The sequence below is a fragment of the Elephas maximus genome, chromosome X, assembly GCF_024166365.1.
Source record: "Elephas maximus indicus isolate mEleMax1 chromosome X, mEleMax1 primary haplotype, whole genome shotgun sequence".
Lineage (NCBI taxonomy): Eukaryota > Metazoa > Chordata > Mammalia > Proboscidea > Elephantidae > Elephas > Elephas maximus.
In genome coordinates this window covers 142,450,064-142,522,152 of record NC_064846.1, presented here as the reverse complement: position 1 = coordinate 142,522,152, position 72,089 = coordinate 142,450,064, and positions in this window count along the sequence as shown.

The following is a 72,089-nucleotide window of genomic DNA, read 5'->3' as shown; positions in this document are numbered from 1 at the left end:
TTTTAAATAGGAGTGGTGATAAAGGGCATCCTTGTCTTGTTCCTGTTCTCAAGAGGAATGTTTTCAGCCTCTCTCAATTAAGAATGATGTTGGTTGTTGGTTTTGCATAGATGCATTTTATTGTGTTGTGTAATTTCCCTTCTATACCTATTTTATTGAGAGTTTTTATCAGGAATGAGTGTTGAACTTTCTCAAATGCCTCTTCTGCATCGATTGAGATGATTATGTGGTTATTTTCTTTCCTTTTATTTATGTGGTGGATTATGTTGATTGATTTTTTAATGTTGAACCATCCTTGCATACCTGGTATGAATCCTACTTGGTCGTGGTGTTCTATTTTTTTTTATATGATGCTGAATTCTATTGGCTAGGATTTTGTTGAGAATTTTTGCATCTATATTCATGAGAGATATTGGTCTGTGAGAGATATTGGTCTGTAATTTTCTTTTTTTGTGGTGTCTTTGCCTGATATTTGTTATCAGGGTTATGCTGAATTCAGAAGTATCGCTTCATTTTCTATTTTCTGAAATAGTTTGAGTAGTACTGGCATAAGCTCTTCTCTGAATGTTTGGTAGAATTCTCCAGTGAAACTGTCTGGGCCATGGCTTTTTTTTTTTGTTGGGAGTTTTTTTTTTTTTTTTTTCTTTTTTGATTAACTTTTCAATCTCTTCTCTTGTTATGGGTCTGTTCAGATTTTCAACATCATTTCTTGTTAGTGTGGGTAGATAGTGTGTTTCTAGAAATTTGTTCATTTCCTGTACATTTCCAAATTTGTTGGAGTATAGTTTTTCATAATACTCTGTTATGATCCTTTTTATTTCATTGAGTCTACCGTAATATCCCCCATTTCATTACTTACTTTGTTTGTTTGTATCCTCTCCTGTTTTCCTTTTGTCAGTTTGGCCAATGGTTTCTTGATTTTGTTTTTCCTTTCAAAGAACCAACTTTTGGTTTTGTGGATTCTTTCTATTGTTTTTCTATTCCCTATTTCATTTATTTCTGCCCTGATCTTTATTATTTCTTTTCTTCTGGTGGTTGTGGGCTTCTTTTGCTGTTTGTTCTCTTTCTATTTGTTCAAGTTGTTTAGCTAAAGCTTTGATTTTTTTCCTTTCTTCTTTTTTGATGTGTGCATCTATTACTATAAATTTACCTCTGAGGACTGCCTTTGCTGTGTCTCAAAGATTTTGGTATGAAGGGTTTTCATACTCATTTGATTCTAGAATTTTTTTTTTATTCCATCTCTGGTTTCTTCTATTACCCAGTGGTTTTTAAGCAGAGTGTTGTTCAGTTTCCATGTGATTGTTTTTTTTCCTTGCTCTTTCTGTTTTTAATTTTTACTTTGATGGCATTGTGATCAGAGAAGACACTTTGTATTATTTCAATGTTTCGGATTTTTTTGAGGGTTGCTCTGTGGCCTAAGATGTGGTCTATTCTGGAGAATGTTCCATGTACATTGGAAAAGAATGTGTACTTTGCAGCTGTTGGGTCTATGAGGTCAATTGGCTGATTGTGCCCTTTAGCTCTTCTGTATCTTTGTTGAGTTTCTTTCTAGATGTCCTATCCTTTACCGACAGTGGTATGTTGAATTTTCATACTATGATTGTGGAACTGTTAATTTCTCTTTTCAGTGCTGTTAGACTTTGTTTTATGTGTTTTGGAGCCCTGACACTGGGTGCATAGATGTTTATTATGGTTATTATGGTTAAGTCTTGACAGATCTTCCCTTTAATCATTATATAGTTCCCTTCTTTGTTTTTTTTTTTTATGGTGGATTTTGTTTTAAAGTCTGTTTTATCTGAGATTAGTATTGTCACTCCTGCTCTTTTTGGTAGCTGTTTGCTTGATATATTTTTTCCATCCTTTGATTTTTAATAAATTTGCATCTTTGTTTCTGAAGTGTGTCTCTTATAGACAGCGTATTGATGGATCCTGTTTTTTTATCCATTCTGTCACTCTGTCTCTTTATGGGTAAATTTAGTCCATTTACATTCAGTGTAATTATTGATAAGTACGAGTTCATTGCTATCATTTTGTAGTGCCCTTTTTTGTGGTATTGACTTTTTTCTTTGTTCCTCTTACTCTCCTGTGCTGAATTCCTTTTGTTTGTGGACTCCTTTTTCATTTCTTTTGTTTTTGTAGATTTTGTTTTTATTGAGAGTTTATGATTTTCTTCTTTTTTTGATGAGTAGGTTTGTTAACTTTCTTTGTGGTTAGCTTGAAATTTACCAGTATCTTCCTAGGTTTGAACCAGTCTATTATTACTTGGTATCGCCTTGCTGTCCTCTCCATTAGGAAGTCCTATACCTACACCATTTATTCCCTCTTTTATTGTCCTGATGTTGTTGTCACTTACAGATTAACCTCTCTGGCTCCCTGTTGTATTTCTTTTGGTTTTGCATAGTCCTTGAGATTTACTTTCTTAATTTGGTATCTGGCTGGTACAATTGTGCATCCTAGATTCAGGTTGTGGTCTGATGTGTTTTGTTCTCAGACCAAAGGACTCCCTTTAATAATTCTTATAAGTTCAGTTTTGTTTTTACAATTCTCTTAGTTTCTGTTTATCTGGAAATATCTTAATTTCACCATTATATTTGAACAAGAGTTTTGCAGGATATATTATTCTTGGTTGGCAATTTTTTTCTTTCAAGGTTATAAGTGTGTCTTCCCATTGCCTTCTTCTCTGCATGGTTTCTGCTGAATAATCAGAATTTAGTCTTATTGTTTCTCCTCTGTATATGACTTTTTGTTTTTCTCCAGCTGCTCTCAGGGTTTTTTCTTTGTCTTTGGTTTTGGCAAGTGTGATTATGATATGCCTTGGTGATTTTCTTTTGGGGTCTATCCTGTATGGGGTTTGTTGAGCTTCTTGGATGATCAGCTTTTCATTTTTCATGATATTAGGGAAGTTTTCTGTCAGAAATTCTTCAATGATCTTTTCTGTGTTTTCCATTTTCTTCCCCTGTTCTGAAACTCTGATCACTTACAAATTTTTGCTTTTGACTATATCCCACATAATTCTCAGGGTCAGGGTTTTTTCATTTTTCTTTGTTCTTTTTTTCTGATTTTTCCTCAGAGTTGTATCCAAGTGTTTGTCTTCCACTTCACTCTTCCTGTTTTCCATCATTTCAAACCAGCTCCTCAGCCCTTCTATGACACTGTCCATTTCTGAAATCTTGTTATCTTTTGGATTTCTAGTTGTTTTTGTATGATTTTTAGTTGTGATTTTATTTTGGCATTTTGTTCTTGTATTCTTCCATTTTTGTCTGTATTTTCCATGAATTTGTCTATTTTTTTCATCGTTTTTATCTGCTTTTTTTTCAACTCTTGGATAGCTCTCATTATTAGAGATTTGAATTCCTATCAGGTAGTTTTTCTTGTACTTGTTTATCGGGTAGTTTTAGTGCCTTTTCCTCTACTGGAAATTCATCTGGTATTTTATTGTGTATGCCTACTGAAAGCATCTTGTGCTTTTTTTATATATGTTTTGATACTGTCTGCTGTCTTTGGAACATTCAGTAGTTACTTTCTTCATTTATTGATTGTAGTTCTGTTTGTTTCATCCTGCTTTTTTGTTTTATTTGGTTATGTCTGAGCAGGTGGTTGTGTGTTCCTTGTTGTTTACTTTTCTGTAATTATGATACTATTCACCTCCTTGTCCAATGGGCAGGGCCAGTTGCTCAACTGTGGTGCAGAAGGGCAGGTCCAGCTGAAGGGGAGAGGCTTGGATGGGTTGTTTGTGGCATGTACTAGGGCTGACAGGGTGGGCTAGGAATCAGTGCTGGGCAATTTCTGGTAGGCTGTGCCTGTGCAGCTCAGGGATGTGATGTTCAGCGCACAATGCAGGTAGGCAGGAAGCAGGTGGGAGGTTGTGGTGTGTGCCACTAACATGGGTATGGGAAGGAAGTGAGAGAGGAGAGAGAAACAGGAGCCAAAAACAAACAAAGAAAACAAACAAGAAGAGTGCTAAGGGAGCTTACCATTGGAGTGGACAGGTGAGAAACCAAGAAATGGAGAAAAACGAAAGAAAAAGGGAAAAAGAAAAACCAACTAGATAAAATTTTGGAAGAAATAAAACAAAAGCCCCCAGGTGTTCCACTGGTGTGGCTGCAAAGACCAGGGAAGTGGCTCGCAGACTACACAGTATAACGTGGCTACAGGGGGTAGATAGATGTCACACAGTGCCAAGTATTCAGGAGACAGTAAAAGAAGGTAAGCATAGAAAGACGAGAACTGAGAAATGAAGAAAGATAGAAAGGAAAAAAGAGAAAATAAAAAGAAAGGAAGAAAAAAAAGAAATGCCCCAAGGAATCCCACCTACATGGTTGCACAGATTGGAGGAGTGGCTCCTAAGTCATGCATTGCAGCCCAGCTAGAAGGGGCTCCCAAGCCACGAAAAGAAAAAGAGAACAAACAAATAAGCAGGACAAAACAAGCAAAAAAGCCCCTGGGATCCCACCAGCGTGGTGTCATGGGCCAGGGGAGTGGTTCCCCAGTTGAGTGGCACTTCACAGCCTTTCAAGGGTAAACAAAGATGGCACAGGGAGCCAGGTGTTCAAGAGAAAGGATGGGAGGTGGTGGGAGGCATGGAAGAAATCAAAAGAAACAGAAAAAAGCAACATAAGCAACAGACAAATGGCACTCAGAGAGCCGGCCAGTCTGGACAGGGTGAACCAAGCTGCCTGGGGCCGAAGCACTTGCCTCCAGGCCAAGAGACTGTGGCCAGCGGGAAGCAGAGGAGGCCAAGGGGGGGGAGAAGGGTGGAGGTTAGGAAAGTCTATATAACTGGTTACTTGGTGATCTGTCTCCTGCTGGAAACTTTGTGAAGCTGCTTTCCTGTACTCCCTGTCTGCCAATCCCTGATGTGGGTGGGCCAAATCCAAGTGGCATGGACACTGCATTTCCCAGCTGGCCAAGCCACCACTGCCAGCCAGGAAGCACAGAGGTAGAGCAGCAGGGAGAGAATGGGGGGTGGGAAAGCATGTATTGCTTTGTTGGCTGCTGGGAGCTCTGTGAAGTTGTTTTCCTGTGCTCTCTGTTCGCCAATCTCTGATAGGAATACAAGATGGCAAATCTCTGCTGCGTTAGCTCATAGGGGACCTCCACAAGTATCTCTCCTCACTCTTTGTCCTCTGTCAATTTCTTATTCTATTTGGTGCTTGGCTGAGTTCTTTATCTCTTCATTTGAAACTTCAAGTTCCAGGACTGACGTTTGTCTCTGTTTTACTTAATTTTTCGGGTCTTTGCTTTGGAGGGACAGAGTGGTGTTTCTGTCTACGGCATCATGTTGGCCGGAAGTCTCTCAGGCACTTTTGATCAGGTTTTTTGTATTTTTATGAGCACTTTATTTGTGGAAAACTACACTGACCAGGGTGCTGTTGGCCATCACCAGTCCATTTCCACAATCCCAAAGTAAATACAGAGAAAGCAAAATGAGACAGCCCCTCAATGTCTCCAATATCACCCTCTGCCAGATAAATAACTCTGTGATTTCTGGTTTTCATGGAAGCCAAGAAAACAGTGGAGAGAGACAACAATGTAGCTCCTTACTATCTTCTATCTTCCTTTAACACCAGTATATTTGCTCCAGAGTCCTTGAAGTTAGTGAAAATTTCTCCTGGATTATTCTTGCACTAAGATTAATCACCTAATTTCTTGCTCCCCCCCCCCGCCCCCCGCTGCCGAAGGTCTTTTAGTCAAAAGTTCTGAGCATGCAATTCAGGGACTGCTAGACCTATGCCAGCTTAATTGAGTCCAGTGTTTTAGGGTGCTTGCAACAATCCACATCCCCCAGTGATTTCATACACAGGAACCACCCCAAACTTCACTTTAATTGATAGAAAAATAAATTCCTTTTCCAGAAATAAAATCTTATAAAAGTGGAAATATGCCAATGTTGCAGTATGGTTTGTTTATTTAAAGTCTAAAAAGACTATTTTTAGAATTGTTTTTCACAAGGTAGACTGTAAAAGGATATGGAAAGATGACAGAGTGGGACTTGTTCTCTTACTATTATATATGTTAAATGAAGAAAACCTAACACATTTGCCTTGAGTGGTGTTAAAACCCTCTCTTCTTCACTTTTCATCCTTGTTCCTACTTTTCCCAGTATTATCAGTGTTTTTTTTTTTTACTAATTGTAACTAATATTTTGGAAAAGAAATAAAAATAAAGCCATCGATTGAAACTCAGAATTACAAAGAACTTAAAAAACAATCCCTCCTGCTAATATGGGTCCCATTATTTATGTGGCCTAAGTACATTTTTTTTTTAAGTACATTTAATAATGTTGAGAAAACCTCTGTTCTAATGCTTTCCTCTCTATGGAAGCTGCTCTTAATACTATAACTTTATCTAAGTCCAACTTAAGTCTTTTTTGATGAAAAAGAAACTCCAGAATAGATTCTGTACCAACTGTCATGCTGAGAAAAATCAATGATACTTTCTAACTACCCAGAGTGACCATTTTCATTCCTTCTGTGCAACTAAATTTTAAACTTATACTCTCTCTAATCTGCCCTAACCTATTGTGAACATGTTAGCTCAAAAGGAAAGAGAAGTAAAACCTTGCAAGACAAACTTGTGATAAGAACCACACAGTGATGTTCGTTCTTATATAAGATAAATGAAAATTATAACTGGGGAGACTATTGCATACTTAAGTGTTTGTCCAAATGAAATGGAAAATATGTATGTAGCATGGGAAATAAAGCTAATTCCCAGCAGTAATAGGACAAAATTACTTATACATCAGTGGCAGATATTATAAATTGCATATTTCATTAAAATTTCTTAAACATAATATCAAACTATTACCAGCCATGCTTAGCTATCACTGCATGCAAATATTACCGGCTATGCTTAGCTATCACTGAAAGCAATGTTTCTGTTTTTCTATTCCTATTAATTCTGGAAGTCAGTGTATGCAACAGACATACCTAGCCTTTTGTTATGGATTTTTCTTGAAAACATGTCCCTTTCATGCTTTAGCTTGATTTCAAAATCATACCAAATCTTACATATGTACAAAGGGAGCTGTCATAATTGGTCAGTAAATATATATCTTGCATGTGCAAATATTAGTACAGCCAGTGTGTAAATTTGCAAATGTTTTAATGTTTACAGATGAGTAGTTCAGTAGAAAGATAGATAGATGAATACAGATATGTTACTATGTTTTAAAAACATTTTAAAATATAATAAGTTTTTCATCCCCAAATCTGAATATATGAAGTTCCTCAAGGATTTACTAAAACAAAGAATTAAAATTATATTCAAATCCTTGTATCAGTCACATTCCAGGCAGGAAAAGAAAGCTTTCCCCAGGTAGTTCAGTAGCAAATATTTAATCGTGTTGGAAAAATATTTAATAGTATTGGAAGAGATGAAAAGACAACAAAAACGTAAGATAACCCAGAGATTATCACCATCAGGAAGCTCTTACCCCTCCTAGCGCTGGAGGGAAAAAAGGGATAAGGGAAACAGGTGGTATAGAACCAACACAGCTGGAGCTGACAGGTATGAGCTAAGACCATGAATGGAGAGCCATTCCGTTGACAGCTGGAACAAAAGAGGAAACTTCCCTAGAGGTGCGGCAACTTCACAGACACACTGCTTAATCAGAGAGATGGAGCAGAAAACCTCTACTTTCTTCCTTCCTCCCTTCTTCCAACCTCCTGCTAGCACCTCTTGTTGGTCTAACCTAAAGGAATCCTTTTTGCAAGGGAACCTGGGAAATGTAGTTTCAATGGTCAATCTCTGGTGCTAAAGGGCAATCAATCCGTAGTGATAAGGGCAGAGCAGGGTAAGTACAGGAATGGATTCGAGGGAAAACAAGAGGTGAGTGGTCCAATCCTTAAAAACATGGCAGGGGAAGAAATTCAACAGAAAATTTCAGAAGATCATAGATGGAAACTATAGTCAATCCAATAAAAGGTCACACAACCTCTATAGATGATCAGTAAAGTATTGAAGGCAGACACTTGCAATTGCAATTTGATTTCTAACACCTTTGATGTAGGGGCCTTTCTGCCATTCGAAATTTCTTTTATGCAAAGATGGAGGAGAGAGGAGAGGGATGTTTTTCTGATAGCTTTGCCTGGAAAGGCAGCATTTTCCTACTCAAATGGTAAGATTTCCTGAGGAGAAAAAGTGGTCCCTGCTGAGACTCAGAATGAAAACCACAGAATGACTGAAGCCTGGGCGTAATTACAGATAGCCCAGAAGAAGCGTGAAAAATGAATAAGTAATAGTGAATTCCATTTATAAACTTTACTTCTATTCCACATCTCTAAAGTGGTTTGAGAGGGCCTCAAGCAAAGCCCACATACAATAAGAATCCGGATCAGACTCTGAATATTTGGTTCAAGCAAAGGAGGAGTAATTAAAATATTCAAAACTATGAAAGCACTTTAGATTGTTGCTGATTATCATTACCTAGGAAAGAATCTGAACATGTGACAAAGCACATTTCAGAAAAGTCAGGCCTTAAAGAGATTAATTTGTTGCGGTATGAGTCAATGGTTCAACTGGGCATTTTTGAAAATGTGCTCCAGTGAGTGCAAACTATATAATACCGAGATGTGTTCAAAATGCCCAAGTAATTTTGTGATAGGTTGTGTACCATATAATAACTCTCTTGGATATTCCTATTTAATAACAGCACACTAAAGGCTGGAAAAGTCCCTAAGAAAAGAAACCTATTAAAAGTTGTTCAAGCTAGTATTTCCCAAATACGTTTCATCATGAAAGCCTTTTTGAGATAAGACTAGCTAACATTCTTTGGGACCAAGCTTTCACAGTCCTAGGAAACTCTAAGCTAATATTATCATAGGAATAGATATAGACTATCTGGAAGCATGTGTGTATACTATGTTCATAAATATCATTAGTAATACATATATTGTTGATTCTTATATATGTTATTCATATGATTGTTGTTTTCGTTAGCTGCCTTAGAGTCATTCCCTGACTCATGACAACCCCACGAAAAATAGGACAAAATGCTGCCTGGTCCTGAGTCAACCCCATGAAGGGCTGGGAATTGGACCCCTGTGATCCATACGGCTTTCATTGGGTAATTTTCAGATGTAGATTTCCAGGTATTTCTTTCTAATTTATATGGCACTTAGTACTAATAATAAGAATTACCATAGGGAGCATCACCTATTGGTCAAGCAACTATGACCTATAAATCACCTCATCAGAATCAACATAGTAGGCGTTATACCTATTAAATAAATAAAAGATGATGGTAAAACTTCTTTGAATACTAGACCACAGAAAACATTTTTTATTTGTTAAGTTGGAAAAAAGGAAGTGGAATTGTTAATAAAAAGGAAAGGAAATCACCTTCTACCCAAAGTTGAGATGTATCTTCATGAAAATCCAGCAATTTCGGTAGGACTCAATTTTAGAACTACTGTAGCATTTGAAATCTTCAGGTTGTATATCTTATAGCAGGACACAGATAATGGTGCCCTGGGAGCAATATGGAGCAAATGTTACCAGTTCTGTTCCTTAACCAGGAAAAAAATATTTCTAATGATAACTTGATTCATCTTATTATACCAAAACCAAACCCAGTGCCGTTGAGTCGATTTCGACTCATGGTGACCCTATAGGATAGAGTAGAACTGCCCCATAGAGTTTCCAAAAAGCGCCTGGCAGATTTGAACTGCCGACCCTTTGTTTAGCAGCCGTAGCACTTAACCACTACGCCACCAGGGTTTCCCGTCTTATTATAAACACCACAAATTCTTGGTGATCCTCATAGCCACTTCTTCAGCATGGGAAAAAAAATCTACCTCAAGGGTATTGTGAGAATTAAGGAATAGGTTGCTTGAGAATTATTTATTTCACAGTGTTTCTCCAAGTATATATTAAACACTATTAACAGTAAAAGGTTACAGTGCTAAACACTTTAATGAAGATGCACCTGCTTAACTATTAAGGGGTTGATACATGAAGGCGTTCAGTGAATGTTCCACTATCATTTCTTCTTTTCCTCTCTTCTTTCAGAGTTTCAGACAAGATAAATAAACTGGTTTATCAACCCTAAGTGCACAACTCAAATCTTCAGCAGAGCTTAAAAAAAAAAAAAGGAAAGGAAACATACACACACACTCACATACCTCTGGGCCCTATCACAAACCATTAAATCAAAATTTCTGGGGTAGCACCTGGACATCAGCAATTTTTAAAAGCAACCCAAATGATTCTAAAGAGAAATTGGGGTGAAAACCTCTGAATCAGCTGCAAATACAGTCTCAGGTAGAGCATCAAATGAAGTAGCAGTTAAGTGAAAGAATTAGCGGTGAAAAAGTATGAGAGAATAAAGAAAATAGGAAGGAACATAGCATTCAGAGATGATGGAGAAAGCAAGGAATCAAAGTTATAATCTTCAGTGACAACAGCATAATAATTTTAATAGGAGCTAGGCATTGCCTATAGGGTCGCTGTGAGTCGGAATCGACTCGACGGCACTGGGTTTGTTTTTAGGCATTGAGATACTATATTGGAAGTATATAAACCTCTTTAAAATGTATTGTAACTCATACAAAAATGATCTACAACAGTGATTCTCAAACGTTAGTGCATAATTATATCAGCTGTGGGAGCTTGTAAAAAGCCTGACCCCGAGGCTGCACTCCAGACCCATTAGATCAGAATCTCTGGCTTGGTACCTTGTGGTTTTAGGTATTGTACTTTTAAACCTCCACAAGTTATTCAAATGTACAATACTGAATGCTTCTCAAATGTTCATATGAATAACCAAGGGATCCTGTTAAAAAAACACATGCTGATTCTGTAGGTCTGGGATGGGTCCGAAGATTCTGTGTTCTAAATGTTTCCCAAATGGTGCTGCTGATGCTGCTCTAAGGACCAGACCACACAAGTTGCCATCAAGCCGATTCTGACTTATGGTGACACTATGTGTGTCAGAGTAGATCTGTGCTCCATAGGGTTTTCAATGGGTAGTTTTTTGGAAGTCAATCACCAGGCCTTTCTTCTGAGGCATCTCTGGGTGCACTTGAACCGCAAACATTTTGATTAGTATCGGGAGCCCATTGGCTGCTCTAAGGAACACATTTTAAATAGTAATGATTGGAACACTGGCTCTCAAACATGGCTGCATATTGGGATCACCTGGGGAACTTTAAAAATTGCTGGTGCTTGGATCCCAACCCCAGAGAATCTGATATAATTAGTATGGCTAACCCACTCATTAACATGCCATGGATTGCCTTTATCCCTTCCCCGTGTTACTCTTCCCCACTTGTGTATCTTTGAATATTTTTTCAAATCAGTTACCTGCACCAATGTCTTCATGTCCGAATTGACTTTTAGGGGAACCCATACCAAGACCCCATCTTCAGTCTTCCAGCACAACTCATTCCAAGTAAGGTATTCTCTTACTCTTTTCAGTTTTTTTATCAGTTCAATTTTTTCATGGCAATATTTGCTCTATCCTCTTCTATCTGATGCTCTTTCATTCTGACATGAAAACCAAAAAAATTGAAACAAAATAGAAGCTGAGACATTCCGCTTTCTTTCTGTCACCTCATGGCATTGCCCCATCCACTTCCAATAAATTAAACTGTGATTTTTATTGCCGAGAGTCTTGCTCTGAACATGACTCTAAAAAATCTTGTATGTTGTTCTTAACAATTTTTTGCAAGCTTCAGCTGATTCTTGGTTTACCTTTGATGAAATTATTCCTAAGAATACAGGCCCTCCAGTTGGTATTCATTCTTGGTCATTTTTTTAGAGTTCACTAACCTGGCATTTTCAACTCTCCACAATATAAGAACCAGAAAATCAAACCCATTGCTGTTGAGTTGATTCTGACTCATGGTGACCTTACAGGACAGAGTAGAATTGCCCCACAGGATTTTCAAAGCTGTAATCTTTACAGAAGCAGACTGCTGCATCTTTCTACCTCGGAGCCGCTGGTGGGTTCAAACCACCAACCTTTCAGTTAGCAGCCGAGTACTTAACCACTGCATAGCCAGGGTTCTCTCCACAATATAAGAGGACAGGTAAATAAGTAAGTAAGGTCTCTGAGTAAATTTCATCCATCCATTTATCCAAGCATTCAATCAATTGTTGAATGTTGTTGAATGTTAACGATGAGTCAGAGAGAGGTCCAAATACTAGGAAATAGAGCAAAGAAGGGGACAGACAGGCAATTTGACTTAATGAAACTTTAGTGGCAATAAAGAAGCAAAAATAAGATAATTTCAGATTGCACCACATACTGTGAAGAGGTGGGGTGGATGTTAAGAGAGGCAACTTATAGACAATGGTCGGTAAAGACTTCTCTGATATGACATTTGGGCTGAATCCTGAAAGCTTGGCCGTTGTACTAAAAGGAGGTTCTTTTAGGCGATCACTCAAATCCAATAGGTGAATACAGTATAATACTAACTGGTGCTAACTGGTGAGATTCTTTGGTTTATAATACCAGACTAAATAGAAAGCAGAAAGAGGTTGTTAGATACAGGTATGCTGGAAATACCAATAAGTGACTGCTAAAGAATGTAGTAAATCTCTATGAACTGACCCAGGCAAATGTCCACAATGATTTGTTAAGTTATAAAAATAATGCAGAACTATTTTTATATAAATAATATGATCAAATTTGTGTATATATAAAACCCACTGCCGTCGAGTCGATTCCAACTCACAGCGACCCTATAGGACAGAGTAGAACTACCCCATAGAGTTTCCAAGGAGCGCCTGGTGGATTCCAACTGCTGACCTCTTGGTTAGCAGCCGTAGCACTTAACCCCTACGCCGCCAGGGTTTCCTATACATGTATATATTATATACATGTATATGTATATAATAAAAAATATATAATATATACATATAAATTTGTACATGTATTTACAAATACATAAATTTATATGCTGGCCTTTGCTTTACCATATATATATATATATATATGAATACTTATGGAATATATATGGAAAGTTACACAGCAAGTATTTAGAAGTAGTTATCTTCAATGAGTGGTATTGGGGAGAAAGTGGTAAGAGATTTTTTTCTCAATAATATTTTGTGCCCCCCTAATTTGTAAGTTTGTTGCAATGTACAATTACAAAAATAGAAGGGGTGGTACATATAATTTCTTGAAAACCTCACCTATACATATTCCTGAAGAATATCTACTTTTTTACTATTTTAATCTCCGGGTGAATAATCCATGTTTCTGAGGGCATTATTGTTGCAGGTTGCTATGAAATTCTACCTATTGTCACGATAATATTGACTTTTACTAAAAAAAAAAATCATTTTAGGAGGCTGGTATTACAATTTAGGAAGCTTTCATTATAAATATTTAAAATAAGCACAAAAGTTTGGCTGTTCAAGGAGGTAAACTTCAAACATGTAGAAAATGAATTCGGGGGAGCATGTCATTACTGGGCAATGAGAGACAGTAGTAGAATGTAGGTAAGAGACCATGAAGGACTGAAACGTTTTCCACTGTGGCTTTCATATGTTTTTAGCTTCTAGTTGTTCCTCTCCACCACTGTTGATAAAACTCAAATTGCCCAGCCCCCGGCTGCTAACCCACAAGATCAATTTCTCCTTCTTTTGAGGGTGATTTTGGAGCAATTAGTCCTAAAACTAACCGATCTCCAGTTGACACTACTGCTAAAGTTCTATAAAAATTCTGCCCTTCTTCAGCCAAGCCAGAGCACTCATTTGGAATTTTCTCATGCCCTGCATTTTGAAGGCATACATTTAACAGGGTTTTGGTTAATTTTATTCCACAAATACATATTTTATATAAAATCATTTAAACATAAATATAAAAAATATAGAAAGGTTGGTATGTGAATGACAGACATATGACTAACATGGTATAATAGTATGAATATAATGATACGAATAGCATTGTGACAAAATAGATTTATTATCTCACAGTTCTATAAGTCAGAAGTGTGGGTTGGCTCAGCTGATTTCTGCTCCCGGTTTCACAAGGCTGAAAACAAGGTGTTAGCTGGCTGAGCTTTTGTCAAAACCATTAAGTATATGTGCATTCCTTTTCACACTTGGAATCTTCCTGACTTCTCCTTCATCTTCATTTGCTTTCTGCCTCCTGCCGGAGAAAGTTATCCTCTCTTAAGGGTTTATGTGATTAGATTGTATCCACCCAGATAATCTAGGATGATCTGCCTGTTCTATGATCCACAATTTTTTTTTTCATAACATCAACTCTCCTTATTCTTTTTTTTTTTAATAACTTTTATTAAGCTTCAAGTGAACGTTTACAAATCCAATCAGTCTGTCACATATAAGTTTACATACATCTCACTCCCTACTCCCACTTATTCTCCCCGTCTTGAGTCAGCCCTTTCAGTCTCTCCTTTCTTGACAATTTTGCCGGCTTCCCTCTCTCTCTATCCTCCCATCCCACCTCCAGACAAGAGTTGCCAACACAATCTCAAGTGTCCACCGGATATAATTAGCTCACTCTTCATCAGCGTCTCTCTCCCACCCGCTGACCAGTCCCTTTCATTTCTGATGAGTTGTCTTCGGGGATGGTTCCTGTCCTGTGTCAACAGAAGGTCTGGAGAGCATGGCCGCCGGGATTCCTCCAGTCTCAGTCAGACCATTAAGTTTGGTCTTTTTATGAGAATTTGGGGTCTGCATCCCACTGATCTCCTGCTCCCTCAGGGGTCCTCTGCTGTGCTCCCTGTCAGGGCAGTCATCGATTGTGGCCGGGCACCAACTAGTTCTTCTGGTCTCAGGATGATGTAGGTCTCTGGTTCATGTGGCCCTTTCTGTCTCTTGGGCTCTTAGTTGCCGTGTGGGCTTGGTGTTCTTCATTTTCCTTTGCTCCAGGTGGGTTGAGACCAATTGATGCATCTTAGATGGCCGCTTGTTAGCATTTAAGACCCCAGACTCCACATTTCAAAGTGGGATGCAGAATGATTTCATAATAGAATTATTTTGCCAATTGACTTAGAAGTCCCCACAAACCATGTTCCCCAGACCCCCGCGCTTGCTCCGCTGACCTTTGAAGCATTCAGTTTATCCTGGAAACTTCTTTGCTTTTGGTCCAGTCCAGTTGAGCTGACCTTCCATGTATTGAGTGTTGTCTTTCCCTTCACCTAAAGCAGTTCGTAACTACTGATTAATCAATAAAAAACCCTCTCTCCCCCTCCCTCCCTCCCCGCCTCGTAACCACAAAAGTATGTGTTCTTCTCAGGTTTACTATTTCTCAAGATCTTATAATAGTGGTCTTATACAATATTTGTCCTTTTGCCTCTAATTTCACTCAGCATAATGCCTTCCAGGTTCCTCCATGTTATGAAATGTTTCAGAGATTCATCACTGTTCTTTATCGATGCGTAGTATTCCATTGTGTGAATATACCACAGTTTATTTACCCATTCATCCATTGATGGACACCTTGGTTGCTTCCAACTTTTTGCTATTGTAAACAGAGCTGCAATAAACATGGGTGGGCATATATCTGTTTGTATGAAGGCTCTTGTATCTCTAGGGTATATTCCTAGGAGTGGGATTTCTGGGTTGTATGGTAGTTCCATTTCTAACTGTTTAAGATAACGCCAGATAGATTTCCAAAGTGGTTGTACCATTTTACATTCCCACCAGCAGTGTATGAGAGTTCCAATCTCTCTGCAGCCTCTCCAACATTTATTATTTTGTGTTTTTTGGATTAATGCCAGCCTTGCTGGTGTGAGAGGGAATCTCATCGTAGTTTTAATTTGCATTTCTCTAATGGCTAATGATCGAGAGCATTTTCTCATGTATCTGTTGGCTGCCTGAATATCTTCTTTAGAGAAATGTGTGTTCATATCCTTTGCCCACTTCTTGATTGGGTTGTTTGTCTTTTTGTGGTTGAGTTTTGACAGAATCATGTAGATTTTAGAGATCAGGCGCTGGTCGGAGATGTCATAGCTGAAAATTCTTTCCCAGTCTGTAGGTGGTCTTTTTACTCTTTTGGTGAAGTCTTTAGATAAGCATAGGTGTTTGAGTTTTAGGAGCTCCCAGTTATCGGGTTTCTCTTCATCATTTTTGGTAATGTTTTGTATTCTGTTTATACCTTGTATTAGGGCTCCTAGGGTTGTCCCAATTTTTTCTTCCATGATCTTTATCGTTTTAGTCTTTATGTTTAGGTCTTTGATCCACTTGGAGTTAGTTTTTGTGCATGGTGGGAGGTATGGGTCCTGTTTCATTTTTTTGCAAATGGATATCCAGTTATGCCAGCACCATTTGTTAAAAAGGCTATCTTTTCCCCAGTTAATTGACACTGGTCCTTTGTCAAATATCAGCTGCTCATACGTGGATGGATCTATGTCTGGGTTCTCAATTCTGTTCCATTGGTCTATGTGTCTGTTGTTGTACCAATACCAGGCTGTTTTGACTACTGTGGCTGTATAATAGGTTCTGAAGTCAGGTAAGGTGAGGCCTCCCACTTTCTTCTTCTTTTTCAGTAGTGCTTTGCGTATCCGGGGCTTCTTTCCCTTCCATATGAAATTGGTGATTTGTTTCTCTATCCCCTTAAAATATGACATTGGAATTTGGATCGGAAGTGCGTTAAATGTATAGATGGCTTTTGGTAGAATAGACATTTTTACTATGTTAAGTCTTCCTATCCATGAGCAAGGTATGTTTTTCCACTTAAGTATGTCCTTTTGAATTTCTTGTAGTACAGCTTTGTAGTTTTCTTTGTATAGGTCTTTCACATCCTTGGTAAGATTTATTCCTAAGTATTTTATCTTCTTGGGGGCTACTGTGAATGGTATTGATTTGGTTATTTCCTCTTCGGTGTTCTTTTTGTTGATGTAGAGGAATCCAAGTGATTTTTGTATGTTTATTTTATAACCTGAGACTCTGCTGAACTCTTCTATTAGTTTCAGTAGTTTTCTGCAGGATTCCTTAGGGTTTTCTGTGTATATAATCATGTCATCTGCAAATAGTGATAACTTTACTTCTTCCTTGCCAATCCGGATACCTTTTATTTCTTTGTCTAGCCTAATTGCCCTGGCTAAGACTTCCAGCACGGTGTTGAATAAGAGCGGTGATAAAGGGCATCCTTGTCTGGTTCCCGTTCTCAAGGGAAATGCTTTCAGGTTCTCTCCATTTAGAGTGATACTGGCTGTTGGCTTTGCATAGATGCCCTTTATTATGTTGCGGAATTTTCCTTCAATTCCTATTTTGGTAAGAGTTTTTATCATGAATGGGTGTTGGACTTTGTCAGATGCCTTTTCTGCATCAATTGATAAGATCATGTGGTTTTTGTCTTTTGTTTTATTTATGTGATGGATTACATTAATGGTTTTTCTGATATTAAACCAGCCTTGCATACCTGGTATAAATCCCACTTGATCAGGGTGAATTATTTTTTTGATGTGTTGTTGGATTCTATTGGCTAGAATTTTGTTGAGGATTTTTGCATCAACGTTCACGAGGGATATAGGTCTATAATTTTCTTTTTTTGTAATGTCTTTACCTGGTTTTGGTATCAGGGAGATGGTGGCTTCATAGAATGAGTTGGGTAGTATTCCGTCATTTTCTATGCTTTGGAATACCTTCAGTAGTAGTGGTGTTAACTCTTCTCTGAAAGTTTGGTAGAACTCTGCAGTGAAGCCTTCCGGGCCAGGGCTTTTTTTTGTTGGGAGTTTTTTGATTACCGTTTCAATCTCTTTTTTTGTTATGGGTCTATTTAGTTGTTCTACTTCTGAATGTGTTAGTTTAGGTAGGTAGTGTTTTTCCAGGAATTCATCCATTTCTTCTAGGTTTGCAAATTTGTTAGAGTACAATTTTTCATAATAATCTGAAATGATTCTTTTAATTTCATTTGGTTCTGTTGTGATGTGGTCCTTCTCATTTCTTATTCGGGTTATTTGTTTCCTTTCCTGTATTTCTTTAGTCAGTCTAGCCAATGGTTTATCAATTTTGTTAATTTTTTCAAAGAACCAGCTTTTGGCTTTGTTAATTCTTTCAATTGTTTTTCTGTTCTCTAATTCGTTTAGTTCAGCTCTAATTTTTATTATTTGTTTTCTTCTGGTGTCTGATGGATTCTTTTGTTGCTCACTTTCTATTTCTTCAAGTTGTAGGGACAGTTCTCTGATTTTGGCTCTTTCTTCTTTTTGTATGTGTGCATTTATCGATCTAAATTGGCCTCTGAGCACTGCTTTTGCTGTGTCCCAGAGGTTTTGATAGGAAGTATTTTCATTCTCGTTGCTTTCTATGAATTTCCTTATTCCCTCCTTGATGTCTTCTATAACCCAGTCTTTTTTCAGGAGGGTATTGTTCATTTTCCAAGTATTTGATTTCTTTTCCTTAGTTTTTCTGTTATTGATCTCTAGTTTTATTGCCTTGCGGTCTGAGAAGATGCTTTGTAATATTTCGATGTTTTGGACTCTGCAAAGGTTTGTTTTATGACCTAATATGTGGTCTATTCTAGAGAATGTTCCATGTGCGCTAGAAAAAAAAGTATATTTTGCAGCAGTTGGGTGGAGAGTTCTGTATAAGTCAATGAGGTCAAGTTGGTTGATTGTTGTAATTAGATCTTCCGTATCTCTGTTGAGCTTCTTACTGGATGTCCTGTTCTTCTGCAAAAGTGGTGTGTTGAAGTCTCCTACTATAATTGTGGAGGTATCTATCTCGCTTTTCAAGTCTGTTAAAATTTGATTTATGTATCTTGCAGCCCTGTCATTGGGTGCATAAATATTTAATATGGTTATGTCTTCCTGATCAATTGTCCCTTTTATCATTATATAGTGTCCTTCTTTATCCTTTGTGGTGGATTTAAGTCTAAAGTCTATTTTGTCAGAAATTAATATTGCTACTCCTCTTCTTTTTTGCTTATTGTTTGCTTGATATACTTTTTTCCATCCTTTGAGTTTTAGTTTGTTCGTGTCTCTAAATCTAAGGTGTGTCTCTTGTAGGCAACATATAGATGGATCGTGTTTCTTTATCCAGTCTGTGACTCTCTGTCTCTTTATTGGTCCATTTAGTCCATTTACATTCAGGGTAATTATAGATAAATAAGTGTTTAGTGTTGTCATTTTGATGCCTTTTTATGTGTGTTGTTGACAATTTCATTTTTCCACATACTTTTTTGTGCTGAGGCGTTTTTCTTAGTAAATTGTGAGATCCTCATTTTCACAGTGCTTGACTTTATGTTAGTTGAGTCGTTACGTTTTTCTTGGCTTTTATCTTGAGTTATAGAGTTGGTATACCTTTTTGTGGTTACCTTATTATTTACCCCTGTTTTTCTAAGTAAAAACCTAACTTGTATTGTTCTATATCGCCTTGTATCACTCTCCATATGGCAGTTCAATGCCTCCTGTATCTAGTCCCTCTTTTTGATTATTGTGATCTTTTACCTATTGACTTCCATGATTCCCTGTTATGTGTATTTTTTTTTAATTAATCTTAATTTGTTTGTTTTTGTGATTTCCCTATTTGAGTTGATATCAGGACGATCTGTTTTGTGACCTTGTGTTGTGCTGGTATCTGATATTATTGGTTCTCTGACCAAACAATATCCTTTAGTATTTCTTGTAGCTTTGGTTTGGTTTTTGCAAATTCTCTAAACTTGTGTTTCTCTGTAAATATCTTAATTTAGCCTTCATATTTCAGAGAGAGTTTTGCTGGATATATGATCCTTGGTTGGCAGTTTTTCTCCTTCAGTGTTCTGTATATGTCGTCCCATTCCCTTCTTGCCTGCATGGTTTCTGCTGAGTAGTCTGAACATATTCTTATTGATTCTCCCTTGAAGGAAACCTTTCTTTTCTCCCTGGCTGCTTTTAAAATTTTCTGTTTATCTTTGGTTTTGGTGAGTTTGATGATAATATGTCTTGGTGTTTTTCTTTTTGTATCAATCTTAAATGGGGTTCGATGAGCATCTTGGATAGCTATCCTTTCATCTTTCATGATGTCAGGGAAGTTTTCTGTCAGGAGTTCTTCAACTATTTTCTCTGTGTTTTCTGTCCCCCCTCCCGGTTCTGGGACTCCAATCACCCGCAGGTTATCCTTCTTGATAGAGTCCCACATAATTCTTAGGGTTTCTTCATTGTTTTTAATTCTTTTATCTGATTTTTTTTCAGCTATGTTGGTGTTGATTCCCTGGTCCTCCAGATGTCCCAGTCTGCATTCTAATTGCTCGAGTCTGCTCCTCTGACTTCCTAGTGTGTTGTCTAATTCTGTTATTTTATTGTTAATCTTTTGGATTTCTACATGTTGTCTCTCTATGGATTCTTGCAACTTATTAATTTTTCCAGTATGTTCTTGAATAATCTTTTTGAGTTCTTCAACAGTTTTATCAGTGTGTTCCTTGGCTTTTTCTGCAGATATCCTAATTTCATTTATTATATCATTAAGCATTCTGTAAATTAGTTTTTTATATTCTGTATCTGAGAATTCCAAGATTGTATCTTCATTTGGGAAAGATTTTGATTCTTTTGTTTGGGGGGTTGGAGAAGCTGTCACGGTCTGCTTCTTTAAGTGGTTTGATAGGGACTGCTGTCTCCGAGCCATCACTGGGAAACTAGTTTTTCCAGAAAATCCACTAAAAAAAAACTGCAGTCAGATCCCTATCAGAGTTCTCCCTCTGGCTCAGGCTATTCAGATGTTAATGAAGCCGCCTGGGGAGGGTGGGGGAGGGAACAGAGAGATAGGAGAGTAGCACCTCAGAATATAGCCAGAGTTGCTTGTCTTGCTTGGAATGACTATCTGAGATTCCCGCAGGCGCGTCGCCTATGTGTGCTGGCTGTGTGGAGATTGCCCCCGGGGGTCTGGCCCGCTGGAGTCACGGTCAGATCTTCCGCTTCCAGCCCCACGCCCAGCGTCAAGGCTCCCCTACTGGGACGGTGCACTCTCGACTCCAAAATCAGTCGCTGCCTCCCGGGGACTTCTCGCCCCTCCAGCCGCATGGCCGTGCCACCTCCGAGAACCAGTTGGGCCTCCTCCCGGGGTTAGTTCAGATGGGTGGAGTAGCTCCCCTTGCTTGTGCCGTGACCGAGTGTCCCAGCTGGGACGCTGTTCTCCCCGCTCCAATACCAGTCGCTGCCTCCCGGGGACTTCTCCTACCGGCTGCGTCCCACGCCGCCCCCGGGACCCGGCTGGTCCCCTTCCCAGGGTTAGTTCAGGGGGGTGGAGCAACTCTCCGTGTTTATGGCGTACCTGCATCCAGTCCAAATCCCTGCGGGACGGTTCCCCAGCTCGGATGCTGCTCTTTCTGCTCCAAGATCAGTCACTGCCTCCCGGGGACTTCTCCTACCAGCTGCGTCCCACGCCGCCCGTGGAACCGGTTGGTCCCCCTCCCGGGGTTAGTTCAGGGGGGTGGAGCAGGTCTCTGTGCTTGTGCCGTACCTGACTGGTACGCTGGCTCCAGGCTCTGGAAACAACCGCTGCTTCCCCGTATTAGTTCGTTCTCCGTCTCTAAATCTGTGTTTGTTGTTCAGGGTTCGTAGATTGTTATGTATGTGATCGATTCAGTTGTTTTTCCGTGTCTTTGTTGTAAGAGGGATCCGAGGTAGCGTCTGCCTAGTCCGCCATCTTGGCTCTGCCGCCTGATCCACAATTTTAATGGTAAGAGCCCCTAGGTGGTATCATCCTATCTTGACAAATATATGTCCTAAATGTTATATGTCATAATGACAAAAACAAATTCTATAAATCTATTATTTTTGTCTGACTAATGTCCGTGGGTGCAACAAAGAGTTAAGTGCTTGGTCACTAATTGAAATGTTGGCTGTTTGAATTCACCCAGAGTTGCCTTAGAAGAAAGGCTTGGTAATCTACTTCTGAAAATTCAGCTATTAAAAATCCTGGTGGAGCCAAGATGGTGGAGTAGACAGACTCTTCAGTCAAGCCCTCTTTACAACAAAGACCCGAAAAAGCAAGTGAAACGAGTATATTTGTGAGAAGTTGGGAGCCCTGAGCAGCAAAGGCAAGCTTAGACAATGAACTGAGGGGCAGGGGGAGGAAGAGGCCTTTCAAAAGTGGAGTTACCGGACCTGAATAACGGGGAGCCCTAAGGCATCATACCCGGAGTGGTGGCAGCAGCGGTGGGCTGGTCCTAGTGTTTGGCTGCAGTTTCCTCAGGGAGAAGCAGCCAGCCACACAGCCCACTCACACCTCCGGAACCTGAGGAGAACGGCGTGCTCTCGGCAAAAGCCAAGTACTTGCGTATATTTTACCTCACCCGCCCCACCCCCAAGCAGGCTTCAGCGGCTGAATCCCTTGGCCTGAGATAGACCCTGGTGACCACCTAGAGCCATTCTCCCGGCCTTGGGGAAGGAAAAAATTTGCAACTGGGGGGGAAAGAGAATTTGCTAGCTCGATTAACCAAGGGAGCTCAAGACAGAAGCGGCTCCCGTCCAGGCATAAACCATCTGTGGACCTTGAACATCTTTCCCTTCTGCATGGACCTGTAAGGGCCTATTTCGGGAGAATAGGCCCTTGTTGGCAAACTCCAACCATTTCAGCGGCATGGTGGAGAGGTGGGTGTTTGAAGTTTGACATTGCTTTGCCTATTACACAAGGTCCTCACCTACCCACAACAGGGACCTAAGGACTGGTAGCTCCACTCGGGTCACCCAGCCACCTGTGACAGGGGTCCAAAGATAATTGGTACCTCCCAGTCCTTACAACCCAAAACTTTGGGTGCCCATGGTCCCTCTGCAGAACCCACCCTCCAGCACACTCTAGGGAACAGAGATACATTTTCCTCAGACACGTAGGGGTTGGTTCTCATCCCCTGCCTTGTTCAGAGTGTGACCCTCTGCTGCATTCAGATACTGGTATATATGCCAATCACCCCTGCCCCTCTAAGACTGTAGGACAGAGTCTGTACCACACACTTGATATCAGCTACCTAGAAACCTGAGCTGAATTCATACAAGAAAACTGAATGGACTCCTAGACTGATAGACCTGATAACAGCTCTAGCCAGCTGGGGAAAGGACACCAGAGCTCCAAAGGTGAAAATAATCAAGCTAGCTCACTCAAGCAACCCACAGGAGTATACCAAAACAAAACAAAGCAAGCACCTATGAAACAGTAAGCAAGCATAAACTAAAACAATAACTTATAGATGGCTCAGAGACAACAGTCAATATCAAGTCACATAAAGAAACAGGCCATGATCATCTCAACAGGCTCTCAAAACAAAGAATCCAGGGATCTTTTAGATGAAAGTGCATTCCTGGAATTACCAGATGCAGAATACAAAAGTTTAACATACAGAACCCTTCAAGACATCAGGAAGGAAATGAGGCAATATGCAGAACAAGCCAAGGAACACACAGATAAAGCAACTGAAGAAATTAGAAAGATTATTTACGAATATAATGAAAAGTTTAATAAGCTGGAAAAATCCATAGACAACAATCAGAAATTCAGAAGATTAACAATAAAATTATAGAATTAGATAACTCCATAGAAAGTCAGAAGAACAGAATTGATCAAGTAGAAGCTAGAATTCCTGAACTCGAAGATAAATTACTTGGCACTAATATATTTGAACAAAAATCAGATAAAAGAATTTAAAAAAATGAAGAAACCTTAAGAATCATGTGGGACTCTATCAAGAGAAATAACCTACGAGTGATTGGAGTGCCAGAAGAGGGACGGTTAAAAGAAAATACAGAGGAAATTGTTGAAGATTTGTTGGCAGAAAACTTCCCTGATATTGTGAAAGATGAGAAGCTATCTATCCAAGATGCTCATCAAACTCCACATAAGGTAGATCTTAAAAGAAAGTCACCAAGGCATATTATAATCAAGCTTGCCAAAACCAAAGATAAAGAGACAATTATAAGAGCAGTGAGGGTTAAAAGAAAAATCACCTACAAAGGAGAGCTAATAAGAATAAGCTCGGACTACCTGGCAGAAACTATGCAGGCAAGAAGGCAATGGGATGACATGTTTAAAAAATTGAAGGAAAAAAAAATGCCTGCGAAGAATCATATATCCATCAAAAATGTCTCTTAAATATGAAGGTGAAATTAAGACATTTCCAGATAAACACAAGTTGAGGGAATTTGTAAAAACCAAACCAAAACTACAAGAAATACTAAAGGGAGTTCTTTGGTGAGAAAATCAATAATATCAGGTATCTATCCAAGACTAGAACACTGGGCAGAGCAACCAGAAGTCAACCCAGACAGGGAAATCCAAAAAACAAAGCAAGATTAAAAAAAAAAGCCCAACACAGGGTAACAGCGATGTTATTATATAAAAGAAGACAACATTAAAATAATAAAGAGGGACTAAGAAATGTAATCATACAACTTCCATATTGAGAGGAAGATACAGTGACACAAAGAAATAAAAGTTAGGTTTAAATTTAGAAAAATAGGGGTAAATAATAAGGTAACCACAAAGGAGACAAACTATCTTACTCATCAAAATAAAATACAAGGGAAAAATACAGACTCAACAGAAACAAATATGAGGAAAGGACAATATACAAAGAAAATCTAACCAGCACATAAAATCAACAGGGAAAAAGAAGCTGTCAACACACAAAAAAAAGACATCAAAATGATAGCACTAAATTCATACCTATCCATAATTACCCTAAATGTAAATGGACTAAATGCACCAATACAGAGACAGAGAGTGGCAGAATGGATTAAAAAACAAGATCCGTCTATATGCTGCCTACAAGAGACACACCTTAGACTTAGAGACACAAACTAAAACTCAAAAGATGGAAAAAAATATATCAAGCAAACAATAATCAAAAAACAGCAGGAGTGGCAATATTAATTTCTGACAAAATAGACGTTAAAGTTAAATCCATCAGAAAGGATAAGGAAGGACACTATATAATGATTAAGGGTACAATACACCAAGAAGATATAACCATATTAAATATTTATGCACCCAATGACAAGGCTGCAAGATACATAAAACAAACTCTATCAGCATTGAAAAGTGAGATAGAAAGCTCCACGATAATAGTTGGAGTCATCAACACACCATTTTCGGTGAAGGACAGGACATCCAGAAAGAAGCTCCATAAAGACACGGAAGATCTAAATGCCACAATCAACCAACTTGACCTCCCAGACATACACAGAACACTCCACGCAACAGCAACAAACTATAATTTATTTTCTAGTGCACATGGAACATTCTCTAGAATAGACCACATATTAGGTCATAAAGCAAGCCTTAGCAGAATACAAAGCATTGGAATATTACAAAGCATCTTCGCTGACCATAGGGCCATAAAAGTGGAAATCAATAATAGGAAAAGCAGGGAAAAGAAATCAAACACTTGGAAACTGAACAATACCCTGCTCGAAAAAGAGTGGATTATAGAAGACATTAAGGATGCAATAAAGAAATTCAGAGAATCCAATGAGAATGAAAACACTTCCTATCGAACCTTTGGGACGCAGCAGAAGCGGTGCTCAGAGGCCAATTTATATCAATAAATGCACACATCCAAAAAGAAAAAAGGGCCAAAATCAAAGAATTATCCCTACAACTTGAACAAATAGAAAGAAAGCAACAAAAGAAACCCACAGGCACCAGAAGGAAACAAATAGTAAAAATTAGAGCTGAGAAGGCGGGGCAAACATGGCGGACTAGGTAGACGCTACCTCGGATCCCTCTTGCAACGAAGACTCAGAAAAACAAGAGAATCGATCACATACATAACAATCTACGAACCCTGAACAACAAACACAGATTTAGAGACAGAAAACGAACAAATACGGGGAAGCAGCGACTGTTTTCGGAGCCTGGAGCCAGCGTCCCAGTCAGCAGATTTTCTGCAAAAACTAGTTTCCCAGTGATGGTTCGGAGACAGCAGTCCATATCAAACCACATGAAGAAGCAGACCATGACAGCTTCTCCAACCCCCCAAACAAAAGAATCAAAATCTTTCCCAAATGAAGATACAATCCTGGAATTATCAGCTACAGAATATAAAAAACTAATTTATCGAATGCTTCAAGACATCACAAACGAAATAAGGCAAACTGCAGAAAAAGCCAAGGAACACACTGATAAAACAGTTGAAGAACTCAAAAAGATTATTCAAGAACATAGTGGAAAAATTAATAAGTTGCAAGAATCCATAGAGAGACAGCATGTAGAAATCCAAAAGATTAACAATAAAATTCCAGAATTAGACAACGCAATAGGAAGTCAGAGGAGCAGACTCAAGCAATTAGAATGCAGACTGGGACATCTGGAGGACCAGGGAACTAACACCAACATAGCTGAAAAAAATCAGATAAAAGAATTAAAAAAAATGAAGAAACCCTAAGAATCATGTGGGACTCTATCAAGAAGGATGACTTGCGGGTGATTGGAGTCCCTGAACAGGGAGGGAGGACAGAAAACACAGAGAAAATAGTTGAAGATCTCCTGACAGAAAACTTCCCTGACGTCATGAAAGATGAAAGGATATCTATCCAAGATGCTCATCGAACCCCATTTAAGATTGATCCAAAAAGAAAAACACCAAGACATATTATCATCAAACTCGCCAAAACCAAAGATAAACAGAAAATTTTAAAAGCAGCCAGGGAGAAAAGAAAGGTTTCCTTCAAGGGAGAATCAATAAGAATATGTTCAGACTACTCAGCAGAAACCATGCAGGCAAGAAGGGAATGGTACGACATATACAGAACACTGAAGGAGAAAAACTGCCAGCCGAGGATCATATATCCAGCAAAACTCTCTCTGAAATATGAAGGCTAAATTAAGATATTTTCAGATAAACACAAGTTTAGAGAATTTGCAAAAACCAAACCAAAGCTACAAGAAATACTAAAGCATATTGTTTGGTCAGAAAACAAATAATATCAGATACCAACACAACACAAGGTCACAAAACAGAACATCCTGATATCAACTCAAATAGGGAAATCACAAAAACAAATTAAGATTAATTAAAAAAAAAATGCTCATAACAGGGAATCACTGAAGTCAATATGTAAAAGATCACAATAATCAAAAAGAGGGACTAAATACAGGTGGCATAGAACTGCCATATGGAGAGTGATACAAGGCGATATAGAACAATACAAGTTAGGGTTTTACTTAGAAAAATAGGGGTAAATAATAAGGTAACCACAAAGAGGTATAACAACTCCATAACTCAAGATAAGAGCCAAGAAAAACGTAACGAATCAACAAACATAAAGTCAAACACTACGAAAATGAGGATCTCACAATTAACTAAGAAAAACGTCTCAGCACAAAAAAGTATGTGGAAAAATGAAATTGTCAACAACACACATAAAAAGGCATCAAAATGACAGCACTAAACACTTATTTATCTATAATTACCCTGAATGTAAATGGACTAAATGCACCAATAAAGAGACAGAGAGTCTCGTACTGCATAAAGAAACACGATCCGTCTATATGCTGCCTACAAGAGACACACCTTAGACTTCGAGACACAAACAAACTAAAACTCAAAGGATGGAAAAAAATATATCAAGCAAACAATAAGCAAAAAAGAAGAGGAGTAGCAATATTAATTTCTGACAAAATAGACTTTAGACTTAAATCCACCACAAAGGATAAAGAAGGACACTACATAATGATAAAAGGGACAATTGATCAGGAAGACATAACCATATTAAATATTTATGCACCCAATGACAGGGCTGCAAGATACATAAATCAAATTTTAACAGAATTGAAAAGCGAGATAGATACCTCCACAATTATAGTAGGAGACTTCAACACACCACTTTCGGAGAAGGACAGGACATCCAGTAAGAAGCTCAATAGAGACACAGAAGACCTAATTACAACAATCAACCAACTTGACCTCATTGACTTATACAGAACTCTCCACCCAACTGCTGCAAAATATACTTTTTTTTCTAGCACACATGGAACATTCTCTAGAATAGACCACATATTAGGTCAAAAAACAAACCGTTGCAGAGTCCAAAACATCGAAATATTACAAAGCATCTTCTCAGACCACAAGGCAATAAAACTAGAAATCAATAACAGAAAAACTAGGGAAAAGAAATCAAATACTTGGAAAATGAACAATACCCTCCTGAAAAAAGACTGGGCTATAGAAGACATCAAGGAGGGAACAAGGAAATTCACAGAATGCAACGAGAATGAAAATACTTCCTATCAAAACCTCTGGGACACAGCAAAAGCAGTGCTCAGAGGCCAATTTAGATCGATAAATGCACACATACAAAAAGAAGAAAGAGCCAAAATCAGAGAACTGTCCCTACAACTTGAACAAATAGAAAGTGAACAACAAAAGAATCCATCAGGCACCAGAAGAAAACAAATAATAAAAATTAGAGTTGAACTACATGAATTAGAGAACAGGAAAACAATTGAAAGAATTAACAAAGCCAAAAGCTGGTTCTTTGAAAAAATTAACAAAATTGATAAACCACTGGCCAGACTGACTAAAGAAATATAGGAAAGGAAACAAGTTACCCGAGTAAGAAACGAGAAGGGCCACATCACAACAGACCCAACTGAAATTAAAAGAATCATATCAGATTATTACGAAAAATTGTACTCTAACAAATTTGCAAACGTAGAAGAAATGGATGAATTCCTGGAAAAACACTACCTACCTAAACTAACACATTCAGAAGTAGGACAACTAAATAGACCCATAACAAAAAAAGAGATTGAAACGGTAATCAAAAAACTCCCAACAAAAAAAAGCCCTGGCCCCGACGGTTTCACCGCAGAGTTCTACCCAACTTTCAGAGAAGAGTTAACACCACTACTACTGAAGGTATTTCAAAGCATAGAAAATGACGGCATACTACCCAACTCATTCTATGAAGCCACCATCTCCCTGATACCAAAACCAGGTAAAGACATCACAAAAAAAGAAAATTACAGACCTATATCCCTCATGAACATAGATGCAAAAATCCTCAACAAAATTCTAGCCAATAGAATTCAACAACATATCAAAAAAATAATTCACCCTGATCAAGTGGGATTTATACCAGGTATGCAAGGCTGGTTTAATATCAGAAAAACCATTAATGTAATCCATCACATAAATAAAACAAAAGACAAAAACCACATGATCTTATCAATTGATGCAGAAAAGGCATTTGACAAAGTCCAGCACCCATTTATGATAAAAACTCTCACCAAAATAGGAACTGAAGGAAAATTCCTCAACATAATAAAAGGCATCAAAGCCAACAGCCAACATCACTCTAAATGGAGAGAACCTGAAAGCATTTCCCTTGAGAATGGGAACCAGACAAGGATGCCCTTCATCACCGCTCTTATTCAACATCGTGCTAGAAGACCTAGCCAGGGCAGTTAGGCTAGACAAAGAAATAAAGGGTATCGGGATTGGCAAGGAGGAAGTAAAATTATCTCTATTTGCAGATGACATGATCTTATACACAGAAAACCCTAAGGAATCCTCCAGAAAACTACTGAAACTAATAGAAGAGTTTGGCAGAGTCTCAGGTTATAAGATAAACATACAAAAATCACCTGGATTCCTCTACATCAACAAAAAGAACACCGAAGAGGAAATCACCAAATCAATACCATTCACAGTAGCCCCCAAGAAGAAACAATACTTAGGAATAAATCTTACCAAGGATGTAAAAGACCTATACAAAGAAAACTACAAAGCTCTACTACAAGAAATTCAAAAGGACATACTTAAGTGGAAAAACATACCTTGCTCATGGATAGGAAGACTTAATATAGTAAAAATGTCTATTCTACCAAAAGCCATCTATACATACAATGTACTTCTGATCCAAATTCCAATGTCATTTTTTAAGGTGATAGAGAAACAAATCACCAACTTCATATGGAAGGGAAAGAAGCCTCGGATAAGCAAAGCATTACTGAAAAAGAAGAAGAAAGTGGGAGGCCTCACTCTACCTGATTTCAGAACCTATTATACAGCCACAGTAGTCAAAACAGCCTGGTATTGGTACAACAAGAGGCACATAGACCAGTGGAACAGAATTGAGAACCCAGATATAAATCCATCCATGTATGAGCAGCTGATATTTGACAAAGGACCAGTGTCAGTTAATTGGGGAAAAGATAGTCTTTTTAACAAATGGTGCTGGCATAACTGGATATCCATTTGCAAAAAAATGAAACAAGACCCATACCTCACACCGTGCACAAAAACTAACTCCAAGTGGATCAAAGACCTAAACATAAAGACTAAAACGATAAAGATCATGGAAGAAAAAATAGGGACAACCTTAGGAGCCCTAATACAAGGCATAAACAGAATACAAAACATTACCAAAAATGACGAAGAGAAACCCGATAACTGGGAGCTCCTAAAAATCAAACACCTATGCTCATCTGAGAAAAAAAAACTTCACCAAAAGAGTAAAAAGACCACCTACAGACTGGGAAAGAATTTTCAGCTATGACATCTCCGACCAGCGCCTGATCTCTAAAATCTACATGATTCTGTCAAAACTCAACCACAAAAAGACAAGCAACCCAATCAAGAAGTGGGCAAAGGATATGAACACACACTTCACTAAAGAAGATATTCAGGCAGCCAACAGATACATGAGAAAATGCTCTCGATCATTAGCCATTAGAGAAATGCAAATTAAAACTACGATGAGATTTCATCTCACTCCAACAAAAAAAGGCTGGCATTAATCCAAAAAACACAAAAGAATAAATGTTGGAGAGGCTGCAGAGAGATTGGAACTCTTACACACTGCTGGTGGGAATGTAAAATGGTACAACCACTTTGGAAATCTATCTGGCGTTATCTTAAACAGTTAGAAATAGAGCTACCATACAACCCAGAAATCCCACTCCTCAGAATATACCCTAGAGAAACAAGAGCCTTCACACAAACAGATATATGCACACCCATGTTTATTGCAGCTCTGTTTACAATAGCAAAAAGCTGGAAGCAACCAAGGTGTCCATCAACGGATGAATGGGTAAATAAATTGTGGTATATTCACACAATGGAATACTACGCATCGATAAAGAACAGTGACGAATCTGTGAAACATTTCATAACATGGAGGAACCTGGAAGGCATTATGCTGAACAAAATCAGTCAGAGGCAAAAGGACAAATATTGTATAAGACCACTATTATAAGATCTTGAGAAATAGTATAAACTGAGAAGAACACATACTTTTGTGGTTACGAGGGGGGGAGGGAGGGAGGGAGGGAGAGGGTTTTTTACTGATTAACTAGTAGATAAGAACTGCTTTAGGTGAAGGGAAGGACAACACTCAATACATGGAAGGTCAGCTCAATTGGACTGGACCAAAAGCAAAGAAGTTTCCAGGATAAAATGAACGCTTCAAAGGTCAGCGGAGCAAGGGCGGGGGTTCGGGGACCGTGGTTTAAGGGGACTTCTAAGTCATTTGGCAAAATAATACTATTATGAAAACAGTCTGCATCCCACTTTGAAATGTGGAGTCTGGGGTCTTAAATGCTAACAAGTGGCCATCTAAGATGCATCAATTGGTCTCAACCCACCTGGAGCAAAGGAAAATGAAGAACACCAAGGTCACACGACAACTAAGAGCCCAAGAGACAGAAAGGGCCATGTGAACCAGAGACCTACATCATCCTGAGACCAGAAGAACTAGTTGGTGCCTGGCCACAATCGATGACTGCCCTGACAGGTAACACAATAAAGAACCCCTGAGGGAGCCGGAGATCAGTGGGATGCAGACCCCAAGTTCTCATAAAAAGACCGTACTTAATGGTCTGACTGTGACTAGAGGAATCCTGGCAGTCATGGTCCCCAAACCTTCTGTTGACCCAGGACAGGAATCATCCCCGAAGACAACTCATCAGACATGAAAGGGACTGGACAGTGGGTAGGAGAGAGATGCTGATGAAGAGTGAACTAATTATATCAGGTGGACACTTGAGACTGTGTTGGCATCTCCTGTCTGGAGGGGGGATGGGAGGATAGAGAGAGTTGGAGGCTGGCAAAGTTGTCACGAAAGGAGAGACTTGGAAGGACTGACTCATTAGGGGGAGAGCAAGTGAGGGTAGGGAGTAAGATGTATATAAACTTATACGTGACAGACTGACTTGATTTGTAAACGTTCACTTGAAGCTCAATAAAAGTTAATAAAAAAATTAGAGCTGAACTAAATGAAATAGAAAACAGAAAAACAATTGAAAGAATTAACATGACTAAAAGCAGTTTTTTTGAAAAAGTCCACAAAATTGATAAAGCATTCGCCAAACTGACAAAAGAAAAACAGGAGAGGAAGCAAATAGCCTGAATAAGAAATGAGATGGGAAATATTACAACAGACCCAATTGAAATTAAAAGAATCATATCAGATTACTATGAAAAACTATACTCAAACAAATTTGAAAACCTAGAAGAAATGGATGAATTCCTAGAAACACACTACCTACCTAAACTAACACAAACAGAGGTAGAACAACTAAATAGACCCATAACAAAAGAAGAGATTGAAAAGGTAATCAAAAAACTCCCAACAACATAAAAGCCCTGGCTCGGGAGGCTTCACTGTGGAGTTCTACCAAACTTTCAGAGAAGAGTTAACACCACTACCACTAAAGGTATTTCAGAGCATAGAAAAGGATGGAATACTACCAAACTCATTGGATGAAGCCACCATATCCCTGATACCAAAACCAGGTAAGGACACCACAAGAAAAGAAAATTATAGACCTATATCCCTCATGAATGTAGATGCAAAAATCCTCAACAAAATTCTAGCCAATAGAATTGAACAACATATCAAAAATATAATTCACCATGACCTAGTGGGATTCATACCAGGTATGCAGGGATGGCTCAAAATTAGAAAAACAATTAATGTAATCCACCACATAAATAAAACAAAAGACAAGAATCACATGATTTTATCAATTGATGCAGAAAAGGCATTTGACAAAGTTCAACACTCATTCATGATAAAAACCCTCAGCAAAATAGGAATAGAAGGAAAATTTCTCAACATAATAAAGGGCATTTATACAAAGTCAAGAGCCAACATCATCCTAAATGGAGAGAGCCTGAAAACATTCCCACTGAGATCGGGAACCAGACAAGGATACCCTTTATCACCGCTCTTATTCAACATTGTGCTGGAAGTCCTAGCCAGAGCAATTAGGCTAGATAAAGAAATAAAGGGCATCCAGATTGGCAAGGAAGAAGTAAAAGTATCTCTATTTTGCAGATGACATGATCTTATACACAGAAAACCCTAAGGAATCCTCCAGAAAACTACTGAAACTAATAGAAGAGTTCAGCAGAGTATCGGGATACAAGGTAAACATACAAAAATCAGTTGGATTCCTCTATACCAAGAAAAAGAACATTGAAGAGGAAATCAGCAAATCAATGCCATTTACAGTAGCCCCCAAGAAGATAAAATACTTAGGAATAAATCTTACCAGGGATGTAAAAGACTTTTACAAAGAAATCTACAGTACACTTCTGTAAGAAACCAAAAGAAACTTACATAAGTGGAAGAACATACCTTGCTCGTGGATAGGAAGACTTAACATTATAAAAAGCAATTCTACCGAAAGCGATCTATACATTTAATGCAATTCTGATCCAAATCCCAAGGACATTCTTTAATGAGATGGAGAAACAAATCACCCATTTCATATGGAAGGGAAAGAGGCCCCGAATAAATAAGGCATTACTGAAAAAGAAGAACAAAGGGGGAGGCCTTACTTTACCTGATTTTAGAACCTATTATACCGCCACAGGAGTCCAAACAGCCTAGTAGTGGTACAACAACAGATACATGGACCAATGGAACACAATTGAGAATCCAGACATAAATTCATCCACATATGAGCAGTTGATATTTGACAAAGGCCCCAAAACAGTTAGATGGGGAAAAGGCAGTCTTTTTAACAAATGGTGCTGGCATAACTGGATATCCATCTGCAAAAAATGAAACAAGACCCATACCTCACTCCATGCACAAAAACTAACTCAAAATGGATCAAAGACCTAAATATAAAATCTAAAACAATAAAGATTATGGAAGAAAAAATGGGGACAATGTTAGAGGCCCTAATACATGGCGTAAACAGTATACAAATCATTATAAAGAATGTAGAAGAAAAACTAGATAACTGGGAGCTCCTAAAAATCAAACAGTTATGCTCATCCAAAGACTTCACCAAAAGAGTAAAAAGACTACCTACAGACTGGGAAAAAGTTTTTAGCTATGACACTTCCGATCAGTGCCTTATCTCTAAAATCTACATGATACTGCAAAAACTCAACTGCAAAAAGACAAATAACCCAATTAAAAAATGGGCAAAAGATATGAATAGACACTTCACTAAAGAAGACATTCAGGTAGCTAACAGATAGATGACGAAATGTTCACGATCATTAGCCATTAGAGAAATGCAAATCAAAACTACAATGAGATTTCATCTCACTCCAACAAGGCTGGCATTAATCCCCAAAACACAAAAGAATAAATGTTGGAGAGGCTGTGGAGAGATTGGAACACTTCTACACTGCTGGTGAGAATGTCAAGTGGTACAACCACTTTGGAAATCAGTTTGGCGCTTCCTTAAAAAGCTAGAAATAGAACTACCATAGGATCCAGCAATCCCACTCCTTGGAATATATCCTAGAGAAATAAGAGCCTTTACACGAACAGATGTATGCACACCCATGTTTATTGCAGCACTGTTTACAGTAGCAAAAAGATGGAAGCAACCAAGGTGCCCATCAATGGATGAATGGATAAATAAATTATGGTATAGTCACCTAGTGGAATACTACGCATCGATAAAGAACAGTGAGGAATCTGTGAAACATTTCGTAACATGGAGGAACCTGGAAGGCATTATGCTGAGTGAAATTAGTTAGTTGCAAAAGGACAAATATTTTATAAGACTACTAGTTTAAGAACTTGAGAAATAGTTTAAACTGAGAAGAAAACATTCTTTTGTGATTACGAGAGGGGGGACGGAGGCAGGGTGGGAGAGGGGTATCCACTAATTAGATACTAGATAAGAACTACTTTAGGTGAAGGGAAAGACAACACACAGTACAGGGAAGGTCAGCACAATTGGACTAAACAAAAAGCAAAGAAGTTTCCTAAATAAACTGAATGCTTCGAAGGCAGCGTAGCAGGGGCAGCTGTCTGGGGACCATGGTTTCAGGGGACATCTAAGTCAATTGGCATAATAAAATCTATTAACAATACATTCTGCATCCCACTTTGAAGAGTGGTGTCTGGGGTCTTAAACGCTAGCAAGCAGCCATCTAAGATGCATCAATTGGTCTCAACCCACCTGGATCAAAGAAGAATGAAGAACACCAAGGACACAAGGCAACTAGGAGCCCAAGAGACAGAAAGGGCCACATGAACCAGAGACTACATCATCCTGACACTAGAAGAACTAGATGGTGCCCGGCTACAACGGATGACTGCCCTGACAGGGAACACAACAGAGAACCCCTGAGGGAGCAGGAGAGCAGTGGGATGCAGACCCCAAATTCTCATAAGACCAGACTTAACAGTCTGACTGAGACTAGAAGGACCCCAGTGGTCTGGCCCCCAGACCTTCTGTTGTTGGCCCAGGGAAGAAACCATTCCTGAAACCAACTCTTCAGACATGGATTGGACTGGATAATGGGTTGGAGAGGGATGCTGGTGAGGAGTGAGCTTCTTGGATCAGGTGGACACTTGAGACTATGTTGGCACCTCCCGCCTGGAGGGGAGATGAGAGGGTGGAGGGGTTTAGAAGCTGGCAAAATGGACACGAAAAGAGAGAGTGGAGGGAGAGAGCAGGCTGTCTCATTAGGGGGAGAGTTATTGGGAGTGTGTAGCAAGGTGTATATGGGATTTTGTGTGAGAGACTGACTTGATTTGTAAACTTGCACTTAAAGCACAATAAAATTTATTAAAAAAAAAATCCTACGTCGTGCAGTTCTACTCTGACACACATGGGGTTGATATTAGTCAGAATCAACTCTATATCAACTGGTACTAGCAATTTTAATGGGATCTGCAAAGTACCCTGCAAGGTAACATATTCACAAGTTCCAGGGTTAAGAGAGTGAACTGTATTAATTTAGGTTAAGGGCTGAACTACTAGTCAAAAGGTTGGCGGTTCAAACCTACCCAAAGGTGCCTTGGAAGACAGGCCTGGCTACCTGCTTCTGAAAGGCCATAGCCTTGAAAACCCAGTGGAGTAGTTTAACTCTCTTTGCATGGGGTCTCCATGAGTGGGAATTGACTCCTTGGCAACTAACAATGACAATTATAAAATTTAATGGCATTCTACTAAAACTCTACATGCATATGTATGTGTGTATGACACATGCATAGAAAAAGTACACATGCTATGTTTTATATATGTCTCTATATTCTGATTTTATCAAAACAAGTGTGTTCCATTTGTAATTTTAAAAAATATTACTTTTAAAGAAGAAAGCACAGAAAAAAGAAAAAAATATTTTATTTTAAATTCCATATCAATTGAACTTTTTAAATTCCATATTTGGAATAATATTTGTTACCTTCTTTCCTGTTTCTGATATTCAAACTATTTAGAAAGAAAGGTTTACTACTGATTAAATGAGATTATAATACCCTAATCCAATACACTTCCTATAACTTTCTTGTTGCCTAGGAGCGTGGATTAAAAGGTATTACAAGATATGACGAGTCTTAAAAAGTATAAAGACAGGCTATCACCAACATGTACTACACTGTAATCTTGTAAAGTAAATGCCTACTAATTCTTTGTAGATACCAAGATCATCAATCATGCTTCATAACAAGGGAATACAGAATGGCAATACAACTAGAGGCTGTGATTCTACATGTATCATTTCTTTTTAATGTATCGACTATATTTTTTTCCCATAAACAAGAATATTTATATATTTTGGGTACATGATGATTTCAGATTTTACTAGTAGAATTAAAGGAAATACTTAAAAATCATGTAGAAAAAATGCCTATCAATATTTGGGAAAAAAAGCACTAAATAAACACATATCAATTTATATTTTCCATGGAAATGTTTTTGTATGTCACAGTCAGGTGTTCAATTATAATTGCCTTGGTAGATATAAGTTTAATTTTTCTAATAGAAAAACATTTCTTTTAGTTAATTTGAAAATAGAAAAAGCAGAGTTAATTTGAAAAATTGCAATTTTCAAGGCATATTTTATATACTTTGGGCAAAGGTCTCTACAATATTTGCAGAGTGATATACGGAGCTGTGTTTTTGACCCTGGAAATATTTAGTACTCTCTAAAAAAAAAAATCTTCAAACCAACACATCACCACAAAAGTATAACCAAAATAAATTTTACCTAAAATACATAATGGTGTAATTTTTAAACCAGACATATTCTAAAGGGAAACATATATAGGTCTGTGGTAACTAAATTTTCCAGGTTAAACTTAAGTTCAAGTGATCATCAGACAAATTTTAAATAAATCTAGAAAATATGTTCAGATGAAAGACAATGTGGAAAATCAAAGTTGAGGGCGCCACAAATATGAATTTCCTAGGCCAAAGGATAGCAAACTGTAATCATGACTATACCGACAACCCCAATAAAAACAAATATTAGCTTATCATTTTTTAAATTCACCATCATTATTAAAAATCACTTTCTTTTAATTTTCACTTATTTTACTCTTTATTCCTGATATTTGTGTCAGATCTCTAGACAAACAATGGCAAAGTTTAGTTGTCATTGTGAAGTTATAAATGCACAACTTATTTTTAATTTAGTTTCTCCATCTGTTCATTCATGTTCTGTTTTCTTTTATCAACTCTTTTTCAAATTATATGTTTCTTCAACATGAAATTCTATCTATGATTCTAATCATATAGCTATGATATCTAATTTTTAAGCATTAATTTATTCAACAAAATTTATTGAGTGCTTGTAGGTACCTGTTACTATTTTAAGCACTAAGTGATACAGTAGTAAAAAAGAATCACTGTCTACCATGAATCTTCCAATCTGGTAAGAAAAGACAAATCCCAAGCATAATAAATGAGCATATATTAAATCAGATTATAATAACAGCCATAAAAATAATAAGGCAGGGTGAGGGGAGTAATGAGTGCTAGCAAAGGGTGAGAGTGAAGCCTCTTAAAGTGATAGGAAGTGAGGGTGGGAGCCAAGCAGATATTTAGAGGAAAAGGGACTAGGCAGAGGAAACAGGTATAAATAACTGAGGCAGAAACTAGCTTGGTGAGTCTTCCTAGAATAAAAGGAGGACAGTGCACTGGACTGGATTTGGATAGGGCTAGAGGAGTTTTTTTTTTTTTTTTAGAGGAGTGGGGCAGTCCCTGGGCAGTGCAAATTGTTAAGCACTCGGCTAGTAACTGAAAGTTTGGCAATTTGAGTTCATCCAAGGTGCCTCGGAAGAAAGGCCTAGCAATCTATTTCTGAAAAATCAGCCATTGAAAACCCTATGGAGCCGAGGTCTACTCTGACACACATGGGGTCACTATGAGTCAGAATCGACTCTATGGCAGCTCGAAAAGGCGTAGGAGATAAGATGCCAGAAGTTGGAAACCAGGCTGAGGCAGATCATGTAGGGCTTTCTAGTTCATTGTAAGCAATTTTACTTTTACTCTGAGTGAGATGGAAAACCATTGCAGTCTACTGAGCAGAGAAATGGTGTGATCTCTCATGTGTTTATAAAAAGCCCTTTGGCTGTTTTTGGAGAATAGACTTTTAAGCCCTTTCATGACCCTTGGTACATTCAGTATGTTGTTAGGTGCTGTCCTGTACAACAGAGCAAAAACTGCCTGGTCCTGTACCATCCTCACAACTCTTGCTATGAGGGTCTTCCTCTTTTTTGCTGACTCTCTACCTTACCAAGCATTATGTCTTTCTCCAAGGACTGGTGCCTCCTGATAACATGTCCAAAGTTTGTGGGACAAAGACTCACCATTCTCACTTACAAGGAGCACTCTGGCTGTACTCCTTCTAAGACAGATTTGTTCGTTCTTCTGGCAGTCCATGGTATATTCAGTATTCTTCATCAATGCCATGATTTAAAGGCATCAATTCTTCTTCAGTCTTCTCTATTCATTGCTCAGCTTTCATATGCATAAGAGGCGATTGGAAATGTTATGGCTTAGGCCAGGTGCACTTTAGTCCTCAAAGTGACATCTTTGCTCTTCAACACTTTAAAGAGGTCTTTTGCAGCAGATTTGCCCAATGCAATGCTTCTTTTGATTTCTTGATTGCTGCTCCCATGGAGGTTGATTGTGGATGCAAGTAAAATGAAACTCTTAACACTTCAGTCTTTCCTCTGTTTGTCATGATGTTGCTCATTGGTCCAGTTGTGAGGATTTTTGTTTTCTTTGTGTTGAGATGCAATCCATACTGAAGGCTGTGGTCTTTGATCTTCATCAGTAAGTGCTTCAAGTCCTCTTCACTTTCGGCCAGCAAGGTTGTGTCATCTGCATAACACAGGTTGCTAATAAGTCTTCCTCCAATTCTTCATATAGTCCAGCTTCTCGGATTATTTGCTCAGCATACAGATTGAATAAGTATGGTGAAATGGTACAACACTGACACACATCTTTCCTGGTTTTAAACCATGCAGAATCCCCTTGTTATGCTTGGACAGCTGCCTCTTGGTCTATGTACATGCTCCTCACGAGCACCATCAAGTGCTGTGGAATTTCCATTCTTTGCAATGTTATCCATAATTGATTATGATCCACACAACTGAATGCCTTTGCATAGTCAATAAAACACAGGTAAACATCTTTCTGGAATTCTTTGCTTTCAGCCAAGACCCATCTGACATTACCAATGATATCCCTTGTTCTATGCCCTCTTCTGAATCCAGCCTGAATTTCTGGCAGTTCCCTGTGGATGTACTGCTGCAACCAGCTTTGAATTTTCTTCAGCAAAATTTTACTTATGTGTGATATGAATGATATTGTATGATAATTTCCTCATTCTGTGGTATCACCTTTCTTTGGAATGAGTACAAATATAGATCTCTTCCAGTCGGTTGGCCAGGTAGCTGTTTTCCAAATTTCTTGGCATAGTCAAGTGAACACCTCCAGTGCTGCATCTGTTTGCTGAAACATGTCAAATGGTATTCCATCAATTCCTACGGCCTTGTTTATCACCAATGCCTTCAATAAGGCTTGAACTTCTTCAGTACTATCGGTTCTTGATCATATGCTGCCTCCTGAAATGGTTGAACATCAACCACTCTTTGGCACAGTGACTCTGTGTATTCCTTCCATCTTCTTTTGATGCTTCCTGCATCATTCAATACTTTGCTCGTGGAACCCTTCAAAATTGCAACTTGAGGCTTGAATTTTTTCTTCTTTCAGCTTGAGAAATGCCTAGTGTCTGCTTCCTTTTTGGTTTTCTAACTCCAGGTCTTTGCGAATGTCATTATAATACTTTATTTTGTCTTCTGGAGACACCCTTTGAAATCTTCTGTTCAGCTCTTTTAGTTCATCATACCTTCCTTTCGTTTTAGCTACTCAATGTTCAAGAGTAACTTCCAGAGTCTCTTCTGACACCCATTTAGGTCTTTTCCTTCTTTCCTGTCTTTTTAACGACCTCTTGCTTTCTTTGTATATGATGTCCTTGATGTCATTCCACGACTCATCTGGTCTTTGGTCATTAGTGTTCAATGCATCAAAACTATTCTTGCAATGGTCTCCAAATTCAGGTGGGATATACAAGGTGGTATTTTGGCTCTCATGATCTTGTTTTAGTTTTCTGCAGCTTTAACTTGAGCAATTGAAGACCTGTTCCACAGTCAGCCCCTGGCCTTGTTCTAACTAATGTTACTGAGATTTTCCATAGTCTCTTTTCACAAATGTAGTCAATTTGATTCCTGTGTTTTCCATCCAGTGAGGTCCAAGTGTTTAGTCACCATTTATGTTGATGAAAAAAGGTATTTGCAATGAAGAAGTCATCAGTCTTGCAAAATTCTATCATGTGATCTCCAGAGTCCTTCCTATTACTAAGGCCATATTTTCTAAATATTGAGCCTTCTTCTTTGCTTCCAACCTTCACGTTCCAATCACTAGTAATTATCAATGCATCTTGATTGCATGTTTGATCAATTTCAGACTGCAGAAGTTGGTAAAAATCTTCAATTTCTTCATGTTTGGCATTAGTGCTTGGTGCATAAATTTGAATAATATTTATATTAGTTGGTCTTCCTTGTAGGCATATGGATATTATCCTATCACTGACAGCACTGTACTTCAGGATACATCTTGAAATGTTCTTTTTGACAATGCCATTCCTCTTCAAAATTTGTCATTCCCAGCGTAGTAAACCGTATGATTGCCTGATTCAGAATGGCCAATACAAGTCCATTTCAGCTCACTAATGCCTAGAATGTCAATCTTTATTCACTCCTTTTCATTTTTGATTACTTCCAATTTTCCTGGATTGATATTTCATACAATCCATGTTCCAATTATTAATGGATGTTTGTGGCTGTTTATTCTCATTTTGAATCATGCTACATCAGCAAATGAAGGTCCTGAAAGCTTGACTTCATCCACAGACCCCTGGTGGCACAATGGTTAAGCACTTGCCTGCTAACTAAAAAGTTGGCAGTTCAAATCCCCCAGCCACCTCTTGGAAACTGTATGGGACAGTTCTGTTCTGTCCTACAGGGTCACTATTAGTCAGAACGGACTCGATGGCAATAGGTTTGGTATGGTTTTTCTATTTTGAGGAGGCTGTTCTTCCCGAGTCATATTTTGAGTGCCTTGCAACCTGAGGGGTTCATCTTCAGCCAATATATCAGACAATGTTCTGCTGTTTATAAGGCTTTCACCGGCCAGTTTTTTCAGAAGTAGACTGCCAGTGCCTTCTTCCCAGTCTGAGTCTGGAAGTGCCACTGAAACCTGTCTGCCATGGATGACCCTGCTGGTATTTGAAATACCAGTGGCATAGCTTCCAGCATCACAGCAACACGCAAGCCACCACAGTATAACAAACTGACAGACATGTGGTGAACATACGGTATACCATCCACTTTATCCATCTCTCAGGTTCTTTGGGAGTATACTTTTGCCACTGAAAGTATTTGCTGCCCTTTGAGGGAATTTGCATAATGACAAAAGTTGAAAAAAACTTTAGTCAAAGCAAAATACTTTGGTATGAGGCTTTTTAGTGAGGTAATGGAACCAGGACATGTGATTGGGTAAAAATTTTGTCTCTCTTGGCCTTTGTATCCCTAGATAAGCCTCTTAAGCATATTTATGGTTTCCTGTGTGATAGTTATGGCATCCTGGTAGGTTTCATTAGTTTTTGTTTTTTGTGTCATATTTGGAAAACCAGAGGTTCCCCACTTAACCTATTAAAAGGTGTGACAAAAACATCTGCAACCAAGGTGCAGAAGTACAGAAAAAAAAACAGATGAGCACCCGCTAATTATGGGGTTTAAGAACCTTATAAGTTCTGTGGTAACTGTTTAGTACCAGATGATATTTCTCAAAATTCATATTACCAACCAAAATTTTAAACACACTACATGAATAAACATGTTTCCATTAATGAAAACACATGGTATCAAAAAAAAAATTCAAAGCAGAAAATAATTAGGTCTTGAAAGGGTTAAGGGGGCAAAGCCCAAAGCCCTGCAGTAGAAGGCTATGATATAATCCAGAGAATTGAAGGTGCTTGGACCATAGTGGTCATTTTGAATGCTGTGAGACATTGTTAGGTTCTATAAATATTTAGAAAGAGATGGACCAGATATGGAGTGAAAGGGAGAAGAGACAATGATGACTCTGTTTGATGCAAGCAAATTTAGGTCACTCAATTTAAGTCAGCAAAAGGAGAATTGGTGTGGGGATGCCCATAAACTGAAACTTGAATTGGACTGAAGTTTCACTAAGAAGCTCGGTGGCTCTTTGTTCTTTCTCTACCTTGATGTCTCTGCTTCTTTTTGAATGTTTCCTCTATCCTCTTTTGCAACTAAAGGGTTTCCTCTTAAATTTATGTTCCTTGTTATTTTAAATAGCTTCTAGCATGCCATGGTGGTCCTTGGTTTTTGCTGTCCATTATATACCTCTTCTTCTTTAGCTCTTACTGCTGACTGTACACAATTTAAAACGCTGAGGAAAATATTTCTTACTTGGCACTGATTAGTCTGTATGGCATAGCTGTCCTTGGGTGGGAAAGGGGCATGCTAAAAAGTGTTTCCACTTAAAGAGCAAAGCCTAAAACCTCTGGGTTGGCCAGTTTCTCTTAGAATGGAGAAAACATGAATGGTATTCTGAAGTGCGGCCCGCCCAGCCCAATAGTTATTTAATTTTTTTTCATTTTTTATTTGATCTGATCTTCATCTAGTTGCCTGAAATATGCTGACTCCATGTGTGTCAGAGTAGAATTATGCTCCATAGAGTTTTCAGTGGCTGATCTTTCAGAAGTAGGTCACCAGGTCTTTCTTCCAAGATGCCTCTGGGTGGACTGGACCCTCCAACCTTTCAGTTAACAGCCGAGCATGTTAACCACTTGCAATATCCAGGGAGTCCCTTTAATATAATAAAAAATAATAATAATAATACTAAAGAAAATATTTGAAGATGAAGTGTGAGTGATTTGGAGAACAGAGAAAGAAAGAATGACGGAATCTTGACAGTAGCAATGAATAATAGGAAAATAGAGTTCAGGAGCAGAAAACAGTGAGAGAAAACAGAATAGACCTGATTGAATAAATTTAAAGCATTGCTACATTCAGCATTGCAACTACAGAATACAGCATTTTCATATTTAAACGCTTTCTATTTAGGACAGAGTAGAATTGCCTCAAAGGGTTTCCAAGGAGTGCCTGGTGGATTTGAACTGCCAACCTTTTGGTTAGCATCCGTAGCTCTTAATAACTGTGCCACCAGGGTTTATATATATATGTATATAATTACGTATATCACATTGTAAGCTCAATGGCTAACTTTCAGAATTATTGAAGCCAATATTGTCTTCCCCTACTATTTGCATTTTAGTCAGTTATTATTATTAATAAAATGATTACACTTTAACCCCGAAACAGGGGCTATCCCTAGAGCCAAGGCTAGTGTTATAATGATGTTATTATGATAATAACTTCAGCAGATAAAAGTTAAATATTTGGAACCTCTGAGGTCACACCCATTTAAAAAAAAAAAAAAGCTTTGCCATCTAGTTGATTCTGACTCATAGAGACCCTACAGGACAGAGTAGAACTGCCCCATAGAGTTTCCAAGGAGTGCCTGGTAGATTCGAACTGCTAACCTTTTGATTAGCAGCCATAGCTCTTAACCACATGAATTTCAAATGTGTGCAACTGATGCAAGAGTAAAGTATTTGGGATTTGTAACGATATTACTAATGTTCTCCTGAGGCACCTGGGGCACAGTTGCTTTCTTTTCTCTCCTTCCAAAGTTACTACTGTTGGTAAAGTCATTTCTATATTTTATTGTGTATATACTCATTGCAGTAAATATAAATTCTGCTCTGAAATTGTGAGTTTTATTCTTCCTAGTATATCCTCCTTGATTGTACCCACTAGTGAGCGTTCAATATTTATTGTAGAAATTTTAATCTCGGAAAAGTAATAAATTTATAAGTACACCTACATTCACTGTAAAAATAATATTTATGTAGATCCTGGCCTAATAACCATAATAATAATATTCACTGTATTATTCTTTACAAAAACCTCTATACTGAAATAAGCTATTTTTAGATTCAAAGACAGACCTACTATTTAAAACACTAAGAGTTCAAGACATAGCTAGAAACAATAAAATCTGATAGACCTAAAAGTGATGAAAAGTATTGCAGTGGAGAAAAATATGCTGCTGGTCTTATTTTCATGGTGATTTTAATTCTGCAATATCTTTCAGGAGTTTTAGAGCTAGGGATCCTAAGTAGATGCTTAATAAATATTTGTGGAATGGAGATATAATTTTGTGGAATTCATGGTTTTTTTTCTTGCCTCTTTAACATTGGAAGAATACAAAATACATGAAAAATGTTTTCTATATTGAAAAAAGGAGGGTTGGGATGAGTTGGAAGGTAAAAACACTATTATGTTTGGATAATCTAGTTTTATATCATATTATGCAGATGAAGAGATAATATCATACATATCAAATTAATACTACCTGAAATTTTCTGAAGAGAATTTCAGGAATTTGGGGCTATACATGCCTAAAATATTATGAAAATTAAATTTAGAATATTGAAAATACTGGTTTCCAAAATAAATTAATTGCCACTGGCAATATTTTTACTTTCAAATTCTACCAATATCATTAACTAGGAAATGTTCCTTGACTCTTCCACCTCATGGATAAAAAGAAATAAAACAGTGCTAGAAAAAATACAATTTACTAATAAAATTAGTAAATATGGGAATTAGATTAAAGTGAACTTTAGCCTCAGAAATGCTGATGTCATACAGTTTGATTAAAGTAGCCTCTTAATTAGGGAAAGGTAATAATAAAACACAATTTAATAAGTTTTCTTTGCAATTCATATTCAAAATTTATCCACGCAAGAGAAACATAAAGCCCAAGCAAACTCTAGTAACATTAATTTTGTAGAGCAACACAACCAAAATGAGTTTCTTAGAGACAATATGAGATGATTAAAAACCTAAATTTTCTCCAATGTTTAATGTACTTGAATAATCCCTTCCTCCTGACTTCCACTGATACAAACGTCTAATATTGCATTTTGCAGCACAAGACAGCAAATAGGAATTTTGGGGGGGTGGTATTTGCATTCCAGTAACATAGCTTCAAAGTAAGTAGAGTATTTGCATTCCAGTAACATAGCTTCCAAGTAAGTAGAGTATTATTTAGTGTTAGCAAACCCCAATTCCTCCAAATTCCCTACCTTCCTTAAAGATACACCTTCTCCCAACCTGATTCCCAGCATTCAATGTAGTCTCCCTCTTCAAAATGGTCTGAGAAAAGTATCTAAAACGAATTCATACTGAGGTGGTGATGACGGTATCGGTATGGTTTCTTCGTATGCATCTCCTCTTTCTGATTGTGAGTTACTTAAAGGCAGGAATCATGTTTTATTCATTATTATTTTTAGGACCTCTCATAGAGCTAAGGCTAGGGAACAATTCCTATCTCTATAATTCAACAGAAAGAATCCCTTATTAGAATGCTGAACAACTCACCCCTATGTTATTGAGAACCCTCTAGCTATTTTCTAAATTGTGCCCTGGGATCTTAAGAAATAAAAAAAAAAAAAAAGGAAGAGCAACATAGAGACACGTGAGTCATGATGGGGAAAGGATAGTGGGTGGTTGAATAAGCATGGTGCAAGGAGAAAGCGTGCAAAGCATGCTTGGGCCAGGCTGTCCCCATTTAGTAATAGAGAAAAGAGTATTTGAGAAAGGAGGAAGGGAGTGATACACATGGAGGAGCCTATGCAGATACTCCTCCAGCTAAGGGTACAGATTTCGTTATGTGTTAGGTATAGTTAACCCTATTTCACAGATGGGAAAACTGAGGTTCAGAGACATGACCCAGATTGCATAACTAGCAAGGGGCAAAATCAGAAAGCCAATGTATGTCTTTCTAAAACCTGTCAAAGCAAAGACAAAGACCACTGTGCCATGAGTCAATAAATTCTGAGATTCTTGTTTGTTTTGAATTAATAAACTTTATTTTTAGAACAGTTTCGAGTTAACAGAAAAATTGAGTAGGTAGTACAGAGAGCTCCCATATGCCCTCTCTCCCATGCACACATTTTCCACTATTATTTACATCTTGCCTTAGTGTGGTACATTTGTTAAAATTGAAAAACCAATATTGATATATTAATACTAAGTCCATGGTTTACATTAGGGTTCATTCTTTGTGTTGTACAGGAAGTCCCCGGGTTGCTAACTTCCATCTTACAGACAACTGGTACTTGCCCTTTAATGTTATGTAAATTTGCCCTCACTTTGAAATGATTGAACAAACCCCTACTCACAACAAATTCTTTAACACAGTTGCCTTCACTTGCTCCACTGAGGTTTTAAATCATTGAAGAGGCTTCGAGCCTTTTCTTGCAACTAAGTAAGGCTAGATAAGACCCATATGCACCTGTTCCAATTTACCTACAAATTCGACTTAAAGACGCATGTGGGAACAGATCGAATTCGTAACCTGGGACTGTCTGCACTCTTCTATGGGTTTTGACAAATGCATAATGTCATGTATTCAACATTACAGTATCATGCAGAACAGTTTCACTGCCCTTAAAATGTCCTTTGCTTCACCTGTTCATTCCTCTCCTCCTCCTCCTAAACTCCTGGCGACTACTGATCATTTTACTGTCTCTACAGTTTTATCTTTTCCAGGATGTCATATAGTTGGAATCATACAGTATGTAGCCTTTCCAGACTGGCTTCTTTTACTTAACAATATGCATTTAAGGTTTCACCATGTGTTTTCGTGGCTTGATACCTCATTTCTTTTTATCACTGAAAAATATTCCATTGTATGAATGTACCACAGTTTGTTTATCCATTCACCTGTTGAGGAAATCTTGGTTGCTTTCAGTATTTTGGTGATTATGAATTAAGATGCTGTAAACGTCTGTGTGCAGGTTTTTATGTGGACATAGTTTTCAACTCAGTTGGGTAAATACCTAGAAGCATAATTGCTGGCTAGTATAGTAAGTCTATGTTTATCTTTGTAAGAAACTGCCAAACTGTCTTCCAAAGTGGCTGAACCATTTGCATTCACGCCAGCAATGAATGAAAAGTCCCTGTTGCTCCACATCCTCACCAGCATTTGGTGTTGTCAGTGTTTGGTATTTTAGCCATTCTAATAGATGAATAGTGGCATTTCATTGCTTTTAATTTGCAACTCCATAATGTAATTATTTGTATTATATCTACTCTGGTGAGGTACCTATTTAGATTATTTACCCATTTTTTAATTAAGTTATTTGGTTTTTTATTGTTAAAGTTTAAGAAGCCTATATAGTTTTGACACAACTCCTTATCAGACATGTGTTTTTCAATTTCTTTCCCAGTCTGAGGTTTGTTTTTCATTCTTTTAACAGTGTCATATCTTTTACAGAGTAGAAAGTTTTTAATTTTAATGAGGTCCAACTTGTTGTTTTTTTTTTTAATGACATGCTTTTGATGTTGTATCTAAAAAATCATTGCAAAACCCAAGGTCACCTGGGTTTTCTCCTATGTTATCTTTTAGAAGTTGTATATATTTTTTGCTTTACATTTAGGCCTGTAATCCATTTTAGATTAGTTTTTGTGAGAGTTGTAAGGTCTGTGCCAATTTTTTTTTCATGAGGACGACTAGTTTTTCTAGACCATTTCTTGAATTGATGTCTTAGTGCTGCTATAACAGAAATACCACAAGTAGATGGCTTTAACAAACAGAAGTTTATTCTCTCACAGTTTAGCAGGCTAGAAGTCCAAATTCAGGGTACCAGCTCCCACAAAAGGCTTTCTGTCTGTTAGCTCTGGGGAAAGGTCCTTGTCATCAATATTCCCCTGGTTTAGGAGCTTCTCAACACAGGGGCCCTGGGTCCAATGGATATGTTCCAGTCCTGCCTCTTCTTGCTTGGTGGTAATGAGATTCCTCTCCTTTCTGCTTGCTTCTCTCTTTTATATCTCAAAGGAGATTGTCTCAAGATACAACCTAATCCTGTAGATTGTATCCTACCTCATTAACATAACTGCCTCTAAATCTGCCTCGTTAACATCATAGAGGTTAGGATTTACAAAACATAAGAAGATTACATCAGATCACAAAATGGAGGACAACCACATAATGCTGGGAATCATGGCCTCACCACATTGATGCACATTTTTTGGGGGACACAATTCAATCCATTACAATTGTCTTTGCTCCTTTGTCAAAGATCAGTTGGCTATATTTATGTAGGTCTATTTCTGAACTCTCTATTCTGTTTCATTGATCTATTTGTCTATTCTTTCACCAACACCACACTGTTTGATTATTATAACTTTATAATAACTCTCGAAGTTGAGTAATGTCAGTGCTCTGGCTTGGTTCTTCCTCTTCAATATTGTGTTGGCTCCCCCTTATCACCACTCTTATTCAACATTGTGCTAGAAGTCCAGAGCAATTAGGCTAGATAAAGAAATAAAGCTCAACCAGATTGGCAAGGAAGAAGTAAAAGTATCTCTATTTGCAGATGACATGATCTTATACACAGAAAACCCTAAGGAATCCTCCAGAAAACTACTGAAACTAATAGAAGAGTTCAGCAGAGTATTGGGATACAAGGTAAACATACAAATTTCAGTTGGATTCCTCTACAGCAACAAAAAGAACATTGAAGAGGAAATCAGCAAATCAATGCCATTTACAGTAGCCCCCAAGAAGATAAAATACTTAGGAATAAATCTTACCAGAGATGTAGAAGACTTATACAAAGAAAACTACAGTACACTTCTGCAAGAAACCAAAAGAGACTTACATAAGTGGAAGAACATATCTTGCTCATGGATAGGAAGACTTACCATTATAAAAATGTCTATTCTACCAAAAGTCATCTATGCATTTAATGCAATTCCGGTCCAAATTCCAACGACATTCTTTAATGAGATGGAGAAACAAATCACCCATTTCATATGGAAGGGAAAGAGGCCCCGAATAAATAAGGCATTACTGAAAAAGAAGAACAAAATAGGAGGCCTTACTTTACCTGATTTTAGAGCCTATTATACCGCCACAGTAGCCAAAACAGCCTGGTACTGGTACAACAAAAGATACATGGACCAGTGAAACAGAATTGAGAATCCAGACATAAATCCATCCACATATGAGCAGTTGATATTTGACAAAGGCCCCAAAACAGTTAAGTGGGGAAAAGACAGTCTTTTTAACAAATGGTGCTGGCATAACTGGATATCCATCTGCAAAAAAATGAAACAAGACCCATACCTCACTCCATGCACAAAAACAAACTCAAAATGGATCAAAGACCTAACATAAAATCTAAAAAATTAAGATCATGGAAGAAAAAATAGGGACGTTAGGAGCATAAACAGTATACAAAACATTATAAAGAATGTAGAAGAAAAACTAGATAACTGGGAGCTCCTAAAAATCAAACACTTATGCTCTTCCAAAGACTTCACCAAAAGAGTAAAAAGACTACCTACAGACTGGGAAAAAGTTTTTAGCTATGACATTTCTGATCAGTGCCTGATCTCTAAAATCTACATGATACTGCAAAAACTCAACTGCAAAAAGACAAATAACCCAATTAAAAAATGGGCCAAAGATATGAATAGACACTTCACTAAAGAAGACAATCAGGTAGCTAACAGATATATGAGGAAGTATTCACGATCATTAGCCATTAGAGAAATGCAGATCAAAACTACACTGAGTTTTCATCTCACTCCAACAAGGCTGGCATTAATCCCCAAAACACAAAAGAATAAATGTTGGAGAGGCTGTGGAGAGATTGGAACACTTCAACACTGCTGGTGGGAATGTCAAATGGTACAACCACTTTGGAAATCGATTTGGCGCTTCCTTAAAAAGTTAGAAATAAAGCTACCATAGGATCCAGCAATCCCACTCCTTGGAATATATCCTAGAGAAATAAGAGCCTTTACACAAACAGATATATACACACCCATGTTTATTGCAGCACTGTTTACAATAGCAAAAAGATGGAAGCAACCAAGGTGCCCATCAATGGATGAATGGATAAATAAATTATGGTATATTCATACAATGGAATACTACGCATCGATAAAGAACAGTGAGGAATCTGTGAAACATTTCATAACATGGAGGAACCTGGAAGGCATTATGCTGAGTGAAATTAGTCAGTTGCAAAAGGATAAATATTGTATAAGACCACTAGTTTAAGAACTTGAGAAATAGTTTAAACTGAGAAGAAAACATTCTTTTGTGGTTACGAGAGGGGGGAGGGAGGGAGGGTGGGAGAGGGGCATCCACTTATTAGATAGTAGATAAGAACTACTTTAGGTGAAGGGAAAGGCAGCACACAGTACAGGGGAAGTCAGCACAATTGGACTAAACTAAAAGCAAAGAAGTTTCCTAAATAAACTGAATGCTTCAAAGGCCAGTGTAGCAGGGGCAGTTTCTGGGGACCACAGTTTCCGGGGACATCTAAGTCAATTGGCATAATAAAATCTATTAAGATAACATTCTGCACCACACTTTGAAGAGTGGTGTCTGGGGTCTTAAACGCTAGCAAGCAGCCATCTAAGATGCATCAATTGGTCTTAACCCACCTGGATCAAAGGAGAATGAAGAACACCAAGGACACAAGGTGATTACAAACCCAAGAGACAGAAAGGGCCACATGAACCAGCTACTATGTCATCCTGAGACCAGAGGAACCACATGGTGCCTGGCTACAATCGATGATTGCCCTGACAGGGAACACAACAGAGAACCCCTGAGGGAGCAGCAGAGCAGTGGGATGCAGACCCCAAATTCTCATAAGACCAGACTTAAGGGTCTGACTGAGGCTAGAAGGACCCCGGTGGTCATGGCCCCCCCCAGACCTTCTGTTGGCCCAGGACAGGAACCATTCCTGAAGCCAACTCTTCAGACATGGATTGGACTGGACAATGTGTAGGAGAGGGATGTTGGCAAGGAGTGAGCTTCTTGGATTAGGTGGACACTTCAGACTATGTTGACATCTCCTGCCTGGAGGGGGGGATAAGAGGGTGGAGGGGTTAGAAGCTGGTGAAATGGACACGAAACGAGAGAGTGGAGGGAGAGAGCAAGCTGTCTCATTAGGGGGAGAGTAATTGGGAGTGTGTAGCAAGGTGTATATGGGTTTTTGTGTGAGAAACTGACTTGATTTGTAAACTTTCACTTAAAGCACAATAAAAATTATTTAAAAAATATTGTGTTGGCTACTCTGGGTTATTTTTTTTTTAACTTATCAGTCAAGGGCACATACAGTGAAGAAATCAATTGATGTAATTAATTTAAATAATGAATTTAATTACTCTTTTCCAAGGGAAAAAATATTTCTCTTTTATGGTTATATTAATCAGGAAGTTTTATTTAGAAGATTATACTCTAGATGGAACGGAATAAGTCCATTACTCTAAACTTGATTGATTGAAAGAAGTACTAATGTTCATTGATATATAACGAGTCTTAGTAGCAGCCATGTAGGTTTGTCACTCAGATCTCTCTTCAAAAGAGAAACTGAAAGGAGAGTGATTCACTGACAGCCACTTTCTGCCTCACATCTTTGATCCACCTCAACATTCATGCCAAGGCCCTATTCTCCCCAGACTGGTTCCAGCCAGTAACTGAACCCATTGGGTATACAAGCACTAGGACGTTCCTGACCAACACAGCATTTCTGTAATGGGCAATCTTTGCCTGGTGACTCCTCGTTCATCTGGGCATGACTTTCTTAAAGTTGCACTGAAGTCTGAGGCTCATTTACCAAATTCTCTTTACTTCTCCCTCCGCTTTCACAGGTGTCAAATCTACTTTGCTGTCTACAGCCTCCACTCATTTACTCCTATTCCTATTCCCTTTTATCTTTCAGGAGCATTTTCCCAATAAATTTCTTGGATGTACAATTCCATCTTGTTGTCTCTTTCTCAGAAGGCCCAACTGACACAGTTTTCAATTAGTTCTGGTGGATGGGTCAGTGGGATAAGGTTGCTGAGCTCATAGATTCAAGGCACATGGAACAGAACTTCCCCAGCTAAGCTTCTTAGCTCCCAGCCTAAAATAAAGCCTGCTAGCCAACCAGTGGCACATCTAGAGAATTTCACCAGTCCTGGGCACGTGGTGCCACTGAGAATTTTCTGTTAACCCAGTACAACCCAATGTCCTTACTCAAGCAAGGTAGTGTGTTATTTAAAAGATTAATGAGCTCTACTTGTATTTTTTGACCTGATATTATGGTAAAGTTATCCAAAAGCAGGGTGTCAGATATTTGGATAGCGGTGCAGTTTCAGTACGTGCCATAGGCTCCATTTTCTGTAGATACACCACTGGCTGTACAAGGTTAACAGAAACTGCTCAGTGGTGCCATGGACCAAGGACCAGTGCAATACCTGCCATATCTACCATACCCTGGTTATGCCTCTGGTGAGCCAACCTACACATACTTAAAGAAGCCCCACTGCAACACCACCCAGCTGAGTCCAGCCTAAATCAGCTCACCCCCAGGGAACTCCAGTAATAAATTATTGTTTTAAAGTATTGAGTTTGGGCTGATTTTTTCATGTAGCAAAAGCTGATCCAGTGGTTCTCACCAATCTATTATTGCCAGTCAAAAAATAATAGAATAAAACAGTTCTAATGTAGATAGGCTAATTGTATAAACGAAAAATGATAAATGTAGCAGTATAGTACTCTGAATAAGCTACCAAAATGAAGAGAAGCTTTAGCACAGAAAAACAAGCCTAGTAGAAGAAAGGTAAATGAGGATCCAGCTATAACACAGAAGTGTAGCAAATATATAATCCAACAGGGTAGATTTAGAGCATCAGAGGAAATTTTCAAAGAAGCCAGAACTCAATAGTAATGTGCTTAGAAATACAAACTATTCCATGCTCAGCACCTGACAAGATAAGATATATTAGGTTGCTAGTACAAGGAAGTAAATAGAATTGCTATTTAAGAGGAATTCTAAAAAGCTCTGATAGGCAAAACCCAGCATTAGAAAAAGAGAAGAACTAAATATATTGTATACACAATGCCAACCACCAGCAGGAGGTTAATGGGGGGGAAAAGGCACAGAATTTTTCTTTTCATTTACATTAACGTCAGTATTCTCTCTCTCAATATTACAAGACAGTTGCCTTATGCAAGGAAAAAATGAGAGTGTCTCAATTTGACATATTCACTACGATCCTACATATTCACATTCTGAGCACTCTGAAATCAGCAGATTAGGCTTGTATATGTGGAAAAATATACATGAACTCCTCAAAAATGTTACTGTGAATTTGGAAGAAATATATCACATAAGTGAATTGTCAGAGCTTGAAATTATAGATGCGAAGATGTCTACAACATAGGTCCTTTTGAAGCAAACAATAGTGTGGAGATTGATAATCACAAGAAAATGAGATGAATGCAATAATAAAGGCATGCATACAATGCTACTGGGAGAAAAAAAAGAGACCCTGTCCTTAGTAAAGAGTGAGTAAGGGTGAATCAGAGATGGCTACCTGGAAGACAGGAATTACCATGGCTATTTAATCCCAGCTCTAACAAAAAATTTTTCTAACAATAACCCCACGTTGGCATGGGGTTATTGTTAGAGCTGGGATTAAGAGACAGAAATATTGAGAGATAAGTATGGAAAAACAGGCAGGGATCAGGCCTTGGAGACCATGCATGCTGTGTTAAAAAGGTGGACATTTTACTATGCTTTTGGTTACTGGGGGCCTTTGCAAGATTTTAGCCTTGAGTGTTGGGGGTTGGGAGGGCTGTCAAGAAGATAGGAAGGTTAGATTCTTGGAAAGTCTTAATGTGAGATATACTACTTAGGGGATAATATGGAGGGTGGATAAAGAGAGTTTAAACAATATTATCTGTTTAGAGATGCTTAGGGATCTAGCAAAGGAAACACAAAATAAATACTGTTTTCCAAGTTTAGGGCTGCAAAGCATATTTAATTTGTGTCTGCGAAAATTTCAGAAATGAACTATTGTGCTAAAAAAATAAATAAGAACACAACCTGTATCTGTAGCAAACTTGTTCTCAAAATTTGTTGTCTTTGGAGAGTCATATGAACATTTTTGTCGTTTTCCCTCTAGAGACTAATTCAAAAGATGGCTGAAGATAAGTAGCCAGTGAATGTAACACTCTCTACCACTGGCACCCCCACCCCCAGCCACCCTCACAAGTGCAGCCATGCCAATCCTCTTCCACAAGTTGCTATAAAAAAATTAGCATAGTGCACTTACAAAGATACCTGGGCGGGGAGAGAGGGCACTGCAGGCAAACAAATGAAGGAGCACATTATTTGCCTGAATATGATAATTTGCAAGTCTTACCACGGCTACAATTTAGAGGAAAGGAGGGAAATCCTATACTGTATAAAGTCAGTTTTTCCAAAGATGAAGAAAAATTTCCTGTAAAATTATTCATTGTTTTAAATGAAAGTCTCCAAGGTAATAATCTGAGAAAAGTGAGGGTTAAGCTTATAAACCAAGATAAAGCAATTTTGGAAATATTAATCGATGTAAAATAGAAGTTAAATTTTTTAAAGAACTAATATTTGCTAATTCTTTATTTTTATTTTTTTAAATTTTATTGTTTGTTCATCTTTATCAAATTTTACCTTTATTTATTTTCCTTACTGATATAGATTCCAGACATAAAAAAAAAACTCTTTTAAAGTTATTTTTTAAGCATACTAAGCAGATCTATGGAGTTTTAAAATGTCGGTGTTTGAGATGGTGATCATCTTTATAAATGGTATCTTGTTCAGGGTACATTCTTTGAACTGTTAATTCACCACTTTTCACAGAGTCCTCAGTTTTATGGACATAGATCTAATTACTTAGCCTATGAATACATTTTTTTTCACCTAACTGCTCTATTTCTCTCTTGTATATTTACTTTAAGAAATTAAATTATTTACATTGGAAATGAAAAATGTTTAAAAATGAAAATTTAAACTCATTAAAAGTATTGCAAATGCCACTCTATTTAAAATCTGTGAAGTTTTACGTTTAGTTCATCAAAAATCTGTAGAAGTTCAATGATCAATAAAGGGAAATGTTTATAGCCCAATACGTAGAATTATACATGCATCTAAGCATGCATATCCTTCAATTAATGTGGCTTGAGGGACTATTGAAGCCCTGGTGGTGCAGTGGCTAAGAGCTGTGCTGCTAACCAAAAGGTTAGCAGTTCAAATTTACCAGCTGCTCCTTGGAAACCCTATGGGGCAGTTCTACTCTGTCCTGTATGGTTGCTATGAGTTAAAGTCTACTCGATAGTCACAGATTTGGTTTTTGGTTTGGGAGGGATTATTAAATGACATGCATTTATTTCTATTTGACATTTTGTACTATTTTTTTTATGCTAGAATATTTTCCTAAATGAACTAGTCTTATCATAACTGAATCTTTTCAAATCATCATATGCTGCAATAAAATTGTGATATTCCTTTCTGAACAATACAGTTTGTAGTTAATGTTTCTTGGTGCTCAGATATGAGATTTAAAATTATTGAGAGTAAAACAACTCATTTTTTATATGTTTGTCCTCTTCACTGTGCTGAGGAAGATGGGAAAAGGTAGATAATGCTATGAAATGCTAGTGTCTTGCCATAGCAAGTGGTCTAAAATGTTTGTTATTATTTTTATTGCTTAGCAAATTGAATTGATTTATATTTTTTTCCTTTTTCATATGCAAAATTCTCTATTCAATGCTTGTGACTTAAACTTTGGGCCAACCTGCCCCACTCCTTGAGGCACTGACTCAACAGCACCTAGCAACAACAAAATGCTGAGTGAAATAAGTCAATCATAAAAAGACAAATATTGTATGAAACCACTATTATAAAGTAATAACAGAAGGTTCACACACAGGAAAAAAAAAGAAAAGAAAAAACATTCTTTGTTGATTACCAGGGACAGGAGGGTGAGGTAGGGAAAATTATAATTAGATAGAAGACACAAGTTAATATCGGTGAATGGAAAGGCAATGCACGATATGGGATAAGTCAGTACAACATAACCAAGGCAAGAGAGGACACTGAAAGGAACACTGAGAATAATTACCCGAGGGCAACTACAGTAACTACTCTAGCTTAGACGATCTTGCAACAATAGTATTAACAAACAGTAACTTACAAATGGATAAATAAATAGATAGATATACCAAGATGTGTCAGAGAATGTAAGGGAACTCATCCATCAGCAGATACAGGTTTGGTGGTGGATATTTCTACATACATGACTATAGGTGTGGCTCATATAGTGAACACAAGGGGTATAGTCAGGGAAACCTCTTAGTCATAAGGGGATGAAGTTCCTAGGCTAGAAGACAAAGGATCATAGACTCAGGGGAAATCTATGTCAATTGGCATAACATAGTCCATTAAGACAATGTTCTCAAGACTTTGGTGAGCAGCGTCTGGGTTCTTAAAAGCTTGTCAGAGGCCATCTAAGGTTCAACTATTCGTCTCTTCCCATCCAGAGCAAAAGAGAGTGAAGAAAACCAAAGACTCAAGAGATCAATTAGTCCCAAGGACTAGTGAACCACATGAACCACAGCCTACACGACCCTGAGACCAGAAGAACTAGATAGTGCCCGGCTACCACTACCAACCTCTTTGACTGGGGTCACAACAGTGGGTCCTGGACAGAGTGGAGGAAAATTGTAGAAAAAAAAATAAAATTCACAAAAAGGATCAGACTTACTCGTCTAACAGAGACCGTAGGAACAACCAAGACTATGGCCCTAAGAGACCCTTCTGACCTGGACCCAAAACCATTCCCAGAGACCACCTCCCAGCCAAACAGTAGACAAGCCCGTAAGATAAACAGTGACAACCAAGAGGAATGTACTCCTTAGAACAAGCAATTATATGAGATCAAAAGCAAAGATGAGAAGGCAGAAAGGGGTAGAAAATCAGGATGAAAGGAAACGGGGAACCCACCGTGAAAATAGGGAGAGTGTTGACACATTGTGGAGAATGAAACTAAAGTCATGAAACAGTTTATGTACAAACTATCAAATGTGAAACTAATTCCCTCTGTAAACCAAAGCGGGGGGAGTGACCCATTGCTGTTGAATTGATCCCAACTCATGATGACGCCATGTGTTAACAGAATAAAATTGATCCATAGGGTTTTCTTGGCTATAATCTTTACAGAAGCAGATTGCCATGACTTCCTTCCACAACACTGTTGGGTAAGTTCAAACTGCCAACCTTTAGGTTAGTAGTTGAGGGCAAACTGCTTGTGCCTCCCAAAGCCCTTTATACATTGCTAGTAGGTATGTAAAAGAAAAACAAAGTTGGAGGGCTCACACTTTCCAATTTCAAAACTTTCTTAAATAGCTACAGTAATCAAAACAGTGTGGTACTGACATAAAGATGTATAGATAAATGAAATGGAACTGAAAATTCAGAAATAAACCCATACATCTCTGGTCAATTAATTTTTTTTCTAGGTCACAAAGGCCATTAATGGCCATTAATGTCCGTTAACAAATGGTGTGGGAAAAACTGGATATCCACACACAAAAGAATTAAATTGAATCTTTGCCTCATACCATATACAAAAACTAACAGAAAATGAAACAAAAGCTTAAATGTAAGTGCTAAAACTACAAAATTCTTACAATGAAAGAAAAAGGTAAATCTCATGACTTGGATTTGGCAGTGGATTTTTACATATGATGACAAAAGTACAAGCTATAAATTAAAAACATACACTAATTGGACTTTATCAAAATAAAAATCTTTGTTCACCAAAGGCCATTTTCAAGAAAGTGAAAAGAACCTATAAAATGGGATAAAATACTTGCAAATCATATATCTTACAAGGCTTCCTATTCAGGATATATAAATAACTCTTAAAAGAAAAAAAGTTAAAAATGAGCAAAAGACTTAGATATTTCTGCAAAGAAAATGTACAAATGGTCATTAAGCACCATTAACACATGTTAAAATACTGAACATCACTAGTCACTAAGGAAATGCAATTCAAAACCACAATGAGATACTGCTTTATATCCACTAGGATGGCTATTAAAAAAGGAAAACAAGTGTTGGCATGGATGTGGAGAAATTGGAGCCTTCATCCATTGCTGGTGGGTATGTAAAATGGCTCAACCACTGTAGAAAACAGTTTGGTGCTTCCCCCAAAAAGTTAAAAATAGAATTGCCAGATGGCCCTGCAACTCCACTCCTAGGTATATACCCAAAAGAAGTGAAAATATGTATTCAAACAAATACTTGTACATGAATTTTGATACCATCACTATTCACAATAGTCTAAAGTTGGAAGCATCTAAAATGCCTATAAACAGATGATAGGATAAATGAGAATGGTATACACTACAGTAAGATGCTTTTCAGCCATAAAAAGGAATGAAGTACTGATACATGATACAACATGAATAAACCTAGAAAACATTATGATAAGTGACAGAACCAGATCCAAAGGTCACATAGCACAAGGTTCCATTTTTATGAAATATCCCAAATAGGTAAATCCATGAAGACAGAAAGCAGGTTAATGGTGTCTGGCTCTGGGGGAAGGAAGAATTAGAAGAGACTGCTTAAGGCGTGTGGGGTTTCCTTTTGCGGGTGATGAATATTTCTTAGAACTAGATGGCATTGTGAATATCCTAAATGCCACTGAATTGCATGTTTAAAAATGGTTGCAATTATGTTGTGCGAATTTCAGCTCAATAAAAAAAATCCATTACTGACATGTTGTTGTGTTAGGTGCCATCGATTCAGTTCCAATTCGTAGCGACCCTACGCACAACAGAATGAAACACTGTCCAGTCTGGCGCCCTCCTCCCAAACATTGTTATGCTTGAGCCCATCCTTGCAGCCACCGTGTCAGTCCGTCTTGTTGACAGTCTTCTTTTTCACTGACCCTCTGCTTTACCAAGCATGATGTCCTTCTCCTGGGACTAATCTCTCCTGATATTTGTTCATTCTTTTGGCAGTCCATGGTATATTCAATATTCTTAGCCAACACCACAATTCAAAGGCATCAATTCTTCTTCGATCTTCCTTATTCATTATCCAACTTTCCCATGCATATGGGGCAATTGAAAACGCCATGGTTTGGGTCAGGCGCACCTCACCAATTAGTGACATAGATGTTAGAATTAGCAGAAAAGCCCATTAAAATGTGTTATTATTTCAACACTCTGTGTGTCCAAAAAGTTAAGTACAGATGTAAAAGGCACAAAAAATACCAAAATCAAAATTTTAGAGGTGAGAATTAAAATATAAGAGATTAAAAATATAACGGATGTTATTAATGACCAATCAGATACTGCAAATGAAACGACTAGTGAACTTGAAGTCATAGTAATAGAAACTCTCCAAAATAAAACACAGAAAAGAAAATCAAAATAAATGAACAGAGAAATTGCTAAACTGTGGGACAATGCCCTACAGTCTATTTTAAGTGTAATTGGAGTCTCTGAAGAGGGAGAGGAGGCAGAAAAACGTTTGAATAAATAATGGATGGAAAATTTCTAAATCCCAGAAGCTCAATGGGCCTCAAGTATGAGAAAAAAAAAAAACCAGTGATACCAAGGCATATCATAATTAAATGGTTCAAACCTAGTGATACAGAGAAAATCTTGAAAATAGCCAGAAAACAAAGATATCTTACGAACTGATGAACAAAGGCAAGGATGACAGCAGATTACCTGTCAGAAACAATGCAAATGAGAAGACAGAAGTGAGAGCAATGCCTTTAAATGCTTTAAAGTACTGAAAGAAAAACAAAAACAAAAAAACCTATCAACCTTGAATTCTATCTCCATGAATAATCTTTCAAAAATGAAAGTGAAATACAAACTTTTCAGGCATACAGAAGAGGAAAGTATTCATCACCAGCAGACCTCCATTACAAGAAATTTTAAAGGAAATCCCTCAGGAAGAAGGAAGATGATATCAAATGGAAATATGGGTATATACATAGGAGAGAAAAGCACCAGAAATGGTAATTACTTGGGTAAAGAGTTAAAGTTTATTTTTTATTATTATTTAAATCTCTTTAAAAGACAATCGACTGCTTAAACAAAAATAATAACAATACGTTGTGGCGTTTATAATATCTGTATAAGTAAAATGTATGGTAATAATACCATAAAGTTTGGTAGGAGAGAAATTGGAGTACAGGTGGTCCCTGCCATAAGACAGGGTTCCCTTCCACTGACTCTGTCATAAGTCGGTTCTGATGTAAGTTGAATACCTCATTTCAAATTAACTGAAAAAAAAAATTTTTTTTCTTATGGCACAAAATGCTGAATAAGATCATGCTATATTTTTTTTTTTCTTTATAGGCCTGGTCTACCAGGAAGTTGGTGTCAGTGTCATAACAATGAAGTCAGAGTGGTAAAGGCTGTCGTGTTTGTGTGCAGTTCAATTGTCACATGTTGTTAGAGTTGAACATTGCCTAACTTTCTATCCATTATGACTCCTGACACTGACACGGACTTCACTGTAGACCAGGCTATAGCCTGCTATACTGCAGTGTTTTGAACAGTAAATCATAAAACTGAACATCTGGAGGTGGACATCTGACAGGGATTGTTGTTGTTGTTGTTAGGCGCCGTCGAGTCAGTTGCAACTCATAGCAACCCTATGCACAACAGAACGAAACACCGCCCGGTCCTGAGCCATCCTTACAATCGTTGTTATGCTTGAGCTCATTGTTGCAGCCACTGTGACAATCTACCTCGTTGAGGGTCTTCCTCTTTTCCACTGACCCTGTACTCTGCCAAGCATGATGTCCTTCTCCAGGGACTGATCCCTCCTGACAACATGTCCAAAGTATGTAAGACACAGTCTCGCCATCCTTCCTTCTAAGGAGGATTCTGGTTGTACTTCTTCTAAGACAGATTTTTTCGTTCTTTTGGCAGTCCATGGTATAGTTGATATTCTTCTCCAACACCACAATTTAAAGGCGTCAATTCTTCTTCGGTCTTCCTTATTCATTGTGCTACAACATTGTATGTAGTACATATTACTAACGATGAGATGTACAAGAAAAAAAGGACAATTATAAGTGTGGTTTGTGGTAATTTGAATACATTATAAGTCGGGGACTATCTGTATATCATTATAAACATCTTATGCTATATGTGAAGTGCATATTGTCATGTTAATGTAGCCTATGATAAGTTAAAGATATTATGTGGCAAAGCTTTCATTTGAATACACATGTCTGACTACCAACTCTGTTTTGTTGTTGCTGTTTTTAGATTTACTGAATTTATTAGAGATAAATTCAACTTCTGAGCCACTCCATCTCTGCTATTGCCTTTTTTTTTTCCTCTCTAAGTAACAATAATCTACAATCTCCAGGTTGTCACATATCTACCAGGTACTCAACAGGAACTACATTTTGATTTCTTCTTCCCTAGCTAAATGGAGGGCTCTAAACAGCTATTTCCCACTGTCCATGACTAATCAAATGATGCAGAAAATCAGCCCTCACAAGTCTGGATCCAATTGATAATGTATAGGCAGAAAGGCAATAACTGAATTAATTCCATTGTCATGGATTGAATTGTGTCCCCCCAAAATATCTGTCAACTTAGCTGGGCCATGAGTCCCAGTATTGTGTGGTTGTCCACCATTTTATGTGATTTCCCTATGTGTTGTAAATCCTATCACTATGATGAAATGAGATGGACTAGTGACAGTTATATTGATGAGATATACAAGATTAGGTAGTGTCTTAAGCCAATCTCTTTGAGATATAGAAGAGAGAAGCAAGCAGAGAGACAGAGGGACCTCATACTACCAAGAAAGCAGTGCCGGGAGCAGAGTGTGTCCTTTGGACCCTTTGCTCTGAGATGCTCCCAGACCAAGGGAAGACTGATGCATCACAGGACCTTCCTTCAGAGCCAACAGAGAGGGAAAAGTTTCCCCTGGAGCCGGCGCCCTGAATTCAGACTTGTAGCCTACTGGACTGTGAAAGAAAAAACTTCTCTTTGTTAAAGCCATTCACTTGTGGTATTTCTGTTATAGCAACACTGGATGGCTAAGACATCCATGAAAACGGTAGATTTACATGTGATACACCTCAAGGAGCTTTTGCCTTTTATTCAAAGGGATGTCTCTGAGTACCAGGATGGTTGTGGTGATATTGGGAGCAGGAAGGGCAGCTAGTACTGTTCTTTACATGGTCATTCTTAGTCCTCTGTTGCTAATCTCGCAAGTTTATAGTACATGCTGTATGGTACTAACACTAGAGGGCCAGAACAGGAAATAAAAAAATGATCATTTTCAGTATACCCTTCACTTCCACTTTATAGCACTATGCAAAAGAAAAAAAAAAAAAGGTTTCCTTTATAGACCGGAAGGTGAAACAATGCTCTGGAATTCCAAAATAATGACAAGAAAGTCATGAGGAAACATGAGTTTTTAAAAAATCTATATAATCTAAAAAAGGAATATGTATATATATTTTTTTTTAATAAAAAGTTTGTTTACATCTAGAGGAAATGTCTGCTGGAATAACAATAAGAAGAAACTGGTGTGTCCAAAAAGAATGTCACTTTTTGCATCTGCCCACAAATCCATCTCTGTGCTTTTTGGTTTGCTCATTTGGTCTTGGACTAGAGTTTGACTTCAAAATTAATAAGGCACAGGCATTAGACATACACTTAAATGTCTGTACACAATTGTTATTCTGGAAAGATTAATACCACCTATTAATGCTTTTTTCTAATTCAACCTAGACAGCTTTAAGGATGGGACAAACGATTGGTTTCCAGAGACCCTTCATTTATTCATGTATTCAACATAAAGCCTTTTGTTTCCTGCTAATAATAGAGGAGTATATCTACACTAAATACCTATTTAGGGATTTAGTCAGCTGTCAGCCTAGAGAATATCTTATAGAGTAGTTGTACTATAGTTACCATAGATACTGGTGAAATGGAAAACTCTAAGAGATGATTTTAATTGTTTTTATGTTTATAGGCAAAATTAGACTTAAAAACTTTCATCTCTGCCAGGATTCTTTCAGATACATGCCAATTACATATCTGGTTCCGTGCTTAGGTGATGTAGGAATTGGCATCTAAGAAGCAGATGGAATGGGAAAAAAAAATGCTATGTGATTAACTGAAGTTTTCTTAATTGTATTAAGACATTCATATCATCTCAACTATGATAATGTATTGATAGCAGAAATTATCTCAACTATATTAAAGGATGCTGAAGCATATATTAGATATTAAATAGTTGAAACTTCTTTATACTTCTAGATTTTGTATGCACCAATGACATTCCTCATTATAGTTTATCTGTGGAATATTATTGATCATATTTTACATCCTATGTGTATGTCATCATATAGCAATTCAAGAGCTAACAAGTCCTCACTGTTTTGCCTTTCAGAGCTCAGAGCTTTAAATGTGAACCAGTATGAAACCTAACTTGAAACTTTCAGCTTTCTTCTTATTTGCAGTAAAACATTGGTTTAAACCAGGATATATATCCATTTTAAAATTCAGTAAGAAACAGACTTTGAAAGAAAGGTTGTAACCTGTATAGCTGATTTATACACTAGATTCTCCTCCCAAAACATTAAGTTGCAAGGCATCCATATTTTAAAATATAACTTGTATTTTTAATATAAGAATATTTCAAGTTTAAAATTTCAATGTATCATTATCATTCCATGTATCAGTCATTATCTATTACATTCAAATAAAATTTTCTTTTACACAGTTTGAGCATGACCTACAGTAAATTTGATTTCAGACACATTAATTGTTCTTGCAGTTGAAATGCTCTGCTTAATTAATACATTTGAAGACAAGCCTGAACAACAAAAAGAATTAGGCAATGCAATTTTTGTAGACCAATATTTTATCTTCAATAGAGAAATTCAGCATATTCACTCTAAGTAAATCATTGATAGAAATTCCACTCCATTTCTTCATATCTTCACCAATTGTTGTTGACCTACATATACGTACTATAGTAAAATATGGTCATTAAAATAGACTCAAATTCTCAATGGTCTTAAAGTAGGGCAAGTATATATTGAGGTTACTTTGATTACAACTGTGTTTATACTATCTAATATTGCTGGAAGGAAAATTTCACTAGAAGAATTTGGTTTGATGAAGGTTTGAAATAATTTACCATTTTTGTCTACTTTGGGATTGTTGGATCCTGTGTCTGAGAACAATTCAGTATGAGTTAGTGGCTGAGACAATAGTTACAGGAAAGGTACTGCACTCAGTGCTTCAGAAGGGGCCATGAATGGAATGCCATTGTTAAAAGAGTTCTTATGTTTCCTACACATGCTGTTCTTGTGGATTACTGCATCTATCTATCTGTCTATCATCAGTTAGGCCTTTTTTTTTCCTTTAAAACAGAGAATTTCAATCTTTAAAAAATATTTTTGTACTACTTCAAATTGTTGAAAATTTTAAACAGATTTTAATTGTATGATTTCTGTATCATCCAGACTCATTGGTTCATTTTATTCTTTTTTTTTTTTTTTTTAGGGAGACTAACAAAGCTAGGTATTGAAGGATGGGAAAAGAGAAGTCAAACTTACGAGTCAATTTAAACTCTTAGTAGCAGTTTCAATTAAAATTTGGAATATATGGATAGAAAGGATGTTTTAGGACTCTGGGTAATTTATTAATCCATACGCTTAACCCAATAAACTCAGCTAAATGCAGATCATCACTGATATGTTCTTTATCACTGTGGTCCTTACTATCAGTAATGGTCATCGACAATTTACTGATCAACTCTGGAGTGTTGGAAAGCAATTGGAACATCTTTAATTTGTGATGTGTTGAAGCACACACACACAAATATCTCTTGCCATGTTACATTGACAATTCATGTCTAGTTTGTGATTCATAACCATTCTTCACATTCTTTTATAACTATTGCTTTCTAGATGTCTCTTACTAACCAAAAATTTTACAAGTTTTATTACTGCTACCCAAATCTAGCTTGTTTATTTCTTTTCATGAAACATTTCTATCCTCTGTGCCTAATAAAAAATTAATATTTTATGAACATAAAGACCATATTCATAGAAAACCCCAAGAGTCAGAAAGTTATAAAATCATAAATTGCTCAACAAACATGTTAAACTTCTACTATGTCCAAAGCACTGTACTTGGTGTTGTGAAGACTCAGGGCTAAGGCAAAGCTGTTGCCCTCAAGGTGCTCATAGTCCACAGTAGCTATACATTCAAGTGTCAAGCGAAAGCTCTACAATTTTCTAGATGTGTAACCATCGTTGTATTTTTCAAAACATTGGCTGTGATTCAATTTTAGTTGAAGAAATCAATTTAGTGCATCACAATCAACTTAAAAAATAAAAGAACGCAAGCACCTAGAAGAATATAAAATAGAAAAAAAATCAGAGTGCATAGCACGTAGCAGGAGCAAATTCGCTTTGTGAAATATTTCAGTTACACACACACATACAAACACACGCACGCACCTGCATATATATATACGTGTGTGTGTATGAGTATAAGAACCCCTGTGGCGCAGTGGTTAAGTACTCAGCTGCTAACCAGAACGTTGGCAGTTCCAACCCACCAGCTGCTCCAAGGGGGAAAGATGAGGCAGCCTGCTTCTGTAAAGATTTACGGCCTTGGAAACCCTATGGGGCAGTTCTACTCTGTCCTATAGGGTCGCTATGAGTAGGATTTCGACTCGATGGCAATGGTTTTTGGGTTTGGGTATATGAGTAATATCCACACACCTACAAGGAAGACCAGTTAATACGACTATTATTCAAATTTACACACCAACCACTAATGCCATAGAAGAAGAAATTGAAGATTTTTACCAACTTCTGCAGTCTCAAATTGACAAATATATACTATATACCATGGATTTCCAGAAGAACAAATAAATCTGCCTTGGAAGAATTACAGCCAGAATGCTCCTTAGTAGCAAGGATGGCGAGACTACTTCTCATGTACTTCAGACATGTCTTCAGGAGGGACCAGTTCCTGGAGAAAGACATCATGCTTGGTAAAGTAGAGGGTTAGTGAAAAAGAGGAAGACCCTCAGTGAAATGGATTGACACAGTGGCTGCAACAATGGGCTAAAACATAGCAATGATTATGAGTATGGCCCAGGACCAAGCAGTGTTTCCTTCTGTTGTACATAGGGTCACCATAAGTCAGAACCAATTTGAGGGCACCTAACGACAACAACAAAAAAAAAAATTTTTTTATTTTTTTATTTTTAACAACAACAGTATAGGAGTGCATGTGCATATTGGGCTGTGAAATAAAGGTAGTTTACACTCTGTGTCACAGTCAAAAAGTTGGAAAAGTATGGAAAACACTGTTTTGATCTATTTATTTTTTATCTTTGACCTTTAGGGCTCCTAGACATAAAATAAAAATATTAATAACAGCAAATATTTTTGCCTATGTTAAATGCTTTTCATATAATAACCCATTTAATCTTCACAAGAACAGAAGGTATACCCATTTTACATATAAGTTATGAACTTGCCTAGGATAAAGTAAAAATTGATGGGACCAAGATTGGGCACTAGTTTGTCTATCTCAGTGGAGGACTTAATTTGCAAAACATATGTAAAGAGCAAATGAGATAAAAAGTGTAAACCAAACCAAACCCATTGCCATCGAGTTGATTCCGACTCATAACAAGTTATAGGACAGAGTTGAACTACCCCATAGGTTTCCAAGGAGCTCCTGGTGGATTCAAACTGCTGACCTTTTGGTTAGCAGCCGAACTCTTAACGACTATACCACCAGGGTTTCTAAAAAGTGTAAGGCACTACACAAAATATAAAATATAAGATGCTATTATTTAGACAAGAAACATTTTACAAATTCAACTCCTAGTATAAATGGAATGAAGTGATTTGACCCTAAGAATGATGTTGATATTTATATGCTTTATTATGAAACAAACAATTTTCAACATATGGCTATAAGTTTAACTAATCCTTGTTTATTCCCTTGAGCAGACCACAATTTACTGATACAACCATTTCACATAGTTGGGAAATTTCACGCACATCTCTAATTTTCACTATAATATCCTGTTTCTAAAGTAGTCTTTGTAGGAATTCACAGCATTTGCTGACTTTTAAATGATATTTATTTGATCTTTCTAAAAGCAAGTTTCTTTTACAAAGTATAGGCAAATATTACCAATACATTTTCAAAATGGGTAGCAGATTTCCACATCTTAACTAACTTTTCATTTGAACCTCATAAAACTAATGTGGTATATTTGAAAAAATGATATATGATTAATTCTCTATCCAAAATTATTTTGATAAGTATTTTTTTGGATGTATATTAAAGAGCCTGTATTTATCTCACTCAGATTTGAAAATGCATGTCAAAAGTGAAATAAGTGCTTTTCATTTCTAAACTGGTTTACAGTAATGAGAAATCACAAGTGGACTCAGAAGCCGACACTTAATGATAGATTTTACATTTAGACAATGTGATTTTAAGAAAGAATGAATATCAGTTTCTTCAGAATGAAAAAAATATGGAGACAAAAAAATATTTTATGGTCTCCAAAACAGAATGTAATGACACTGATTAAAATTATACTTTTGAAATAAACAAATATTAACACAATAAAATCATTTTATAATATGTTTCATTTTACATAGCTGATCATTTCAATCTTTTTGGCACACAATACTTTAATCGTATAATCATGGGTTCCTATCAACCTTTCTCAAGTCTTTACACTTGCCATCTTCACATCATTTGTTTGCAGGCCATCCTCTTTGAAATTTGTCTAATTTTTAGGCAGGGTATGTGGGGGAAAGAAATAATACAAAATACATCTGCAAATCATGAATTTGCCATCCATATTAATATCAATATATCCTATACCAGGTATAACAAAACTTCCAGATAACAATTTTTGAGTTTTCAGTGGCATGACAAAATTTATTGAAAAAAATTCTCATGATAGACAGTAACTGAATGCATAATTCCTGTAGATTAAAAAGCATCATTACCTTAATTCATTCCTTTGCTTGACTGAAAAAAAAAAGACCCTCAGTAGATGATACTTTTGGGGAATTTATGGAGGACTTTGTCATACTGTGGGGGCTTGTGTGTTGTTGTGATACTGGAAGCTATGCCACCAGTATTCAAATACCAGCAGGGTCACCCACTGCAGACAGGTTTCACCTGAGCTTCCAGACTAAGACAGACTAGGAAGAAGGACCCAGCAGTCTACTTCTGAAAGGAATTAGCTGGTGAAAATCTTATGAATAGCAGTAGAACATTGTCTGATATAGTGCCAGAAGATGGGCCCCTCAGGATGGAAGGCACTCAAAATATGCCTGGGAAAGAGCAGCCTCCTCAAAGTAGCATCGACCTTAATGACATGGGTGGAGTAAAGCTTTAGGGACCTTCATTTGCTGATGTGGCATGACTCAAAATGAGAAGAAACAGCTGGAAACATCCATTAATAATCTGGACTTGGAATGTATGACGTACAAATCTAGGAAAATTGGAAACCATCAAAAATGAAATGGAACACATAAACATCCATATCCTAGGCATTAGTGAGCTGAAATGGACTGGTATTGGTCATTTTGAACAGGACAATCATATGGTCTACTATGCTGGGAAAGATAACTTGAAGAGGTATGGCATAGCATTCATCATCAAAAAGAACATTTTAATATCTATCCTGAAGTACAATACTGTCAGTGATAGGATAATATCCATACGCCTATGAGGAACACCAGTTAATATGACTATTATTCAAATTTATGGACAAAACATTAAGGCCAAAGATGAAAAAATTGAAGATTTTTACCAACTTCTCCAGTCTGAAATTGATTGAACATGCAACCAAGATGCCATGATAATTACTGGTGATTGGAATGCAAAAGGTGGAAAAAAAAGAAGGATCAGTAGTTGGAAAATATGGCCTTGGTTATAGAAATGATGTCAGAGATCACATAATAGAATTTTGCAAGGCCTACGAGTTCTTCTCTGCAAATACCTTTTTACACCAACATAAACGGCAACTATATACATTGGACCCCGCCAGATAGAATTCACAGGAAACAAATCAACTACATCTGTGGAAAGACTCAATATCGTCAGTCAGAACTAGGCCAGGGACCTACTTCAGATCAGACTATCAGTTAATTATATGCAAGTTCAAGTTGAAACTGAAGAAAATTAGAACAAGTCCATGAGAGGCAAAGTAGGACCCTGAGTATATCCCACCTGAATTTAGAGACCATCTCAAGAAAAATTTGATAGGTTAAACACAAATGACGGAAGGCCAGACATCAAGGACATCATACGTGAGAAAGCAAGAGGTCATTAAAAAGACAGGAGAGAAAGAAAAGACCTAAATTGATATCAGAACTGACTTCAAAAGTTGCTCTTGAATGTCGAGTAGCTAAAGCAAAAGGAAAAAAATGATGAAGTAAAAGAGCTGAACAGAAGATTTCACAGGGTGGTTAGAGAAGACAAAGTAAAGTATTATGATGACATGTGAAAAGACCCAGAGATAGAAAACCAAAAGGGAAGAACACATTCAACATTTCTCATTCCAAAAGAACTGAAAAGAAAAATTCAAGCCTTGAGTTGCAATAATGAAGGATTCTATGGGGAAAATATTAAAAGACACAGGAAGCATCAAAAGAAGATGGAAGAAATACACAGTCACTGTACCAAAAAGAATTGGTCAACATTCAACCATTTCAGGAGGTAGCATATGATCAGGAACTGATGGTCACGAAGGAAGAAGTCAAAGCTGCACTGAAGGCACTGGCGAAAAACAAGGCTCCAGGAATTGACGGAATACCTAAACTGAGATGTTTCAAAAAAAAATGAATGCAGGGCTGGAAGTGCTCCCTCATCTATGCCAAGAAATTTGGAAGACAGCTACCTGGTCAACCAACTGGAGGAGATCCATATTTATGCCTATTCCCAAGAAAGGTAATCCAACCAAATGCAGAAATTATCAAAAAATATCATTAATACCACATGCAAGCAGAATTTTGCTGAAGATCATTCAAAAGTGGTTGCAGCAGTATGGTGACAGGGAACTGCCAGAAATTCAAGCCAGATTTAGGAGAGGACATGGAACCAGGAATGCCAATGGATCCTGGCTGAAAGCAGAGAATACCAGAAAGATGTTTACCTGTGTTTTATTGACTATGGTAAGGCATTTGACTGTGTGGATCATAACAAATTATGAATAACATTGCATAGAATGGGAATTCTGGAACACTTAATTGTGCTCATGAGGAATCTGTACTTGGATCAAGAGAAAGTCGCTCAAAGAGAACAAGAAGATCCTGCATCATTTAAAGTCAGGAAAGGTGTGGGTCAGGGTTGTATCCTTTCACCATACGTATTCAGTCTGTATGCTTAGCAAATACCCCAAGAAGCTGGACTATATGAAGAGGAACAGGGCATCAGGATTGGTGAAGTCTTTAGATGAGCATAGGTGTTTGATTTTTAGGAGCTCCCAGTTATCTGGTTTCTCTTCGTCATTTTTGGTAATGTTTTGTATTCTGTTTATGCCTTGTATTAGGGCTCCTAATGTTGTCCCTATTTTTTCTTCCATGATCTTTATCGTTTAGTCTTTATGTTTAGGTCTTTGATCCACTTGGAGTTAGTTTTTGTGCATGGTGTGAGGTATGGGTCCTGTTTCATTTTTTTGCAAATGGATATCCAGTTATGCCAGCACCATTTGTTAAAAAGACTATCTTTTCCCCAACTAACTGACACTGGGCCTTTGTCAAATATCAGCTGCTCATATATGGATGGATTTATATCTGGGTTCTCAATTCTGTTCCATTGGTCTATGTGCCTGTTGTTGTACCAGTACCAGGCTGTTTTGACTACTGTGGCTGTATAATAGGTTCTGAAATCAGGTAGAGTGAGGCCTCCCACTTTCTTCTTCTTTTTCAGTAATGCTTTACTTATCCGGGGCTTCTTTCCCTTCCATATGAAGTTGGTGATTTGTTTCTCCATCACTTTAAAAAATGACACTGGAATTTGGATCGGAAGTGCATCGTATGTATAGTTGGCTTTTGGTAGAATAGACATTTTTACTATGTTAAGTCTTCCTATCCATGAGCAAGGTATGTTTTTCCACTTATGTAGGTCTTTTTTAGTTTCTTGCAGCAGTACTTTGTAGTTTTCTTTGTATAGGTCTTTTACATCTTCGGTAAGATTTATTCCTAAGTATTTTACCTTCTTGGGGGCTACTGTGAATGGTATTGATTTGGTGATTTCCTCTTCGATGTTCTTTTTGTTCATGTAGAGGATTCCAAGTGATTTTTGTATGTTTATCTTATAACCTGAGACTCTGCCAAACTCTTCTATTAGTTTCAGTAGCTTTCTGGAGGATTCGTTGGGGTTTTCTGTGTATAAGATCATGTCATCTGCAAATA